This window comes from Oryzias latipes, chromosome 4 (assembly GCF_053564925.1).
Source record: "Oryzias latipes strain Hd-rR chromosome 4, Olatipes_Hd-rR_3.1".
Classification (NCBI taxonomy): Eukaryota; Metazoa; Chordata; class Actinopteri; order Beloniformes; family Adrianichthyidae; genus Oryzias; species Oryzias latipes.
In genome coordinates, this window is record NC_136240.1 from 1,975,662 (window position 1) to 2,036,986 (window position 61,325).

The window sequence follows — 61,325 nt, forward strand, 5'->3', positions numbered from 1 at the left end:
TCAAACCGAAACTTAACTCAGCAAAGATAGGAAAAAAGTGAGAAGACACACAACGCTTGCTAATTTATTTTTGGCGATGTCAGTGGCAGTCATATCACGCTAAGTCACGCTCAAAGTAGTCAGCAAAATCAAAGAGAAGACAAAAGCGAGATTTGACACAACGCACGCGAAAAAAAGTGTTTTTGAAAGCAAAAAAAAAAATTTTGAGCAAAAAACTTAGAAAGTTTTGTGTTCAACTTAGAAAGTTTTGTGTGCAACGTGGTGGCAGAAATATCACTCCATAGATAGCATGTCATGTATTGTTGCTCACGTCTGTGGCCTCTAAGCAGCCTTTCAGGTCTTCCACAGCTTTGTCAGTCCATGTCATAACGGTCCTGGTTGTGGCTGGATCCACTTTAATCCTCCTGGTGTATGTGGGCTTCAGCAGGATGGCTAAGTGGTTGCTTTTTCCGAGGTGAGGCTCGGGGGTGGCAGCATTTGCATGTTTGATGTTGCTGTAGCATTTATCCAGAATATTTTCCCTTGGTGGGGAAGTTAATAAACTTGTGGAATTTTGGAAGGCTTTTCCGGAGATCACAGTGGTTGAAATCTCTTAGGATCACAAATGCAGAATCAGGGTAGTTGTTCTCATGCCTGCTGATCATGTTGTGCAGCTCCTGGGGTGCAGCTGCCATGTTAGCTGAGGAGGGAATGTAAACTGTGCTCCTGGGGCCTTGCCACAGAGGAGCTCATTGACTAATGCCGGGGTGTGTTTGGGGCAATTGAGTGGGGGTCTGGCTTGGCGGGTGGTCTTTTTGCCTGTGCTGGGTGGGCTGCCCTGAGGGGGGGTCCACCTGCACTGAATGGGTTGCCTATCTGCACCTGGAGCTGGGATCACTCCTTCTCTGGCTCTGGGACGGGCGGGGCAAACCTCTTGGGGACCACAGTTGCTCTGGGTGACACCTACCATGGCCGCGGGATCTGAGAGAGGTAAGCAGGCTGGTTGGCCCTGTCCTGGGAGGGGCTGCCTGCCTTAATAGCACCTTAGACATGTAGGGTCCCATGGAAGGGGGGGTCCTTGGCCATCACTGCCAGCAAGCAGCAGATGTCCTATAAGTGCCCTACCCGCCAATTTTAACCGCACCTTAGACATTTAGGGCCCCTTGGTGGAGAGGGTGATTGGACATCACTGTGAGCAATCAGGAGACGTCCTCTCAGTGCCCTACCCGCCAATTTTGACTGCACCCTTTACTACACACACCCTTTAACCCACAACATTATACACTCCAAAACACACACCCATACACGCACACAGGTTCACAAACAAAAACACAAGGAAAGTGGGCCCTCTGATCTTCTTTCCCCTACCCCCATCCCTACCCCATCCCTGAGACAGGTTTATGAAATTTTGAACATGAGTGGAGTCCTGCTGGTGTTTTGCTCCATTTGATGCTTTCTCCTTCAAGTGGGGCAAAATAACTTGACCTTAACCATAACCTGACGGTAATGATTATAAACTTCCAGCAACTTGTTGCTTGTTATTTTGCAATTTGTGATGCTATCCCCCCTCTCTAACATCCTTCTCTCTTCTTAATCATGTTTGACATTTTTTTGTGTTGGACCAGATGGAAAAAGAAAGGAGGGAAGAAGAGAGAGGGATGTTAGAGGGGGTTAGGAGGGTGATTATGGGGGGGGGATCATGAAAAAGCATAGAGCAAAAAATTGCTGGATGGTTATAATCATTACAGTTAGGTAAAAATGTAATACAAATTGAGAAAGGCGGGGCCTGTCCACACACACAACCAAATGTTATAAATATACCTGCTGACTCCAAAAATGTTCACATGTCAACATGTACACAAAACAGATAATGTTCACACACGCCTACCTATGCATTCAAACCATCTAGTGTGAGATATGTCCTTCAATCACGCAAACTGATTGTGCAAAGGTGAGCTAACACCTGTGCTCGAGTGAGTGGTTATGTTCTTCTAAAATGGATGATGGAATGTAAAAAAAAGGAGGGAGAGTGTCCAGTCATCCCCACACCAAGACCCCCGCCACAGCAGCAGCGGCAGCCAGAACCCCCCCAACACCCACACGGTAGCAGATAGAGAACAACCGCCCTTCAGGCAATCACATCCGCCACCCAGGACCGCCCCAACCCCAGGCACGAGCCAGGGCCCCACAAGGGAGACTTGCCCCATGCTTCAGGCAGCCACCCACCCGGCCCACGGTTGGTCAAGAAGAAAGCAAGGCAGGGGCGGCCACCCCCGCTAAGGACGAGGACACCCAAGAGAAGTGGGGGTCCACAAGAAGTGTTGTAAACATGGCCCAACCAGGCTCACCCGAGCGCTGGGCGAGGGCCAGCGCTCGGGACAGATGGTCCCAGGTCCCACCTTCCTTGTGAAATGCGTGTGTATGTGTTTGTGAGTGTGTGCATGTATGTGTGTGTGTTGGAGTGCATAGTTTGAGGGGTAAAAGGTGTGTGTACTAAGGGGGTGCAGTTGCAGGTAGGGCACTGAGATGACAATTAACCCCGCGTCAGTGCGCCTGTGCGCATAGTGATTCGGGTGTCGCGCCAACGCGGCGAGCACTAATATGACAGGTGAGCTGAAAAAAAAACCCCAGACGTTTCCTGATTTCCATTTCTTGATTGCTCACAGTGCTCACACCAAGGAGCCCCAAATGTCTAAGGTGCAGTTAAAATTGGTGGGTAGGGCACTGAGAGGACATCTGCTGCTTGCTGGCAGTGATGTCCAAACTTCCCCCTACCAAGGTTCCTACATGTCTATGGTGCAATAAAAAAACGAAAAGGGGGGCTGTTTCCATAAGGCAACCATGGGAGGGGGACTACTGCCAAGTAGCTCCTCCCCCAATGTGCATCGCAGGCTAACCCCCCCCCATCACCCTAATAAGTGATTATATGAGGAAGAGGATTAGTTGGAAAACATATGTTTGCATATTACTCTAGTATCAATCATTTAATTGCATGTGTACTGGTGGCTTGGAGTGCAGGCCTGCTCGTGTGAAGGACTTGGGGATGGGACGAACGTCACAGTGGACACTTGGACTATAGCGTCATATGGACAATTACCACCAACGTTCTCCTAAAGACTCCTGATGCGACGGCTTTAAATGTGTTTTATGTCATCCTGTTTTTTTTTAAAGTTTTCATATTTCCTGGTTTTAGAGTATTATTAAAACCTTTTACCTACCAAGGCTTCGGCTGTCTGTGGAGCGACTGGAAAACTCCCCAGCGAATTCCTACAATTTTGGTATCTCTGGGGCTTCACCCTCACCCCTCTGACATATATCCTTGCATTTCCTCTGACAGTATACTTTTTCTGCCAATTATGAACAATTTAGTTTACTAGATCAGCATTAAACCGTCATTACCATCATGCTAGGATTAAGTGCTAATTTGGTCAATCCTTGAGATTTTAATGCTAATTAGAATTATATTAACATTGTGCTACCTCACTAATTTGGCATTTACTGGGGTTTTTAAAGTTTTTTTTGCTAATATTTTAGCAATACAACATACAATATTCTCACTTCAGTTTCAAACAAAGCAAAACATTTTGCACTTTAGGATTAAACTATTTCTTTTGCACATTATTATATCGGGCATTATATTGTAGTGGCTGTCATGTGCACGTTGGGTCTGCTGGCAGCAGGGGATTGTGGGATGCAGTCCCCTGTTAAAAACAGGGCTGAGCATGGGTGTTTCTTTTTGCTCACGTTTCTTTTCATATGGTAGTTTTGTTGTTCCACCCTTAGTTAATTCTTCCTGTTATGTTTGTTTCTTTTTGTTGCACCATGAGTGTGGGAAGGGGAGAGGGTGATGACCTTTGTGCGATGTTCAACATTGTGATTGTTCAAACTTAAAATGCTTGATGCCGGAAAAGAGACTACGTATCCAGCTTCTCTTACTGCCTTGTCTTCTTTGAGACTATTCGGTGTCACGTGGTGTATGGGACATGGACAACTCTACAGTGCACCCAGTTGATTGACAGCTCAGTTGATTGATAGCTTTTCCCCCACTATCAGTGACGTACCAGCTGGGTTGTTACAATATTTATTGAATATTATAATATAATGTCAGTGGATCACCAGTTTCCTCACCGACAGGAGGCAGCAGGTGAAACTGGGACGATTCACATCCAGCACCCGGATCCTGAACACTGGTGCCCCCCAGGGGTGTGTCCTCTCCCCTCTTCTCTTCTCCCTCTACACAAACGATTGCAGATCAGGAGCCCCCTCTGTGAAACTCTTGAAGTTTGCAGACGACACCGCAGTCATTGGGCCCATTCAGGACTGCATACAGAGGAGAAGTGGAGCGGCTAGTCCTCTGGAGCAGCCAGAACCACCTGAAGCTGAACCCACTTTAAACAGCGGAGATGACAGTGGACTTCAGAAGGAACCCCCCTACCCCCCCCCCCCCCCCCCCCCACCCCCTTCACAATTCTCAACAGCATTGTCCCCTCAACAGACTCACACAGGTTCCTTGGGTCCACCATCTCACGGGACCTTAAGTGGACCTATCATATTGACTTGGTCCGGAAAAAGACTCAGCAGAGGTTGTACTTCCTGCGACAACTCAAGAAGTTCAACCTGCCTCAGGAGCTGCTGACCATCTTCTACACGTTAATAATCCAGTCTGTCCTGACCACATCCATCACGGTCTGGTTTGGTTCAGCTACCAGACATGACAGGAACAGACTGCAGAGAATCATTAGATCTGCTGAGAGGATTATTGGTTCCAGCCTTCCCCCCATTCTGGACCTGTACCGATCCAGAGCCAGGAAGCGGGCTGGCAGGATCGTAAAAGACCCCTCTCATCGCGGACACTGCCTTTTCAGCCTCCTCCCGTCAAGGCGGCACTTTAGGACAATGCGCACAAAAACCACTCGCCACAAAGACAGCCACTTCCCCCGAGCTGTCACTCTTATGAACTCCTGACTCTGGACCACTCGAGGACACTGAACAACCACGGAAACTGTCAAACTGGAACTACTGCTGCTGCATTTTTGACTTTTTTGTTTTATTTTATTTCTTTATTTAGTTATGTTTATTTATTCATACAGCTACCTTATATCTAGCCTTCTTTTTATTATTTATCCTTTTTTTTGTCTTACCCTTCACACTTTCTATACCTTGCTAGTTTGCACGAGAGCACAAGTCACTGAAGACAAATTACCTGTACATGCGCTGTACTTGGCCAATAAAGCTGATTCTGATAATATACTTGTTACATTGGTATTTAAGTTAAAGTCTTAGTATTTGTTCTGACCATTAAATGTATTTTCTCTGTTCACAGATGTATGACTGACTGAAAAGGCTAATAAAGTGTTTGTTTATGTATTGTATATATTCTATATGTATCTGTTGTTCAATTTATTTTCAAGTAAAACTATTCATTCATTCATTTTCTATACCGTTTTGTCCCTTTTGGGGTCACGGGGCTACTGGAGCCTATCCCGGCCACTTATGGGCGAAGGCAGGGGACACCCTGGACAGGTCTCCAGTCTGTCGCAGGGTAGAATGTCCACAATCACACACCCATTCACTCTCACACTCACACCTAGGGACCATTTAGAGTTGCCAATACACCTATGAAGCATGTTTTTGCTAGTTTTTACTAGTTTTGCTAGTTTTTACTAGTAAAACTAGTTCTGGAAATTTGTTGAATATATGCAGTTACTTTGTACTTACTAATACTTTTTCTGAAGTATTTAAACAAAATATCGGAGGAGTATCGGTGTCGGCTACAAGAGGCAGGAAAAAATGTGGAATCGGTTGTAAAAAGTAATTATCGTACATCACTAATTACAAATAATTCTATATCAGAAAAAATAGATATAACACTGTTTCAAAAATCTCCATAGCATATATTGATCAAGTATTAAAAGTAAAAAATATTTGCAAATTATTTTTCAATAGGAAAAAGCATGAATCAATTTTTGGAGCAAGTGTATTGATATTTTTAGAGATTAATCATTTTAACCATCTTCAATAATTGATTAAGTAATTTTTTAATTATAATTGAGAAAATCCCACAAGGCTGTTAAATTATTAATTTAGCAGTGTCCAAGGTTGGTTGGTATTCCATCTTCTGCTGATTGACAGCCGTCCTTCTGGTGTAAACAGAGTTTATAAGTTCTTTTCACTGTTATGTCTGCAGACAGTTATTAAGGTCCATGTCCTTCTACAGCTGTTATCAGCACAGCTGAACTTTGAGGTCAAGTTGTCTGCAGGTCAGAACTTTGCTGAAAATCAGGGTCACCTTAGTTTTTTAGATATGGTGCAGATCCCAGGCGGCTTATTTCTTGAAATGATATTTGACTCTTTGATTTATTACTTCATTTGTTGGCTCAGACATCTGTGATCAAACACTTCTCAAAGTCCTTCATGTTGTTCACAAACAGAACCTTGGACCGGTCCGGTGGACTGAGTGGTTTAACGAAGATCTTGCAACCTTTAACCCAAGTGTTCAGAATCTACTTGCGCTTCCTGAGAAGCCTGGCATATTTGGCAATTTCAGCATTCCTTCTGGTCAGATGGTCGTTCAGATAAGCAGCAGATCCTTTTGGATTTTTCCTTTGATTTATCAGAGCTAGCTTGTGTTTTTGATTCACAAACCTGATGAGGATCGCAGGTTTATCTATCTCCTTTCTCCTGGGGAGTGGGTGGCAGGTCTCCATGGTATTGAGATCCAGGGAAATCCCTTTACACGTGAGAAATGATTCCACTTGATGTTCCAGAGACTCTCCATTGCTCCCCATTTCAGATGAACTGCTAGCAATACTAGCGCTATTAGCATTAGCAATGCTAGCTCCAGCTGCAGTTAGATTTGCCCGAGGTTTGATCTGTAATCCAGTGAGAATGACATTATTCATTCTTGCCTTGTGTTCCACATCGTCCAGTCTTTTCTCCGGAATGTCGACTCGGTTTTTCTCGTTGCTCGTTTTGAGCTCGGAGTCTTCAAAACTTTTCCACTAGCTCCATGAGAGGAGTTAGCTTAGCCTAGATCTCGTTCACTTGCTCCATGAAAGAATATAAGGTAGCTTGAACGTCATCAAGTATTCAGGTCAGGTCTCTTTTTTCGGAGAAAATCAACTTCTAAGTCACTTGAAGATCGTTGTGAGATCTGCCGAGAGTCACATGGGTCCGTTTTGTAACCCAGAACTGGACAAACCCGAACATGTCTGCTCAGTTGTTGGACAGGACAAGTTAAAAGAAAAAAAGAAAAAAGCAAATTAAACCTTAGCTTGCATTTCTTCAAAAGGTTGGACTTCAATATTTGGGAGAACCTTTAAAAAAAGTCTGGTGGTGCAGTGATAGGGCGTCTGATTCCCGCCTTGCAGAATCAGAGGTGTTAGTGTGTCAAAATGTTCTTGGGCAAGACAGTGAACTCTACATTGCCTCTGGTGGAAGGTTGGTGCCTGTTTTCGGTAGATGCAGTGTCTGAACGGGACTGTGACTGTAAAGCGCTTTGGGCCTTGGAGGAAGGTAGAAAAGCACCATACGCCATTTTTTAAACATTATCAGAGATTTTTGTGTCAACTCAAAGACTGGACGTTAAAGGAAGGATGGACTGATAAATGTACCACAGCTGTTAGACATTTGATTGGATGCCTGCCTATGAATGTTTATTTAGCTGTAAAAAACTCAGACTGGAAGGGAAGGAAGACTGATGTCCTCACTCTCAAAATTAGGAAACTAGAAACAGGATGTGTGCCGCATGCTCACAGAATGAAAGGATATTATGAGCAGACTGGTCAGTAGGAAAGCAGTAGAGCAATGACATTTCTTCTTCTGAATATGCTTTGTGTTTTCAATTGGTTTATCTACAGACTTTAAGAAACCTGTTGGAAACACTGGACCGATTTACAGTCATTGGTACTGAGAGAGAGTAAAGAGGTTTTGTAGAAGAGAAAATTCTGAGGATGTTCTGTTGTCCTGCTGCTACTGCTGCCCCGCCTTCAAATTCAAATTATTTTATTGCTATAGCACCTTTCATGTAAAGAAAACAGCTCAAGGTGCTGCACATAAAAACAAACAAGAATGCAAAACACCAACCCCCACTCATGCAATAAAATAATTAAATAAGCCCCTCATAATAAAATACACAAAAACAAAGTAAAAGAGAAATGACTAAAGAAAAAAAGCTAAAGAAGAGGGAACCTAGAAAGCGTCGTCCACCCTGTACTCCTGTTGGCTGGGGTGACACAAACCCCCAGTCAAGGGTGAGAAAACACTCGTAAACAGTCTAAAATGTAAAAACTTCATTATCACTTCAGTGTTAATTATCAGTTTCCGGTTGAGATCCTGCGGCGCTGAAATATCCTTTTTCCGCTGAGGAAGAAACACATCACTGCCAGGTCCCGAGCTGTGGTCGCTGTGGACAAGCTGTTCGTGGATGCCGGCTCTTCCGGGACCCGGAGATCCCCTCCTGGCTGTGCTGAAGACCTGACATCCGTGCTGCGCTGAATTCACCGGCTACACTTATTTAACTGAATGGAAAACCGGCTCATTAACCATCCACTCCTCCATCTCGTTGAAGCAGTTTAATTTCTCTTCCCTCTCATGTTTCTTGTTTTTTTTGTTATGTTTGTTTGTTTTCCTCTGTCTTCTTTTTAGTTTCCCCCTCTCTCCCCCATTCCTTATATGTAAATCATCCAAAGGCAACACATCCCCAGTAAGTTGGTATTTATTTATGCACGGAATGGGCGCACACATGGGCATGCACACGCGATCCTGCACACACTCGCGGACATCCCACAAACACCTCACATAAACTCACATAGGACACACGCAACATGCAGCCCACACAGCCAAGAAACGCTCACGCACACAACGCACAGCGCTCCTTCATCGATCAGCGGGCACGCGCACATGGATTGGCACAGACGCATTTTTTAGCCTTAAACTCTCTCAGTTAGAGTAGTTATGTCCAGTCTTAACATTGTTAGCTGGAATGTGCGTGGACTTGGCTCTGGGACAAAGAGACTGAAAGTGTTAAATCACCTGGATGATCTAAAAGCAGAAATAGCTTCACTGCTGGAGACCCTCTTATCTAAATCAGCTGATCATGTCCTGTGCTGCTCACAATTTCCATTCATGTATTGTGCTAGTTACAACTCCAAACAAAGAGGATTTTCTGTCTTAATTAATAAAAATATTCAATTTACTCATAAGGATACAGTTACTGACCCAGAAGGCCGATATGTAATTATTAACATATCAGTTCATAATAAGGACCTTTGCATTGCCAGTATCTATGGCCCAAATGTTGACAACTCTTCCTTCTTTCACAGATTCTTCACCTCACCGGTTCACTCTGACTCCACAATTCTTATAAACATCAATCTGATTCTGGATCCTGAATTTGACAGACTCAGCACAGCAACAAACCAGCGCACATGGCGGTCTGCAAGTATCCTAAAGCAGTACATGAATGATCTGGGTCTCTGCGAGGCTTGGCGCTCATGTCATCCAGACTGCTCAATTAATAGGCATATCTGGCCAATGGGGGATCCATCCTATCCCGTCCTGTAACTAACAAGGGTTCAGCAAAGTGACATTAAAAATGCAGGCTTTTGGCAAAGACACAGCAGAAGACTACTCACCTTTTTTCCTAATGATTAGTAGAAACAACTTCTTTCCACTGAGAGAAAAGTATTTAAAAATGGCACATTTGCAAGAACCCTCTCTGTCTTCTATTCTTGAGATACTGTATATTGAATTGACACCTGGTAACTCTACCTTCCTCCTTTATAGCATGCAGTCAAGTAATCAAGTCAAACCATGACAGTACCCCCCCCTCAAGGAACCGCTCCGAGGTTCCAAAAGTCAACTGAGGGGGGGGCCCCGGAGGACAAACCTTGACGGGCAAACGAGTCCAAGGAGTCCGGAGGACGGCCGGGGTCCGTGCCGTCCGGCGAGGCAGGTCCGGAGGATGGCCGGGAGGCCAAGCGGTCCGGCGAGGCAGGTCCGGAGGACGGCCGGGGGGCCGAGCGGTCCGACGAGGCAGGTCCGGAGGACGGCCGGGGGGCCGAGCGGTCCGACGAGGCCGGTCCGGAAGACGGCCGGGGGGCCGAGCGGTCCGGCGAGGAGCCGGCTTGGGGTCGTCAGGCTTGGGGTCGTCAGGCTTGGGGTCGGCAGGCGTGGGGTCGGCAGGCGTGGGGTCGGCCGGCGTGGGGTCGGCCGCCGGGTCGGGCCAGCAGTCGGCCGGCGGGTCGGGCCAGCAGTCGGTTGGCGGGTCGGGCCAGCAGTCGGCCGTCGGGTCGGGCCAGCAGTCGGCCGGCGGGTCGGGCCAGCAGTCGGCCGGCGGGTCGGGCCGCAGGCGGCCGGCGGATCGGGCCGCAGGCGGCACCCCCCTGGGAGCCGGGACGGGTCGGGGCGCAGGCGGCACCCCCCTGGGAGCCGGGACGGGTCGGGGCGCAGGCGGCACCCCCCTGGGAGCCGGGACGGGTCGGGGCGCAGGCGGCACCCCCCTGGGAGCCGGGACAGGTCGGGGTGCGTCCGGGACCACCACTGGACGAGGCTGTGGTGCGTCCGGGACCACCACTGAACAAGGCTGTGGTGCATCCGGGACCACCACTGAACGAGGTTGCGGTGCGTCCGGGACCACCACCGGAACAGGAAGGGGAGGTTGAAGGGGACGGCGGGGACGACGGCGACGACGACCCCCCCCTCATGGCGAGACGGCTCCCAGTAAAGTCCTGGTGGCTCCCACTCCAGGGAGATGAGGCAAACTGGGCCTGATCAAACACCCAATAAGTCCTAGTCCGTTCTGCTTCCTGGCAGTAGGCCTCAAGCAGTAGCATGTCCCGCTCCGCTGGGTCCAGAAAAAGTGGCTGGTCCATTCTGTCATGGGGTGGGGGGCTCGAGAGCAGGTAGGACCCAGACGCAGAGGCGGAGGCACACGGTTTAAGGACAAGGGGTTTAATTATAACAAAAAGCGCTGCAGAGCAGGATTACAAAGAAAACAAAACTTACTTTGGCGTGGCTTGAAACATGGAACAAGAGCGTGGCAAAAAACATGGAACAAGGCATGAAGACAAGATGACAAAGACACCATGACAAAGCTAATGGACCAGCCCAGGAGGAAGGCAGAGACAAGACTTAAATACAGACAGGGCAGACAAGACACAGGTGAACACGATCAGGGCAGGTGGGGACCAAAGGAAGTAAAACTCAAGAAACAAGACAAGACAGGAAACCTTTCAAAATAAAACAGGAAACAGAACCAAACAAGACAGAACAAGAACTAAAACGAAAAACAAGACACAACAAACTCAAACAATGACACTTTGGGCCTTTGTAAGAAATGTTTTGATGAATGTAAGATAAAAATAATAACTCATCCCTTTTTCAAGAAACCAAGAACGGTTTGGCAAAAACCGTTAAAAATTCGTAAAATGAATTCAAGTTTAACAATAACCCATTTAATAAAAGCACAATTATGGGTAAAAGTGTAAAAAAAACGTTGGAAAATCTTTTATATTCGTAGTTTATTATACTCATCATTGCCCCTTGTGTATAGAGGTAAACACTCACACTACAGTTTTTGTGACGTGTATTGCGGTTCAAGTTTTTGTTTTTCTTAGCTCCCTGAATTTGAGTATTTACATTGTTGTTGGTCCATCCACTATCATGGGATTAACCCTTGTGCTATCCTATCACCCCACCCTTACATTGACGTGTTCTCCCTACCATGACATAGGTGGATAAAGGTGAAAAGATTTCATGTAATCCATGGACACCAGTGAAGATCACAAATCATTGAAGAAAAAATGTTCAGAGCACTCTCTAGTGGGTCTAGATGACCCAACTCCCAATGTTAAAGTGCCTAGGATACCACAAGGGTTAATAAAGTCAAAATGTTGCACTTGTTGCATGGTACAAGACAGGTAATTCATTAATTCAGAGAACAGAAGTTATAGTCATAATATTTGTTGAGCCTTAACATTTTGTTTCCTTTCAGTTGATTCACTTGGTACAACACATATTGTATGGGACATACAGTGGTGGACAAAATAGTTGGTACCCCTCAGTTGAAGATAGAAAGTCCACAATGCTCACTGAAATGACTTGAAACTTTCAAAAGTAACAATAAATTAAAATTTATTGAAAATAAAATAATCAAAATCAGCTTTACTTTTGAGTTGTTGATTAACAGAATTATTTTAAAAAACAAACTAATGAAATAGGGCTGGACAAAAATGATGACACCCATAACTTAATATTTTGTTGCCCAACCTTTTGAGGCAATCACTGCAATGAATTCTGTATTTGTCTATGAGCCTTCTGCACCTGTCCACAGGTATTTTGGCCCACTCCTCATGAGCAAACTGCTGCAGTTGTCTCGTTTGACGGGTGTCTTCTCCAAATGGCATGTTTCAGCTCCTTCCACTGATGTTCAATGGGATTCAGATCTGGGCTCATCTGGCCACTTCAGAATAGTCCAACGCTTTTCTCTCAGCCATTCTTGGGGGTTTTTGGCTGTGTGTTTTGGATGGTTGTCCTGTTGGAAGACCCATGACCTGAGACTGAGACCAAGCTTTCTGACACTAGGCAGCACATTTCTACCCAGAATGCCTTGATAATCTGGAGATTTCATTTTACCTTGCACAACTTAAAGACACCCTGTCCCAGATGCAGCAAAGCAGCCCCAAAATAGAACTGAGCCTCCTCCATGTTTCACAGTAGGGACAGTGTTCTTTTGGTTGGATGCTTCATTTTTGAGTCTACCAACATAGAGCTGATGTGCCTTACCAAAAAGCTCCATTTTTGTCTCATCTGACCAAAGGACATTTTCCCAGAAGCTTTATGGCTTGTCAACATGCATTTTTGCAAATTCCAGTCTGGCTTTTTTAGGATTTCCTTTCAACAGTGGTGTCCTTCTTGGTCGTCTCCCATGAAGTCCACTCTGGCTCAAACAATGGCGAATGGTGCGATCTGACACTGATGAACCTTGATCTAGGAGTTCATCTTTACTGTCTTTGGATATCTTGTCTTTGGACCTGGGCTCTTTGGATACAGTTCCAACTATCCGTCTCCTCAATTTGTCATCAATTTTCCTCTTCCATCGTCCAGGGAGGTTGGCTACTGTCCCGTGGGTCTTAAACTTCTGAATAATATGTGCCACTGTCATCACAGGAACTTCAAGCTACTTAGAGATGGTTTTATAGCCTTTACCTTTACCATGTCTGTTTATAACTTTGTTTCTAATGTCCTGGGTTAATTCTCTCATTCACTTTCTGTTGTCAATGTTCAGTGTGGTACACACCTTTTGACCAAACAGAAACGTGACTATTTGTCTCCCTTTAAATAGGCAGACTGACTGATTATGGGTTTGAAAACAGCTGTGATGTCAATTAAAGGACATACATGAGTTCATAATGACCCCCTGGGTAATTAGTTCTCAGTCTTTTATGGAGGTACCATCATTGTGGGCTTTCTTTCTTAAACTGAGTGGTACAAACTATTTTGTCCACCACTCCTTTGTAGTCTCCTATTCCTTGCCCTTGTTCTTGTGTGCCTGTTTTTTCTTCCGGTGTTTTTGTTTTTCCTTTTAGTTGTTGTTCAAATGAACATTGTTCTGTGATAAGAAAATCTTTAAGAAAACATGTTAAAAAAATTGTTCAATCACCATAGAGTTGTTCTCCATAGGATTACTTTCTACTGCAAGTTGTGTGTACAAAGGATAAACAGAGAGCAGATCAAGATCATAAACATGCTTCGCAGAGTTAAGAAGTAGGAGTATAGGTGTTTTGTATAAAAATTATTTTACATAAACCAACTCATTTCATTTAGAAGGAGGACTACCAAGGGTCTGAAACACAAAAGGCAGGCAGGCCCCATAAAGGAAGACTCGACTTGATTACAGGTCCAAACTGCAACCCCCTTTAAAAACTGCAAGCCCAGAGGATGCGTGCCTAGTGTTATCCAAAACCGATGTGATAAGCAGTAAGTGCAGCCAAAACAGACTTTAACCGGAAAAATAGATACTGTCCAGGTGAGTAAACAGGGGCTGGGGAGCGGCGCCTGTCCGCAGTGGTCTTGGCACGTTGGGACGCCTGTAGCAGTGACTGCCTAGTAGCAGACCAGACCCTGCGACAGCGACGTATATGAGCCGCCACAGAGGGAACTGCCAGATCAGCCTCTTCAGAGGGGAACAGGGGAGGCTCGAAAGGTGACCTTCCAGTGGCAGAGGAGACAAGGTAGTTGTGAGCATACTCTATCGAGCTGAGATGGTCAGACCACGAGGTGGGATTCTGGGAACAGACGCAACGGAGAGCAGACTCCAGATCTTGGTTAGTGCGTTCCGTCTGACCATTAGTCTGAGGATGGAAACCCGAAGATAAGCTGGACGTGGCACCCAATCCCTGGCAAAAACATTTCCACACCTGGGAAGTGAATTGGGGGCCACGATCCGACACTATATAAGAGGGAATGCCATGGAGACGAAACACATCGTCTACAAGGCGTCTGGCAGTCTCTGTAGCAGTGGGCAGTTTGGGCATGGCTATGAAATGAGCGGCCTTGGAAAACCCATCCACAATGGTTAGGATTACTGTGTTGCCCTTAGAAACCGGGAGTCCGGTAACAAAGTCTATTGCAATGTGAGTCCAAGGCCTAGAAGGGATGGGAAATGGATTGAGAAGGCCAGCGGGAGCCTGATGGGTAGATTTACTGGTGGCGCAAATGGTACAGGCAGCAACGAATGCCTTCTTATCAGCGGTCATGGAGGGCCACCAGAAATGGCGTTTGACCTGGAGCAGAGTGCGGCGGAAACCAGGATGGCAGGAAAACCTAGAGGCGTGGACCCAGGTCAAGACCTGTGACCGGACCAAAGCGGGAACATATTGGCGATCTGCTGGTCCATGTCCGGGGTCCGGATCAGTGGCCAGGACTTGGTGGATGGCGCTTTCAATCTCCCAGGAGAGGCCAGCTAGGACACAGGAGGAAGGGAGGATTGGAACAGAGGGAATGGTGGGGTCCTCTGAGGTATGTAAACGGGACAGAGCGTCTGGTTTAATGTTACGTGACCCTGGGCGAAAAGAAACCGTGAAATGAAATCTGCTAAAGAACAGGATTTTTATGGTCTGTCCAGACTAGGAAGGGATGTTCCGCACCCTCCAACCAGTGACGCCATTCTTCTAAAGCCAATTTAATGGCCAGCAACTCTCTGTTCCCTACATCGTAATTACGTTCAGGAGCTGACAGTTTACGGGAAAAGAAGGCGCACGGGTATCCATGATTAGATGACCCCTTTCGATGACTAAGCCCAAGAACGAGACTTTGGGGACATAGAACTCACATTTCTCATCTTTAACATAGAGTTTGTTCTCCAGGAGTCTTTGAAGAACCTGATGAACATGCTGGACATGCGAGTCCAACGAGGGGGAGTAGATAAGGATGTCGTCCAAGTCGACAAATACAAATCTGTTTAGGAAATCTCTTAATACGTCATTCACCAGAGCCTGGAGCATTGGTTAGCCCAAACGGCATTACCAGGTATTCGAAGTGACCTAAGGGGGTTTTGAATGCCGTCTTCCATTCATCCCCTTCCCGAACACGCACAAGGTGATAAGCGTTACGGAGGTCGAGTTTGATAAATACAGTGGCGCCTTGGAGATATTCAAAAGCAGAATTTAACAACGGCAAGGGGTATTTGTTTTAATTGTAATGTTATTGAGGTGACGGTAATCAATGCAGGGATGAAGTGTTTTGTCTTTCTTCTCTACGAAGAAGAAACCAGCTGCCAGGGGAGAAGAAGATGGTCTGATTATGCCTGCAGCCAGAGACTCCTTGATGTACTGTTCCATAGCTCTTAGTTCGGGTTTGGAAAGACTGAAAAGCCGGGAGGAGGGTAGGTTAGCACCCGGAAGCAGATCAATGGCTATATCGTAAGGTCTGTGAGAAGGAAGGACCGAAGCCTTCTGTTTAATAAACACAGCTGCAAGATCATGGTACATAGGAGGGACGCCAGATATATCAGGGGGGTTTGGTGGCAAACTAGTAGTCTGCAGGTCAGGAAGAGCGGAGCGCAGACAGGTAGAGTGACAATAGGGACTCCAACTCAGGATGCAATTAGACTGCCAGTCAATGTGAGGGTTGTGCAAACAAAGCCAAGGGCGACCCAAAATGATCTGGCAGGAAGTGGCCTGAAAAACATAGAACTGGAGGGTTTCATGATGGTTGCCAGAAAAACTTAGATTTACAGGAGCAGTTTGGTGCTGGATTACTGTAAGGGGCTGTCCATTAGCTGCACTAACCTTTAAGCAGGGATCCAGGGGAATGAGTGCAGGACCGGCTTCAATGGCTAATTCTTTATTAATGAAGTTACCCTCAGCCCCAGAGTCAATGAGAGCGGCAACTGAACGTGACCAGGAACCTGATGAAAGGGAGACAAAAAAGTCAGTACTAGACAAAGATGGGGGAACAGCATCAGTGCCCTTCAGTGTTCTTCCTAGCTGCATCGGCTCCTCAGGGGTTAATGCATGGGCCGCAAAGTCTGCCGGAGAAAGGCTGGAAGGGGGCGTGGCCGGACGTGGAGTGGGTCTCGGGCAGGCTGGTAGGGACTTGTAGTTCCGAGTACTGCGGCGCTCACGGAGGCAGTTATCGATCCTGATGGAGAAAGTGATTAGACAGTCAAGTGAGGCCGGTTTTTCATAATGCAACAGTTCATCTTTAATGGAGTCGTTTAGTCTGTTATAGAAGACCTCCAGTAGGGCTCTTGTGTCCCATCCAGCTTCCATTGCAAGAATGCGGAAGTCAACAGAGTAGTCAGCCACGGAGCGCCTGTCTTGTCGGAGACCGAGCAGCTTACAAGAAGTGTCATGGTATCTCTCTGGCGTCTCAAAAACTTGTTTGAAGTGACCCAGAAAATTTTGAAAAGACATAGAAGCAGGACTTTGATTAGCCAGGAAGGCCTCGGCCCATTCCAGAGCCCGGCCTCGTAAGAATCCCAGGACGAAGGCAATCTTGGCTTCATCCGAGGAGTACATGGCAGATTGTTGAGAAAAAACCAGCGTACATTGAAGAAGGAAACCACGGAAGTTATCGGAGGTTCCAGAGAATGGATCCGGGTTAGGAATGCGAGCTTCACGGACCGGTGACGGCGAACTCACAGGAGGCGGCTCAGGAGCAACTGAAGATGAAGGTGGGTGTGACGAATCTGCAATGGTTTGGAGCAAGGCCTGGAGCTGGGCTTTTTGTTGCGTGATGGCCTGTTGGTTGTTGGACAGAGTGTTGATCATCTGTCCCTGTTGGTCCAGGGTGTTGGCATGGGTGGACAGAGTCTGGTTAATCATGGGTTCTGAGCCTGCTGGGTCCATGATGGTCAGTCCGTTCTGTTAGGATGAGTGAGGCTGTACCCAGAAGCAGGACAGAGACTGGATGATGAATGAGGAAAGAGGGTTTTATTAAGTCCTTAGTGGCGTTGGTGGGTTCTGGCGTGACGGTTCTTGGCTTGGGTGGAATGAACTGCAAAGGTTGACCCAGGGTGAAGGTTGAGCCGATGGAACTTCCTGAAGAGGCAGAGATAAAGGCAGTTAGATTTGAGAGCACTAGGCACTTAGCACAAAAGCACGAGACGTGGACTTGGCTTAAGGAGTCAGTACCCAACCACGTGAAGCAGACGGACTGACGTTGGCTGTAGGGTGGTGGTTCCTTATAAAGGCCGCAGACTGATGAGATGATGGGTGGCAGGTGTGGAGATGAGCCCAGGATCCTAACAGGTGAATGTGCCATTGCCAGAGTTCAGGTGCAGTTTTACCCCACCTGCTTGAGAGAGATGAATCACTGCCTTCTCTCTTGAGTTTGCTATAAAAGCCAGTCATCCAGAAAATTCAGATTAAAGAAGCCTCTCAAACAAATTTCACAAAAGTGTGGAGGGTGAGTGAGAAACCGCAGGGCAACATTAGGTATATGTAAGCCGTACCCTCAAATGCAAACCTCAGAAACTGTTTGAAGTCCAGATGTATTGCTACATGAAAATAGATGTTTGTGATTGTCAGACATTTCACACATATCAAAAACAATTCATTACTATGAGCAAAATGCTGAGTGCACTTTGTGAAAGTTACCACAACTTGTGCCTTATTTCCTCTGGACTGGAAAGCCTAAGTGAAACAGAAGTGTTGGCCTAGTTTGAGGTGCAGAGGTAGTCACATGCACTCAGTGGTTTCTTTCTGCTTGACATGCATAACCTCTCAGATTTCCTCTTTCATTTGCACCATATGTTATGGGATTTACAGACCTATAGGGGCTATCTTCTGTGACCTTCAAATATTTTTCACTCATCTGTTGGAGATTTAAAAAACAAATCAATTCATGATTAAATTTCTCACAATTTAATATTTTATTTTTTTTCTCTTTTAAATATAGAAGCTTTAGGAATGTAACTTTTTTTTTACAGTAAAGTACTGTATTGATGAACTGAGGAAGAAACCAAATCATATCATTGGTAAAGATAAGACACAATACTGAAAGGAACAAGACCTTGACATGAATGTTGTGTTTGGGACAGGTGATTTTGACAAAATGTCATGATCTGTCACGATTCAAAGGAAACAGGAGATTAAAATGAACTCAATACCTTTGCTTTTGTCTGGCCTACAGCAAGCAGCTGATGAAAATTTTCTGTGCGGACAGGTGATATCCTTTACCCAGCAACATTTTGTGACACAAAAAAGGCTTTAAAGAAACTCCTTATTTTAAAGATATTAAACATCACATGATTGGATATGTATTTCTTGCTTTTAATTATTATCCATCAAAATACTTTTAATTGTTTTTAATATGTGTTACAGCTAAGTGAAACCAAAGATTGGTCAGACTTGAGAAATGACAGCATTGTTTTGGGTTTTGGGAGTTTAAAGACATTTGAAATCTAATTCAAGTAAAATCTAACAATGAATACAAATTTAATACATAAAAAAAATCTTTTTTTGTTTGTCTGACAAATTTATTCAAAATAAAGTAGCGCAGTAAAAATGACACGCTAAATTAAATACAGACTCACAGGCCACTTTATTTACTCCACCTTGCCAGTAATAGGTTGAACTCCCTTTTGCCTTCAAATCTGCTTTAATTTTTGGTGGCATGGTTGTGGGTGAAAATTCCAGCAGATCAGCAGTTTCTGAAATCCTGAGACCAGCCCGTCTTGAACAAACCACCATGCCACATTTAGTCATTTCAATCCCCTTTCTTCCCCATTCTGATGCTCGGTTTGAATTGTAGCAGATCATCTTGACTATGTCTAAATGCCTAAATGCATTACATTTTTGCCATGCGATGGCTTATTATAAATTTGCGTTAACAAGCAGTTGGACAGGTGTGCTTAATAAAGTGGCCAGTGAGTTAGTCCTTTTTTCTACCACCTTTGGTATCATTAGTGAACGTAATCATAATTTCAGTAATGTTTTTGCTTTGCAATGAACCTTTCCCAAAGAGTTCTGTAAGCTCCTAACAAATAGTGTTTGTCAAATCTGGGCTTTGTTACGCTCACATTGTTTTACGTCATTTTTGTTAATACACTGAACACTGGTTGGTGCGAGGACTGTTGTGTTGTGTTCCCCTCAGACACTGCAGTTTTTGGATGATTATATTAAACAGAGCAGGTGGTGCAGTTTGTACATTTTATCTAATCAAAGCCCAAACTCAACATTCGTACACTTTTTTAGTAATGGTTTTCCATAACTTTTCCATAACCTTTTACAGAATTTTCAAAACTAAAGATAAACACATTTTAGTCAGACTGTTGTAGTCAGTGTCGTTAAATTAAATCAATACACATATTGATACATCCAAGTTTGTCTGCCTTGCCGTTAAAATTGCTGCCGCCGTATCAACGACCATTTGTGTTGGTGCGGAGGAAACGGCAGTAAAGTATGAAAGTGTATTCCATTGAAAAAAAAACAAAGGTGATCTTCTTTCCAATTTTTTTTTTCATTATTTTCTTCTTAATACTTCTAATAGCTACATGAGGAAATACTAAATTAACTAACCTCATCTGCTCATGAAAACTACAGGATGAGCTGCAATTTAAAAGTTAAACATTTACAATATGTCAATGTCATACATGTTCTGTTTTGTTTATGTGTTTGTCACAATATCACCAGTCTGTTCTGTTCTTCCTACTGACTTTATTCACAAACATTACAGAGCAAAACATTGGATGTAGTTCTGTTGACCAGTGACAACTGTTTGTTTTTGTCTGTTGTGATGCAGAAAACGAGTTACAGACGGAGTTTGCCTTGATGTGAAGCTGCATGTGAGGCTGCAGAGGCAGACAGGGATTGTCAAAAAAAGTACACAAGAACACCCCCAGACAAAGAATAGCAGTTTCTTAGTAACTCACCCTAAATAAATCAAATCAATAATAAAATAAACACATCTCAAGAACTCAGTATTGTTTTAAAAACTCTGCAAGAAGGGCATGAGCAGACTTTACTTCCTGAGGAGACTTCAATGTCTGCAGTAGGATGCTCCACATGTTCTACCAGTCTGTCATGGCGAACTCCATCTTCTTTGCTGCAGTGTGCTGGGGTGCTGGCATCAAAGCAAAGGACGCCAACAGACTGAATAAACTCATTAAAAAAGCAGGGTCTGTTATTGGCTCCAAGCTTGCCAATCTGGAGGAGGTGGTGGGGGACAGACTACTGGCTAAACTGGGGACCATCATGGACAATCCCTCCCATCCCCTCTTCAGGGAGTTGGACAAACTAAGAAGCAGCTTTAGCGGCAGACTTATACACCCCTCGCTGTGCTAGAGAACAATACAGGAAGTCATTCCTGCCATCAGCCATTAGACTTAACAATTCATCTGGCAGACTTGGATGTACATAAGATTTTTGAGAGTTCTAGAATTTTTTTTCTTTTCTTCACTGTATATTTTGTGTCTTATGTTCATTTTTATCCCCCATATTATTTCCGTGGTACTGCTTCTACAACTAAATTTCCCTTCGGGGATCAATAAAGTTGATCTTGAGAAATCCCTAATACCATTACTCTTTCTCTTACAGGAACCAGCGTAGTTGTAGACGTGTTATCTCCTCGCTTTAGAACAACTGTAGTAGCTAAAAATATATATATATATTATAGCAAAACTCAAAAAACAATCATAGCAAAAATCAGAAATAATCATGGTGAAGTTGACAAAGTTGACCACATCCACAACATGAGGTCACCGACTGACTTTGCTGCTTTGTGCTCAATATTGTCGTCAGGATTGATTCACAAACAATATAAATAAATAAAACAGTTCATACTGGTCAAGATTTATTACTTCCCCAATGTTTTGTTCTGTTATGTTTGTGGGTAAAGTAAGTTGGAAGAACAAAACCGAATGGTGATATCATGACTAACACATAAACGAAACGGATCATGTCTACGACACTGACACTTTGTAACTAAATACACCAACTGGTGCGGCTCTGTTACGCCCCCTTCCGAGTCTAGGGGCACCGAGGCGGCATAACATAAAAAAATAAAGTTTTGGCTAGTAAATTGACTGTAACACAAAGACCAAACGAATGTCTCCATACCAAAAGGTAACAAATTTATTTACTAATAAACAAACAACAACTAAAAGTGAAGCTAAAAGGCTTCAGGATGAACCCAGGCCAAAATGACAAACAAAACCCCAACTAACTGAAACATGTAATCTTACCTGTAAATGAAAGAAAAGGGAAATAAATGACAAAACTCTAACCTCCCTAACCTAACAAAAACAGGAGAAAACATGTACTAAAGAAATAGGCAGTTCACCCCTACAGCTTCACTTAAACAAAATTATAAACCAAAGGACTAAACAGAGTGGGCACAGACAAAACTACAAAATACTAAAACACAACACTAAAGTGCAACACACAACTTAACAAGAGGTGAAATCAAAAACAAAATGGAGAAGAGGGGTTAAGCTGCTATGGAGACTGGTTGCAGCCAAACTCCCTTCTCACCGGCTGGAGGTCCAAGTGGTGGCTTTAAAGGCTGCCTCCACCAGCTTGTCCGATGGGAGGCCTTCCTTTCCACCACACCTGAAAATAATCAGACAAAAACAGACAAAAAGATGCACAAAAACACAGAGGTCCCACTCTGATACAGAAATACACACAAAAAACACAGAACAAACAAATAAACCAAAACCAAATACGGCCACAGCCATAACAGGCTCGGACACATCCCCAGTGATGAACCCAGGGTCTTGGGGTGTTTCGGGTCTTAGATCATCATACACCCTCACCTGGGCGACCCAGCCGGGGGTGATCAGTCCCCAGCTTGTGTCAGAGCAGCGCTACACCACGAATCTGCCCTTTTGATCCACAGCCACCTAGAGGCTCTTTCTGCTGCCTCACTGATGGTTTTGGTGGCTTTTCTCTCCTGCAATCCTCGAATACACAGAAGCTTGAGTACTCGGTGCAGGGATTGCCCTGGAAAACCCCTGCAACCCACTTCAAATGGCTCGCAACGTGCCCTCCAGCCCCTCATCTCACAGGCCTCCACCAGTTCCAAATATCTGGCCCTCTTCCGCTCGTTAGCCTCGCACATCCGATCTTCCCAGGGAACTGTAAGTTCCAGCAGCACCACTTGCTTTGTGGCGTCTGATGTTAAAATCAGGTCTGGCCTGAGGGAAGTCTCTGCAATGTGCTCTGGAAACTTAAGCTTTCTCCCCAGGTCCACCTTTAATCTCCAGTCACGAGCTGATGCTAGCAGCCCAGTTGAGGTCTTACGGTCTCCTTGTGGTTTCTCTCCTGCCCTGACAAAAGTAATATTGTACTTCTCTGGGAGCTGGTGTTAGCTTTGCTGAATTCCTGTGCAGATGGTGGCAGGCACTGCTCTCAAAACCTGGTTATGACGCCATGTGTACCTTCCCTCTCCCAAAGCCTTAGGGCAGCAGCTCAGAACATGCTCCAGGGTGCCTATTGCCTGGCACAAGGTGCAAGCCGGTGATTCCACTAATCCCCAACAATGCAGGTTGGATGGACTTGAAAGTACATCATAGACCGACTGGATCAGAAACTTGAGTCTGGCTGGTTCTGACTTCCACAGTTCTGACTATGTGATCTTGCGGGTGGATGCATTTTCCCATCTCGCCCAAGCCCCTTGCTGGCGCATCGCTACTGCTTTGTCGTAACGATCTTCTTCCACCTCTGTACGGATCTCTTCCTGCACCAGCTGCCGTCTCTCCCTCCCTTTGGCTCTGTCGAATTTTGGTCTTGTGTGGCTTCCAAGACACGGTCTACCCACTGCCACATTGCCAAGCAAGACACTGTGTCTCAGCCTGGCTTCTGCACGAGCAACTGCCTCTTGAGCCTGCCACTTCCTTCCGGTTCGCACCATGATGCTTGCAGAGGAGACTCTGGTGTCCTTTGAGTCTCTATACAGTAGCAGCTCTCTGGCTCTGGTGACTTTGAATTCTTCTATCAGGCTTGTGAAGGGGAGTTGCAGCTTGTTGGAACGGCCATAAAGAGCTATACTACTAAAACTCCTTGGCAGACCCAGCCATCAACGCAGAAACTGGGTGATGCTACGTTCAAAGCTCTCCACGCTGGAAATTCGAACTTCATATATCAGTAATGGCCACAAGAGTCTTGGTAGAATGCCATACTGATATATCCATGCTTTGAACTTTCCTGGAAGACCTGACTTATCCACTACTGCCAGCCAGGTTTTCAGCTCCTTGTGGGTTGTCTCTACTGCTGCCTTATCCTTCAGTGTAGCGTCAAATACTTTCCCCAGGCTCTTCACTGGTTGTTCTGACACTGAGGGAATTAGCACTCCATCCAAGCTGAAACAGAACTTCTCCACCACTTTTCCTTTCCTCAGAACAAGGGACCTTGATTTGGCTGGCTTAAACACCATTCTTGCCCAAGCCATAAGCGTTACAAAGCACGTTTCCCTTTACTTCACTTTACACAAACACTAAGACTCTGGCTGCACTGATCAGACAAGCTTGGCTGGCGCAGAGCATGTAGCAACACCGAGTGAGCACTGACGTCATCGCCCCACCTCTCCCCTGGAAATGCTCACTGGTATTGAATATTGCTACAGATTTTGCGGGGTGGATGAGAAAACGCAAATGGAATCCCCTCTTTGCATTTTCACTTTAATTATGTCACAGAATGAGCGATTAAATTAAAAAAGCATTTCTGTGAATTGATTTTAATTGTCAAGTTAGACATTTCTAAATGAATTTTGCTACACCTTTACCAGAGAACTTTTTGAAAATGAAATGTCAAATACCATTTTCTTTATAATTTTCATTAAGTGACAGAATAAGCATTGTTGAAGGAGAACATGAAAAAGCATTTTGGTGGATTGCTTTTTCATTTTTATTTTGAGTCAACAAATGCAGCTTCATTTTGAAAATGAAAAAGCATTTCTGGTATTGACTTTTATTTTTAATTATGCTACACAATCGCTTCCATACCAAAGGAATGGCTTCCTCAGGCAGTCACACTAAAGACAGCTCCTGCCTGTGTCCAGCCTACGAGATCCATGTCAACCACGCAAAGACAAAAAAAACAAAAACAAATCTATCAATTATAATGCACTCCTTTTAACTCGTTTTTAATCTTCTTTTCTTACCGGTACTCTTTATTTTTAATCGACAATAACAAAATGCCTGACATAACAGTTTCAGACATTCTAATCTGTGATGTTTGTTTTTTACATTGTTCTTTAGGGGTAAATAAACGTTTGTCATTTAAATTTATTCAGGTGTTGTTTGATGTAAAAGGTTTATCATATGTTTAGATTAGCTTATCTATTTCAAACATAAAAGCAACAATAAATACATTTATACACAGTTGTGTATAACTGTAGTCAATCATTTTAAAGAATCTCTATTTGACAGAATGATGGACATATTTGAAACGAAGATGGAAGCTGAAGCTTATTTAAACCTACCCCTTATACTCATTTAACTTGACAACAAAAATTTCACATTTTGATACTGTCAATATATATTGATAAATCTTCAGACAGACAATACCGTGTTTTTCAAACTTTTTTGAGATACGGCACACTTTAACCTTGACAAAAATCCCGCGGCACACCAGCATCCAAAAATTAAAAAAGAAGAAAATCATAGTCTGTACTGATCTACAGTCCCTCTGCAATCTCACATGCATGATTGTGGCAGAAAAAGCTGGAAGATGCAGCTGTTTTTTCTAAAAGATGTGATAAAAGTTAAGTTAGAAGATTTAAATACTGTTTGATGTGTGTTCGTTGTGGTTTCAAGACGTCAAAGGAAGACTCATTGTGTGCTGAGACGCTGTCACTTTAACCCTATGCCTCATGGGAGATGTAGTGCAAACAGCCGCCGAACGCAGACAGACTCTCCTCTCTGAGCTTCATTGTTTTGTTCACTTGTTCCACGGTCTGACACCTGATTCTGTGGAAAGCAACACCGCTAAAGACGAGCTTTAGCTGGTATTTTTTTTAGAACTGAGAGACTTTATGAGAATAATCAGAACAAGGAAGTTAAGACTTTAACCACTTCTGATTGGTCAGACTGATGACGAATGATTAAGCCTCCAAGAATGATTGGTGGAGACAGTTAAAGGGGCGGGACTTTTCAGAAAACAGCTGATGCTACGGCTAAATCGCGGTACCGTCAAAATGTCTTTAACCCTTGTGCTTTCTTAGATGACCCCACCCTTCCATTGACGTGTTCTCCCTACCATGACAAAGGTGGATAAAGGTGGAAAGATTTCATGTAATCCATGGACACCAGTGAAGATCAAAAATCATTGAAGAAAAAAGGTTCAGAGCACTGTCTAGTGCAGAGGTGGGCACTGAGGGCCGCATTCCTGCATGTTTTCCAGCATACCCCGCTCTGGCATATTCTAATTGGCTGGACACACCTGAACCAGGTAATCAGCCATGAGTAGGGCAAGATTATTGGCTGGACACACCTGAACCAGGTAATCAGCCATGAGTAGGGCAAGACTATCTGGAAATCATGCAGACACACCGGCCCTCGAGGCCTGGAATTGCCCACCCCTGGTCTAGTGGGTCTAGATGACCCAACTCCCAATGGTAAAGTGCCTAGGATAGCACAAGGGTTAATAAAATCAAATAAACACAAAGAAAAAAGTATTTTATATTTTTATTCCTAACTACTCAGTGTTTTATCAGGGCCTGTTTGGATGATCACAGAGCTGATATCATGGAGATGGGAAATGTTTATAGATCAGTTGATAAGGGGAATTTCCCACGGCACACCTGACCATCTCCCATGGCACACTAGTGTGCCAGGGCACACCGGTTGAAAAACACTGAGAGGATATATTAAAATTATTGGGGGTTTATGGGGGGGGGGGTTGCTAGAGTCTGTGTCCATGTATTGTGTCTTTGGGTTGTGTTGGGGGTAATCTTTTGGGTCTTATTGCAGAGTGGAGTTTGTGAGAGCATGAATGCATGAGGAGGACAGTCCGTTCAGCAGCCTCACAGCCTGTGGGAAGAAGCTTTTAGCATCCTGCTGGATCTGCAGCTGATACTCCTGAACTTCCTCCCAGATGGCATGAGGGAGAACAGTCCATGAGAGGGATGCTGGGGGTCCCTAATGATGGAGGTTGCTCTGCGTAGGCAGCGCTGCTTGTATAACTCCTCCTCCTACGTCTTGCTAAAAAAGTGAGAAATGCCACAAAATCAGATTTTAGTGTTGGCAAGGTTGTCACGTTGCGGACAACCCCAAACAAAGCTGTTAATGGCTCAGGTTGGAGGGGCAATTTGAGGGTCTGTGATGAGAACCCAAAGACGTTAGTCCAATATTGTGTAAGTGATGGACATGACCAAAACATATGAGGTGGGTGATTGCTGACAACGATCGCATTCAGGATTAATGTCTGGGTATATCCGAGAGAGTCGCAATTCAGTCCAGTGTGTTTGGTGCAAAACTTTACATTGAATTAATCCATGTTTGGCACACAATGAGGAGCTATGGACCATTTTCAGGACTTTATCCCTGGATCACAAAACCTAAATCCTGCTCCCATGCCATTTTAATAGTCACAGTAGAAGATTTGCCCATAAAACATATCCTCTCATACAGACATGATATCATCCCTTTTGATAGTGGTGATGGCATCAGAAGATTGTCAAAATCATGGTCGGGTGGTCTGGATGGAAACTAGTGAGTTTTTTCCTTGACAAAACTTCGGATTTGTAGGTAGCGGAAAAGTGATTCTTTGGAAGACCGAATTTGGATGAAAGTTGTTCAAAGGAGGCAAACATGCCTTCAACATAGAGGTCCTTGAGTGATCTGATACCTAAGGACACCCAAACGGAGAATGCACCATCCACTGTTGAGGGCCGAAATGAAGGGTTTTTTGCAATGGGGGATTGTAAGGAAAGAAAATTTATTTTAAAGTAACGTCTAAATTGATACCAAGTTTTCAATGTGACTTTGATAACAGTATTATTGTAATATTCAGGGCTCGGTAATTGCTTAGGAGCCTAAATTAATGATGTTAATGAAGACAAGACACGAGAAAAGGCCTGTACCCAATACCTAATGACGTGAAAATTGCATGCCCAGTAATAAAACATAAAGTTTGGCAGGGCCATCCCTCCTGCACACTTGGGTCGTTGGAGGTATGCTTTACGAATTCTAGGAGCCTTGTTGTTCCAAATGAATCTAGACAAAGTCTGATCAAGCTTACAGAAAAAAGAGATTGGAATAAAGGCAGGGACACATTGAAAAAGAAAAGAAAATTTTGGGAGCACGTTCATTTTGATTGTATTAATTCGGCCAGCTACTGACAGGTAAGGTAGCGACCATCTGTCCAAATCACATTTAATTTTGATCAAGAGTGAGTCAAAATTTGACTTAAAAAGGTTTCTCAAATATCCTGGTAACCTTCACCCCAAGTATGAGAAACTATCTACTGCAACCCGTAATGGGAGGACAGCAGATGGATATGCTTGAGCAGCAATATTCACCGGAAAAATTCACTTTTTCCAAGATTTAGCTTATAGCCTGAAATTAGGCTAAACTGGTGAAGACTTGAGAGCAGAGTGGGAAAAGAGGGAGTTGGCTTCGAGATATAAAGACGCAAATCATCAGCATATGATGAAATTCTCTGTTCCATTCCATTTCTTGTTACTCCAGCAATCTGACAGTTGGATCTAAGTGAGATAGCCAAAGGCTCTATGGCAATAGCAAAGAGCACTGGTGACAAAGGACATCCCTGCCTCGCACCTCTAAAAAGAGGAAAAAAGTCAGAGTGAGTGTTATTCGTTTTGATTGAGGCAAGTGGGGAGGTATACAAAAGCCTGACCCAAGAAGTGAACATTTTACCAAATCCGAATTTCTCCAAAACATAGAAAAGGTAACCCCATTCAACTCTGTCGAAAGCCTTCTCAGCATCCGTACTTAAGACAAACTCAGGCTCAGTGGTGTCTGGAGAGTTATAGAGAATGTTAAACAACAGAAACAAATTCCAAGATTGGAAAATGCATATCTCCCTTTAATAAAACCTGTATAGTCAGGACTTATCACTGATGGCAGAATTCCCTCAATACGCAAAGCCAGAAGCTTGGCAAGAATTTTATAATCTACATTTAATAGGGCGATATGAGCCACAGGATAAAGGATCCTTGTCCATTTTCAGGATAAGGGATATAGTTGCCTGTCGGAGAGATAGTGGGAGGGAGCCCACTTCAAGTGAGTGTTTAAACATGTTAAGTATTAAAGGTGCCAATTCAGGCATACATTTTCTGTAGAACTCTACCGGAAACGCATCTTGCCCAGGATATTTAGAACATTGCATCTTATTAATAGCCTGCAAATCTCTCCAACCGTTATGGGCTCCTCTAATCGATCGCAATATTTATGTTAAATTACAGGAAAATTCAGACAATTAAAGAAGGAGTTCAAGGATGCAGTGCTGGATGTACACTAAGGGATGTAAATTGATGAGTAGAAGTCATGAAATTGTAGAGACTGTAGAGATCTGTAGAGACTCCATCTGGTGTCTGAATTTGGGGAATGAGATGCGCTGCTGCTGCACTACGGAGCTGATGTGAGAGTAATTTGCTAGCCTTGTCTCTGTACTCGTACTGAGAGTGTTACGATTTAAGTAAAGATTCCTCAGCTTGAACCGATGATAAGTGGTCGAACTTAGCCTGTGAAGACAGCCTGGCGTTATAAACCTCAGGTGATGGGGAGGTAGCATAAAGCTCATCAAGTTGTAGTATTCGTGTAGTGATCTCCAAGACCTTTGCAACTCCTCTGCCTCCTCTCGTAGCCAGCATAGGATATGATATATGCTCTGATGAAAACCTTAAAAGTTTCCCACAAAAGGGAAGGCAATATACCTGGTGTGATGTTAGTGGCTGTTAATTGGGGGCTCGTCCGGGATGTTTAAAACCATTTGAGTTCACACCATTTGTGATTTCTTCGATGTGGGTTTTGTTCTGATTTAATATTGCTTGGAGACTTTGATTAACAGTTTGTTTTCTTTGTAGACCTTAACTTGATTTGAAGTTGGTGACTTGTTCTTTGGAGACCAATAGCAGTTGTCTGAGCAGGAATGCTCTAACCCTCAGGCAGACCTTGGCTGGAGACATAAGTTGGAGGTGGTGTAGGTGAAGGTATAGGAGTGGAGGCTACTGTAGGTGTTGCCGATGCCACTAACCCAGTTAGGCGGAGGCAGGTGCGTAAGTTCCTGCAGCCGTAACCGGTGCAAGGGCAGACCCAACTCTTTTGCTCCAGACTGGGGTTGCCACAGAGGATGTGCTCCAGAAAAGTTTGTGAGTAAACACCTTGCTCTCATTTGAGTCACCAAATCGGAATAATTCGTAACAGCTTTTCAGTGCATTGTGGCCTGGCCAAAATCATTTGAAGTTGGTGCTTTAAGCACACTACAGAGCTTTTGTAAGTAACAGAAAACTGCTAACCAAACTTGTGTTGAATTTTGTTTGGTGCAACTCTTTAATTTCGTTTTGTGTAGTCTTGTGAGGCTAGTTGACGGGTGCGTGTCCTGCGGGGCACGCGCCCCGAGTTGACAGGTGTTTGTCCTGCGTGGCGCGCGCCCCGAGTTGAAGAGTGCGTGTCCTGCGGGTCACGCGCCCCAGGTTGACGGGTGCGGGGCGCGCACCCCAAATTGACGGGTGCGTATACTGCGGTGTGCGTGCCCCGAGTTGACAGGTGCGTGTCCTGCGTGGCGCGCGCCCCGAGTTGAAGAGTGCGTGTCCTGCGGGTCGCGCGCCCCAGGTTGACGGGTGCGGGGCGCGCACCCCAAATTGACGGGTGCGTATCCTGCGGTGAGCGTGCCCCGAGTTGACGGGTGCGTGTCCTGCGGGGAGCACGCCCTGAGTTGACGGTTGCGTGTCCTGCGGGGCGCACGCCCCGAGGTGACGGGTGCGTGTCCTGCGGGGCGAGCGCCCGAGTTGACGGGTGCGTGTCCTTCGGGGTGCGCGCCCCGAGTTGACGGGTGCGTGTCCTGTGGGGCGCGCGCCCCGAGTTGACGGGTGCATGTTCTGCGGGGCGCGCACCCCAAATTGACAGGTGCGTGTTATGCGGGGCGCGCACCCCGAGTTTGACGTTCGCGTGGCCAGAGGGGTATGCGTCCCGAGTGGACGGTCGCGTGCCCAGAGTGGTACGCGTCCCGAGTTTGTGATACATTGTGTGGCCATCTTAAGTTTTGTTGTGCGTTAGCTTTGTGTGATTCGTCTTAAGCCCATCTTGAGTTTGTGTGGTATCCTGTAAGAGCTACCACTTGTGTATTTGCTCCACTTGGGGTAAACACTTCTTTTGGGAAAGAAGGGTTTTTCTTGGGTAGGGGGTTGTTACGGCTGTGGCCCTATTTGGTTTTGTTTAGTTCTGTTTGTTCTGTCTTTTGTGTATTTTTGTATCAGAGTGGGACTTCTGTGTTTTTGTGCATCTTTGTGTGTCTGTTTATGTCTGATTATTTTCAGGTGTGCTGGAAAGGGTGTGGCCTCCCATTGGACCAGAGCTGGTTGAGGCATCCTTAAAAGCACCATTTGGACCTCCAGTCTGTGAGAACGGAGCCTTGTTGCAACAGTCTCCACTGCAGCTTGGCCCTCTTCTCCATTTTGTTTTTGACTTCACCACCTGGGGGGTATTCCAGAAAGCAGGTTATGCTAGCTCCCACGATAAGTTTGAGGCTAAGAAAGTTTATAACCTCAGCTATCGGTTCCAGAAATGTTTCAGGGTAGGTCAAGTTACCATGGTAACTCATGCTCTGAACATAACCTGGTCCGGAACAGGTTTAGTTGAAGCTTAGTTTGTTTACAGAGAGGTGAAGCAGCATGGCGTGTCCATTTGAAGATGATTTAGTGGATGAAGAAGCTCAGATAATACTTTTTCCACCATGAGAGGGTGATAAGACCACATATGGATGTTGGAAAGATAAACCTTTTTACTTTGATCTAACGTAATTATTTGCTTCAGTTAAGATAAATCATTTTTTTTGTTAGAAATTTTTTTGTTAAAAATAACACGTAGTTTTCAGACAGTTATTTTCCTTTCGTTCAAATTAATTCAATTAAGTAGGTGTAACTTTGATGCTGCTGTTAGATCGGCACCGCAAGGGATTGTGGGATATCATTCCCTTTGCCTGTCTGGACGGATTTGGGTTTAAGTGTGGGTTTTTTACAAAATGTGTTTAGTTGTATAGCTGTTTTACTGTGTTTCACCGTGTTTGGCCGAGCTATTTTGTCCTACTATGCTTACGTCTCTGCACCATGAGTGAGAGTAAAGGATAGGAAGATGAGTTTATATAGCACCCCTACCGCTTAGTGATGTTATGACAGTGATGGAAAATTCTTTAGTGAGTTTTTGCACTCGGTGCATTTTTTTTCCGTTCTTTTTATTGTTGTAAAAATGAGCATATCTGCCGGCTCAAACTTAGACATATGAAAGTTCAAGAAATATAAGTAATTAAAATGGAAAAAAGATTAATGGAGTAATGTGACATTTAGTTAGATAAATACGTAAATTTGAGTTGTATAAACAATTATTGAGTTTGAATAAATTTAACTAAATTATTTTTCAGCCGTGTTACTTTTTTGATGGACTTATAATTTTTAACCGCCGTCATTAAAATCTCAGACTCCGTCTCACTTCCGTCTCAAGTGTCGCGCTTTCTTTTTTTTCTCTCCACGCGTTTCCATGGTGACTCCAGAAATCTATTGAGAATGTCTTTATGTACCGTGCGTTAACTCAGGGTTACCAAGTTGAGCGTAATTACGCCAACTCATATCCGGTCTTTTGGAACCGACATACCCAGAGTAAGCAAGTTCAGGCGGATTTCAGCCAGAGTTCAGGATTAAAGTCAGGCTAGTTTAAACATGCTTCCTGGAATACCCCCCTGTTTAGTTTGTGTTGCACTTTGTTTTGTTTTGTAGTTCTTCGTAGTTTTGTGCCCACTCTGTTTAGTCTTTTGGTTTGTAGTTATGTTAAGCTGTAGGGGTGAACTGCCTTTTTCTTTAGTAGTGTTTTCTCCTGTTTTTGTTAGTCTAGGGAGGTTAGTGTTTGTCATTGATTTCCCTTTTCTTTCCTTTACAGCTAAGATTACATGTTTTAGTTAGGTGGAGTTTTGTTTGTTAGTTTGGCCTGGGTTCACCCTGAAGCCTTTTTGCTTCACTTTTAGTTATTGTTGGTTGTTTGTTTATTTGTAAATACATTTGTGTTATGTTTTTATGGAGACCTTTGTTTGGTGTGTGTTAATTTAAATTTAGTGGCAAAACATTTTTTTATGTTATGCCTCCAATTACCCCTAGACTTAAAAGGGGGCGTAACAGTGGCGATAAAGAGCTCTATCTTAGATGCCACAAAGGCTGTAAATTTTTCATCTGCTAGTAGTCATGTGTTCAAGCGCCATGGGGGAAATGAGAAATTTTTACCAACTGCCAGGTCTAAAATCACTGGAGCATGATCAGATATGACTATAGCATCATGGGAGCAGGAGGGAATGTGCAACACAAGCCGACTATCTAAGAGGAAATAATCGATGCAAGTGAATGTGTGGTGTACAGGAGAAAAAAAGGATACTCTTTGCATGAGGGATTAAGGTGTCAATAACTGAAAATTCCTGCAGGAAAGTGTTGATAACTTTAGATGAATTTGATTATCTGCTACGCTTATTTGAGGATCGATCTACTTGACCAAGCCAGCAATTAAAGTCCCCCCCAAGGTCAAGGAAACTGGAAATTAAATCTGGGATTTTAGAGAAAAAAGAACTAAAAAAGTTGTGATTGTCCCAGTTGGGTGCATAAACATTATTAAAAATGAATTTATTGTTAAATATACTTCCATTCACAATAATGTATCTACCGTTAGGGTCAGCAATAACGCTGGAGGGAACAAAAGGCACAGATTTATGTATTAATATGGCAGCACCATGGGCTTTTGACTGAAATGAAGAATGAAATAACTGACCTACCCAACCTCTACGGAGCCTTGAGTGGTCTCAGATTTTTAAGTGTTTCTTGTAGGAATACAATCTCAGCACCCATGTGTTGCAGATGTCGAATAACTTTGCTCCTTTTAATAGGCTGATTTAAACCTTTACAGTTCCAACTTCAAAACTTATAAGAGCGACCTGCTGGCTGGTTACTTGTGCTACACATGACAAAACAATGATAAGTAACATATAAAATATGACACTGAACAAGGTAAGCACCCAAAGACCAAGAAAAACAAAACAGTGAAACAAAGAAACATACCCCAAAATGCTGAAGCATCTTCCCAAACGAGATACGTGCACCCCTCTTATTACAAACTACTAGGCACTTCCTTCGCACCTCTCGAAGTCCCAGCAGAGCTCCGGCTCCTGTCGGCTCAGAGCAGCAACAAGTACAAGTATAGATTGTGGGTTGTTTTTTTTTGTCCCATTTCTTTCTCATTTAAAAAAAAAAAAAAAAAAAGGGGCACCTATTATCTAATTGAGCCCACCGCTCAAAGGCGCCTCTTTGTTCACCAGTTAGCGGAGGAAATGGAAATAAGATCAGAAACTTGTGCGTTTACTTTGTCTGTTCTTCTACTACAAGCAGAAACTGTTTCTGTTATGTTACTTTTTTGATGGCCGTATAATTTTCATACGCCGTCATTAAAATCTCAGACTCCGTCTCACAGAAGTATAGCGCTTTCTTTTTTTCTCCAAGCGTTTCCATGGTGACTCCGGAAATCGGCGATTCATTGAGAATGTCTTTATTTTTTTTATTTATTTTTTTATTTAATTTTTAAAAGAGGTTATATAGCTTCGAGAAACCAGGGTGTAGATTTGTATAAACCCCTTTTTGTTGTATTATTTTTTATTTATTTGTTACATTTAGTGTGTGTGGGGAGGGAGAGGGGAAGAGTGTGAGGGGGGTGGGGGTGGAAGAGAGTAAAAGGAGAAGAGGTGAGAAATTGGGGGATACAAGCACTGATTTGAATAAGTTACTATTATAAGCTGTAACAATTATACCAGATCTGCTGGAAAGACAAATATTACATCGAAGGTGAAAATCTGACACGAAGATGAGTGGAAGACATCTGTCCATCAATACACTGTGGGTTAGGAGGAGGGATGAAGCAGACAGGGAGCAGTGTGGCAGTGTACACGTGCATGTGGGGGTGGAGATACATGCACGCTGCCGAAGTGAACCATGTGTTCATAAGGGGAACCAGATCCTCCCCAGCCAGACCAGGAGAGGGGAGGAGAGACCCCCGGCACCGGACCCAGGTAGCCCGGTAGGGGGGGAGGAGGGGATCGCCCACCCACCCAGCCAGGCGCAGAGAATGCCCCCCTACAGGGGCCCCCCCGACGCCCAAAGGCATAAGCGAACCCCGTGTCCGGCCCCCAGGCCACAGGATAGGAGCGCTTGGCCGTACCAGGCGGCAGCCATGGGGGCCACCGGGCGCCGGACACCGAGACAAGGGCCAGGGACGACGCCAGGGCCCCGAGAACCCCTGGGCCGCCGACCACCCAACCGGCGCCCCGCCCCCGCGAGCCAGCCCCGGCACCCGGCCCGAGCATCCCAGAGATTGCTGCGCACCACACAGCCACCCCCCATAACCCTTCCCTCTACAACCCTCCTCCCCCGCCATATTATCTAAGCCCCCCTCCCCAACCCCCTTAGTGCCCTCCCCCCTCTGTGATGGGGAGGGAGAGCCCCAGAGGATCCCAGCGAGCCAGCCCCCAGGTCCGTCCCATCCATGCACTCTTGCACACATACTCACAATCTTCTGGTTACCCCCCACCCCCCGCCGCCACGCTGTAACCCCTTCCGGCCGACCGACCCCCCAGCGCCGCACGCTCGACCAATTACTGCAGCCGACAGGATACCCACAAGCCCGGCCGCCCTTAGAGGACCAGGCGGGTGAAGACCGGCCGCCCCCCCCCCGACCCCACCTATGTATGGAGGTGTGGGTGTGCTGTGTGTGTGCTGCAGGTAAAATAGGAGGTCTCCAGTGTGGGGGGCCCCACCGCTGCCAAGCCACAGAGCCCCCCCACTCCGGGGTCCCTCTGTGTGTGGTGGGTATTTGCTGTGTGTGTGCTGCTAGCATGCAGTGTGTGTGTCTAAAGTGGAAGTTAAAATTGTGGGGGGGACCAGTGAAAGATGAGCACGGATGTTTCACCGTGACCCCCTCCACCAGGGGAGGGGAGGGTTAGGTTCTATATTGATGTTATTCAGGTCACCTAGTAAGCAGAGTTTGGGGCATGCAGGAATCTTATGATCAAACCAGATTGATAAATCCTCACAGACCTTGCGCCAGAATGATTGGACAGACCCGCAGGGCATGCAAATAGTCGTCTATGTTATTACCTGTGAACTGTGTGCGCTGATTGAGACCCATTTTAAATAACCTCTGTCCAGTGTAGTGAATTCTGTGGAGAATCTTGTACTGAATAAGTTGCAGATTAGGACTTTTGGTCATATTAAAGGCATTCAAACAGATCTGTAGCCAAAATTGATCACTAGAATTCAATGATAGCTCAGACTCCCATTTTGTCATGGGTAAGTAAATTGTTTCATTTATGTTAGATATCAACTTATAAATTTTGGAGGTGAGTTTGGGATTTTTAAGGTCCATGAAATGTGTTACTGTAAGAGGAAGGTCTAGGTCTATTTGGGTCAGGCAGTATTTAGTGCTTATAGCTGATTTAAGCTGCTGATATTCTAGAAATTTGTTTATACTAATTCCATAGATTGAGGATAACGTTGAGAGGGACATACATTTTCTATTCTGAATTATATGCTGGAACTGCTGGATTCCTTTGTTCTTCCATGAAGCAAAATGAATCATGTTTTTGTTAATCAAAATGTCAGGGTTATTCCAAATGGGGTTGAGTTTACATGGAAATAATGTGAGGTTGTTTTTTTTAAGAAAATCCCACCAGGCTGTTAGAGATGAGCTGATGTTTAAACTTCTGAAGCATTTGTGTTGTTTAATTTTAGAACTGAAGAAAGGACAAGACAAGACAAGACAAGACAAGACAAGACAAGACAAGACAAGTTAAGACAAGATAAGATAAGATAGGACTTTATTGATCCCCAGGGGGAAATTGGGTTGTCACAGCAGCCAAAAACAAGAAAAAATAGCAGTTGGAAAGTACGAAAAACACAATAGCAATGAGTAAGAATAAAAATAATACAAGGTGGAAGTAAAAGTACAGTATAAATAACGGATTAAATAAGACAATAAATAGCAGCAGCGGTTTCATCAGTCCTAGACCGTGTTATTGTATAGTCTGATTGCTGTTGGGATGAAGGACCTCCGGTAACGCTCTTTTTTGCACTGTGGGTGCAGCAGTCTCTGGCTGAATGAGCTCCTCATGGTCCTCACCGTCGCATACAGGGGGTGGGAGGGGTTGTTCCGGATGCTGGACAGCTAGGTCAGCATCCTCCTCTCACCTACAGAGTCTACTGAGTCCAGGGGACAGCCCAGGACAGAGCTAACTCTCTTGACCAGCTTGTCCAGTTTCTTTTTATCCCTTTCACTAATGCCTCCACACCAGCAGACCACAGCATAGAAAGTTGCTGATGCAACGACAGTCTCATAGAAGGTCCTGAGTAGTGGCCTGCACACACCATAGGACCTCAGTCTCCTCAGGAGGTGGAGGCGACTTTGGCCCTTCTTGTGCAGGACCTTTGTGTTGTCTGACCAGTCCAGTTTATTGTTGATGTGAACACCAAGATATTTGTACACATCCACCCTCTCGATGTTCAGTCCCTGAATGACTACGGGGGGAGGCTGAGAAGCCTTTTTCCGGAAGTCGACCACCATCTCTTTCGTTTTGGTGCATTGATGTGAAGGTGATTGAGTTCACACCAGTCCACAAAGTCCTTGATCACCTTCTTGTATTCCAGATCGTTTCCCTCTGAAACGCGTCCAACAATGGCTGTGTCATCGGAGAACTTCTGGATATGGCAGCTGTTTGAGTCATATTGGAAGTCAGATGTGTAGAGGGTGAAGAGAAAAGGAGAGAGCACTGTCCCTTGTGGTGCCCCCGTGCTGCAGACCACCTGGGCAGACACACAGTTCTGAAGCCTCACGTACTGTGGTCTGTTGGTGAGGTAGTCAACAATCCACGAGGTCAGCTGGTTGTCAACCCCCGCATCTTCCAGCTTTCCCATCAGCAGTGATGGTTGAATGGTATTGAAGGCGCTGGAGAAGTCGAAGAACATGAGTCTGACAGTACTTCCAGGTTCCTCGAGGTGTAGCAGAGTTCTGTGCAACAAGTAGATGACAGCGTCATCCGCTCGGATGCCAGGTTGATATGCAAACTGCAGGGGGTCAAGCACTGGGCTCACTAGGGGCTGGAGGTGATTCAGGATCAGTCTCTCTAGGGTCTTCATTAGGTGAGACGTTAAAGCCACAGGTCTGTAATGGTTGGGCTCCCTTGCTTGTGCGGTCTTTGGTACTGGGACCACGCAGGAGGTTTTCCACAGCACAGGGACCCTCCTCATGTTGAGGCTCAGGTTGAACATGTATGCTACAACCAGGCAGAGTTGGTCAGCGCAGTCCCTGAGCAGTCTGGAGCAGATGCCATCTGGACCTGTGGCTTTCCTGGTCTTGATCCTCCGAAGCTCTCTTCTCACCTGCTCCTTTGTTATGTTGAGGCTGGATGGGGGGGTTTGGGTGCTGGCAGTTATGTAATGCGAAGTAGGGGATTGTGGAGGGGGTTGGAGGGGGAGTGTTAATCTTGTCCTGAGGACGTTTGGTGGCACAGACATTGATAGGTAGATGGGGGGTGGGAGCTGTGACCGGCTTATTGGTGGTTTCGAGTGGTCCGATGATGGCTGGGTAGTTGTGGGGGGAGTGGGCCCTGGATCAAATCTATTGAAAAATGAATTGAGCTCGTTAGCCCACTCTTGATCACCCCGATTGCACCTTTTGTCTTTATTGAGTCCAGAGATGGTTTTCAGGCCTCTCCAGACCTCTTTCACATTCTTTTGTTGTAGTTGGTTCTCCACCTTCTCTCTGTAGTTCTCCTTGCCTTCCTTAATCTTCACTTTAAGTTCCTTCTGCACCCTCCTCAGTTCCTCTTTGTCTCCTGACCTAAAAGCCCTCTTTTTTTGGTTTAACAGGGTCTTCAGCTCAGGGGTCACCCACGGTTTATTGTTGGGGAAACACCGCACCATCGCGGAGGGCACAGCGTTCTCCACACAGAAGTTTATGTAATGTAATGCAGTGTGTCAGACTGTCGATGTCCTCATGCGGTCCACACAGCACCTCCCAGTCTGTGGTCTCAAACCAGTCAATTAAATTAGAAATATCTAGGTTATCACAGAGATTTTGTTCTATATCTAGCCAAGATCCATCTAACAGTCCAGGATTCAGCCATTTTTGTACATAAAACAATCTGTTTGCAGAGTAGTAGTCCTGGAAGTCTGGTAGGCCTAGTCCTCCTCTATCTTTAGGTTTTTGAATAGTTTTTAAACTGATCCTTGGTGGTTTACCTTCCCAAAGGAATTGGGAAATGAATGCGTCTAATGATTTGAACCAAGTAGTTGGAGGTTTGGAAGGAATCATGAAAACAGGTAGTTAATTTTGGGAAGAATCGTCATTTTTATGGTTGCAACTCTCCCGATTAGAGAAATGGGTAGAGTTTTCCATCTAGTGAGATCAGCCTCAGTTGTTTTAAGGAGTTGGGTGTGGTTTAACTTGAATAGATCAGAAAGCCTAGAGGAGATATTTACACCCAAGTACTTTATGTTGCCTGGTTGTAGTTTAATAGATAACGGATTTAGATAATTGCAATTCATTGGTAGAATTGTGCTTTTAGACCAGTTTATGGAGTATTCTGAAACTGAGGAAAATCTATTAATTGGGGAGATGATTTGGCAGATGGAAGACTGTGAATTTGGACTAAATAGTAAAATATCATCCGCATAAAGACTTATTTTGTGTTCTAGATTTTTGGTTTGAATGCCTTCGATGTCTCGACTTTGCCTAATTGCAGCAGCTAGAGGTTCAATAAATAGTGCGATTCTTCGGCACGGCTCCGCTTGGTGGGGGCGGCTGGCTTGCCTGACTGAGGGGTTTTCCCCATGACGAAGTGTTGGTATTGCTTGTCGATGTAGCGTGTCAGGCTGTCCAGATCCTCCTCGCTGCTGCTGCTGCTCTCCAGGACGGTCGAAAAAAACAAAAGACAAAAAAAAAGACACTGGGACGGTGTGTTTATCCCAAAAAGTAGTGTTTGTTTTAGTTTCCCAGGATTAAATCATCTTAATTTCCACCAGGTCTCGAACAGATCCGCGTCACAGCTTCATGCGACCATGCAATCCCAGAATTTCTGGGATCACTGGTGTGGTCCATTGAGAATGTCTTTTTGTTTGCATCACATGTAGAGAAGGACATGTATATGTACAGACGATAGAGACACAACAGGAAGATAAAATGACAAAGTTAGCCAAAAAACTGATTCATTTTATACCTTTTTTACAAACAAAATTATGTTAATGTCTGTGGTTTAAAACGATACGGCTGTTCGATCAATTTTTCAACATGTATCTAACATCTTGTACGTCCGTAGTGTAACCTTGATAAATTTTAGATGTTCACTCATACATCTTACAGACAGTACCCTTACTCTGACACTAGGGGGAGACACCCTTTGAAAGACGCTTCCTAAAGTGTCAAGGAAGGCAGAAGTTTTCTTTACACTGTTTTTTTCCATCTGGGATGACACGGTGAGATGAATGGATATCAGTGTGCTTTATGAAACAGACTTTTTAATTTGGCACTGATCGACACTGTTATGGTTGCCCTCTAGTGCTGTTTCTTTTTGTTACTTGCCTGGCAGGTTTTCTGTGGTCCCTCACTAATTGATCACAGCTGCCTGTAATCATGTTGCTTCCTATTTAAGTTCTGTTCTCTCTGTGTTTTGTATTGGAGCATCTTCTCTGTTTGGATCCTGTTTGGTTCAAGTAAATGCTCAAAACTCGATGGATTTGTTTGAGTCTTCCTGCTTCTGGGTTTATTCTATCTGACCACCCGTAACACACTGAAGGATCAATTTAAGGATTTCTAAACAGTCGTGTTTTGACAAAGATATCCTGGTGAGTTGCATATTGTTTCTTTTCTTTTTTTAATAAGCTGGCCACTTGGACAAGTTAGCAAGCTAACGAGCTAGCGTGCTAGTGCCTGGAGCCAAGAAAAGACATGTTATGTTTCTGTATTTGCTTTAAAAAAAAGTTCCATTTGAAATGCATGATTGGTGTTTTAATATTGAGAAGCACGAAGGTGCTAGATATGATTATTTTTAAGCAGTTAGAGAAGCTCGAGTTGGCTAACTGCCTGACACGTGTGTGAAGGCTGTTCCCCCCCCCACCGCTTCTAGGAGTGGACTGAGTCCCTCTGGATCGACGCTGAATCCACGCTGGTGCTGTGGCCTCACCTGGCTGAATCCACACTCACCTGTTTCCCCAGACTCAGTGCGGGGGAAACTGGTTGTAGACTGTCTACTCTGGTTAGACAGAGTGGTAAAGCTTCATTTCTCGTTCAGGACTGTTACGGCCCCCCGACAGGCAAACCTGTCGCAGTCTAAGGGAAATCAAAAAGGGGCCAAAACATATGGAGGATGGACAAAGTTTAGGAACACAGTTTATTAGATGGTAGAAATAACCTGTGTCCTGTAAAACAAAAATAATTAATTACTGTGCTGGTCCCAACAAAAGACAAAACAAAGGGATTGGAGCCTTGGCCAAACAGAAAATAATTCAAGGAGACAACTGACCCAGCCACGTTGACCGTTGAAGTTAGCAGCTCCCTGCTAAGGCTGCTTAACAAAATCTAACTATTGAAAGTAAATAAACAAAGCCCGCAAATAAGGACTACCAAGGTCCAACCCCAAACAAAATAACAAAACCCAGCAGTATAAGACTGCTGATGACCAAGAGGGAATCAAAAGAGAAGCAAGCAAACCAACCAACACAGCTCCAACTGTTCCTCAGCCTCCTGCTCTCCTCTCTGCATGCCTCTCCTGACTTAAATACCTGGCAGGTGCTGATCAAGACTATTGGCTTCACCTGCCAGGTGAGCAGAGTGTTGGGATGCAGCAGCAACAGCAGCAGCAGCACATAACAAGGACGTGGCTGTAATATCTTTCCAATTTTTTTCTTCAAGCACAGTTTTTCTTCCCTACTGGAGTTTTTTCCTGTTTTTTCAATTTTTTGTTCTGCGATCTTAGAATTTAAGGACTTGGGTGTAGTGTGTTGTTGGATCCAACATAGATTTATTAAGAAATACTGTTAAGAACTGTTTAATGATTTCATGCTTGTGATTTATTGATCTTACGGGTTCTTTCATTGTATTTATTTTTTTACACCAAATCCAAGATTGAATCTCATTCTCAGTCTGTGTTGATGTTGACATTGTTTTCTTCTTGAACAAATGTGTACTGAATTACATGTTAATACTTAAAATAAAGATCATTTTTCTTTATATAATCTAATCAGCATTGAGTCTGTTATTGTGGGTCAGGACTGTAGTTAGTGATTACTACTGCATTCCTCCTGTATGAATCTAATGTAGAAAGAAATAAGTTAATATTGAGAGCTTAGTTGACCTCCCACCTAGGGTTAGCCTGGTAGGCAGGGTTACACTAGCATTCAAATGTCCAAACACAATGTTATTGTGCGGTAGTTTTGCATAGTTTGTACACCTGTCGGCAAAGGTTATGACATTTACATTTTACAAATGAGCAACTTTTCTGTGCACGCAAACCACAAATGCAACATTAAAGTTCACAAAGCAAAAGTGGAAATATCTGAAAATATATTTCTGATGTGAGAAGAATGCACTCAGTTTTCCTCTTTCTGGATACTTTTATGAAAAGTAGCTGATAGAGAAGGTCCACTTTCTGCTGAGAAACACTTGAGGAAGTAATCTAGTTTTTCAGATGAAATGCTTTAAGAGTTTTTTTTTTCCCCATGAAAAGGATCTCGTCATGCTTCTATCCAAACTAGAACGTTGAAGTTTGACACAAATCAGATAACCCTTGTGCTATCTTAGATGACCCCACCCTTACTTTGACGTGTTATTCCTACCATGATAAAGGTGGAAATAATAATAATAATGGATTAGATTTATCTGCGCTTTTCCAGACGCTCAAAGCGCTTACAATGTGTCCATTTTTCATTCACTCCTCATTCATACTTGGAAAGATTTAATGTAATCCATGGACACCAGTGAAGATCACAAATCATTGAAGAAAAAAGGTTCAGAGAACTGTCTAGTGGGTCTAGATGACCCGACTCCCAATAGTAAAGTGCCTAGGGTTAACCCTTGTGCATGAAAAAATCCAGCAGAGAAAACTCAACACACAGCCGTTTTGATTTTTTGGCAAATAACTTCAACACAGACACAACAACCACATTCCATGAAACTTAAAACACACAAATAATATTCAAGACTGAAATTAAAAAGCAGACATGAAATCTGATGGTACAAAGATAAACATCAATAACATGTACTGTCTCAAATGCTGTCTGATAATGTTGATTGTTTAATATGGTAATGAAAACGTAGACTGTTTCTTTGACTCTGCAAACGTTTTCAGTCCCTTTAAAAGAAACAATTTTCTCCATAAAAGTTTTATGATCTGCAGATCATAGTTTTACTTTATACATTTGTTTGCCTCATTTCTTTTCCAAGGACACACACAACTGTTTCAAACAGGCAAACTCTCTGTAGTCAGATTTGTGTGTGTGTGTGGTGGGGTGGGGGGTGGGGGGTGGGGGGTGGTGTTATTGAAGCCATGCAAAAATAGCATGAGCAGAATATATCAGCAGATGAGATGAGCACATGATAAAAATCAAGAAAAAATGCTGCAAAAAAAACTTGAAATTGAATATTTCTGCCTGGTCTGCAAATTCTGGGCAATTACTCGGCTGTGTGTGAACTGTTACTCTATTTATAATAATAATAATAATAATGGATTAGATTTATCTGCGCTTTTCCAGATGCTCAAAGCGCTTACAGTGTGTCCATTATTCATTCTCTCCTCATTCATACTTGGTGATGGTAAGCTATGGTTGTAGCCACAGCTGCCCTGGGGCAGACTGACAGAGGCGTGGCTGCCAGTTCGCGGCTACGGCCCCTCTGACCATCACCGGGATCATCCATACACATTCACACACCAGTGGAGCCACACTGGAGGCAAGGAGGGTGAAGTGTCTTGCCCAAGGACACAACGACATTTGGATGGTGGGAGCGGGGAATCGAACCGCCAACCCTTCGATCATTGGACGACCCGCTCAACCACCTGAGCCACTGTCACCCCCTATTTATCTGTTACTATTTTATTCCTATCTATCTAAGAATAATTATTTATTGACCAGGAAGAAAAAAATAATTTAGAACAGGACAGACACAAAGGGACAACATTCACCTTCTCTTTGAGACTGCTATGAAACAGAAAGTAACTGGAAAACCTACTGTTACCAAAAAGTATGTTATCCATCCATCCATCTTCCTCCGCTTATCCGGGACTGGGTCACGGGGGGTCTAAGCAAAGATGTCCAGATTTCCTTCGCCCTAGCTACTTCCTCCAGCTCCTCTGGGAGGGACCCAGAGGCGTTCCCAGGCCAGCCGAGAGACGTACCCTTTGTCCGAATTACCGCCCTAACCCCTATATAGTGCACTATATAGTGTGGTTGCCATTTTGTAGGGGTGTCCGAATCTACAATTCAGAATTCAGTCACCTTTTAGGACCTGCTTTTTCTCGTCACTGGAAGATACATCCGCTTGTTGGAAAAAGAAGTCTGTCTTGTTCTTTTTGATGGGTTTGTAAAAGGAAGCCTCGACCAGTTCTGCTTTCAACACGGACTTCAGCCAGCATCATCACAAACATTGGCACACCACAGGGCTGTGTTCTCAGCCCAATCCTCTACACCCTGTTCACCCATGACTGTGTGGCCTCTCACAAGGACAACATCATCCTGAAGTTCGCCGACGACACCACTGTGATAGGACGCATCCCTGGCGGGGACGAAGCAGCCTACAGGACGGAGGTTGCCAGTCTGGTGACATGGTGTGGGGACAACAACCTCACCCTCAACACCGACAAGACAAGGGAGATGATAGTGGACATGAGGAAGGAGAGGAGGAACCCTCATCAGCCGCTTCTTATCCGGGGTCTGGAAGTGGAGAGAGTGAGTAGCTTCAGATATCTGGGGTCCACCTCAGCCAGGACCTCACCTGGACACTAAACACGTCACAGCTGGTGAAGAAAGCTCATCAGCGGCTGTACTTTCTGAGGAGGCTGAGGAGGTTCGGCATGTCCCCAAAGATCCTCAGCAACTTCTACAGCTGCATAGTTGAGTCCATCCTGACCAGCTGCATCACAGTGTGGTACGGCAGCTCTACCGCTGCGGACCGCAAATGCCTGCAGAGAGTGGTAAAGACTGCGTCCAAGATCACCAGGACTCCTCTTCCCTCGCTGCAGAGCATCTACAAACGCAGGGTCTGCAGGAGAGCTGCCTCCATCATCAAGGACCCCACCCACCCGCAACGAGGACTGTTCACTCTCCTCCCCTCAGGACGGAGGTACAGGAGTGTGAAGTGCAGGACCACCAGACTCAAGAACTCTTTCTTTCCCTCTGCCATCAGACTCCTTAACAGCTGACTGGAGTCTGGAAAAAACAAACTGCACCTTTGCTTATCCTAATTGTTGCTATTGTCATGGTCACTTTTGCACATTTGCAATTTTACAACAGCCACTCGACATCTTGTGTTTTTGTGTGTATGATGTGAGTGAATTGTTTTGTTTCCTCTATACGTTTGGCATTTGGAGCAGACAGCAAAGAAAGAATTTCATTGTGCAGGGAAACCCGTTTCTTTACTGTGCATATGATAATAAACCCTTTGAATCTTTGAATCGCATTAAAAAAGCATTTGAAGGCAACTTCCCCTTTCTGAGAGTGGGTTCAAACAAGCTCTGAAGCACTGGGATGTGATGTGAATGATCTTTGTGTTCAGCACAATTAGGTCTTTGGAGTCTTCCAGAAAAGGATTGCCCAGATCCTTCATGGCACCAAACTACTTCCTGACCTCGTCAGTGAAGGATTTCTGGGACTGACTGTTTTGTTTATGATCCCTGATGTCTTTATTTACAGCTTTTACCTGGGAAGCTAGCTCGTACTGGCTGACTAACTGTCTGACTTCTGGCCAGACACCATCCAATGGTTGAGTGCATATGGGTCCTCAGTGACTCCCATTGCACCACCATCACCCTTAAATCCACTCTATTCAAAAAATAAAACAACTACATACATGGATACAACAGGCAAACATAGAAATTTTAGAACAGTGACCAAAGGTCTAAAATACACATGTTTTTATTGAAAAATGCCAGTTTTCTTTTTTAATTTGAGGGCACACCACTTTGTGTGCTATATAAGAATACATTCATACTAAGGTAGAGATAATTTATAAAACTGTGTAGGCTGAAGTTCAATGTCAATAAGAGCATTTACCAGGATCGAAAAGTCGGCCATCTTAAAAAATGGCAGCCATCTTGGATTTGTAGCTGGATAACGTACTTTTCTTCCTTAACCCAACATATAACTTACAAGGTCCGGGGCCTTCTGGAGTCTTTCCCAGCTTCTTTTGGGCAAAGGCAGGGTACAACCTGGACAGCCTGTTGCAAGGCCACACAATCACACACCTAGGAAAAATTTAGAACAGTGTTTCCCAACCCTGGTCCTTGGGGCAGCCAACCCTGGTCAGACACACCTGCTTTTGATGACTGTCATTGTCAGGCTTTTGCAGACCCTGACAATGAGCTGAATTAGGTGTGCATAAGCGGGGCAACATGTAAAACATGCAGGACAGTGTGCCCAAAGACAGGCCTCCAGGGCTGGCCCTCTGCTAGTTTTCCAGAAATCCTGCCTTATCTGCTGCTGATTACCTGGATTAGGTGTACTTAGCCAATGAAGAGCTTCAATGACAAGACGGTTGGAAAACATGTAGGACACTGGCCCTTGAGGCCTGGATTTGGGCACTGCTGCTTTAGAGTAACCAATTAAACTATGAAGCATGTTTTTGGACTGTTGGAGGAAGCTGAAGTCCCCAGAAAAAACCCACGCATGCACAAGGAGAACATGCAAGCTACACACAGGAATGCCCCAGCCGCTAACGGAGTATGATTTGGAAAATGTGTCAATTAATTTTTAAAATTGTGAAAGATCTGTTAATATTAACTTCTGGCAGACTCTACCCGTGTCCTAATTGTCAAATCACATAGCTTAACCTTCGGATTTGACCCATGTAGCTGAAAGAATGTTCAGTGCACTTTTCTGTTTTTTCCAGCTTTGGTGTATCTACTAAAGATACTTGGTACCTTTGTTGTGAGACAATGTTTTTTAAATGAGCTTCCTCCGTAGGGTGGCTGGGTACCCCCTTCGAGATAGAGTGAGAAGCTTGGTCACCTGCAGACATGCTGCATATCTGTAACAGTCTTTTGTTGAAAAGAAGGGAAGAGGAGAGAGGGATGCCCGGGGGGGTAGGAGGGTGATTAAAGAGGAGGGGGGTAGAACCATGAAGCAGCATTAAGCAACAAGTTGCTGGATTCTTACAATCATTACAGTCAGGTTTATAAGCAATATAAATGCAAAAGGGGGTGGGGCCTGTCCACACACACACCCAAATGTCACAAACATACCTGTGGGCTCCAAAAATGCCCACATACAAAACATATCAACATGTACACAATACAACTGATGTTCACACACACATACTTATGCATTTGGTCCCGACCCATGTGAAATATGTCATTTAGTCACTCAAACTATTTGTGCAAAGGTGAGATAGCACCTGTGCTTGAGTGGGTCTTTATGTTCTTCAAGAGTGGGTGATGGAATGTAAAAAGGAGGAGGGAGAGTACCCAGCCATCCCCACACCAAGAGCCCCACCGTGGCAGCAGCGGCAGCCAGGACCCCCCCCAACACCTGCACGGCAGCAGATAGAGAGCAACCGCCCACCAGGCAATCACATCCGCCACCAGGGCTAGGGCCAGCAGGACCGCCACGGGGTCCCCCAGTGCATCCCCGCTCCCTGGCTTTGGGGGCCCCTGTGGCGATGTCTGTGGACAGGCCCCCCTCCTGGATCTATATTACTTATAAACCTGACTGTCTCATGATCAGCTGTTGGACAGGACGAGTTAAAAAAACCAAAAACAATTACCAACTCTGAATTGTGTTGTCCACCACAAATTATAATATGAATTAAATCAAATCATTGTTGAAATGGTTTGGTACACCTCTAATTTTTACCAACCCATTTGCCAGTTTTTCAGGGTAGGATTAGGCCATAGCCGGTCAATCTCAAAGCCTAAAAACTGGTATCAGATTCGCCCATTACAAACCTGTGGAGATCATGACCACAGGTTTGTCTTACACAGTCTGTGTGCCTCTGAGTGTCGTGATGACCTGCTCTCACACATTAACCCATAAAACTGTTTTACTTCTCAATGAGCTATGTAGTGTGTATTACAGTCTGTGATTTTTCTTACTATTCCGGATTTCGTCATCATTCTACATATTTCAATTAGTTAATTAAATCAAAGCATGTATCTGTTGCATTAGGTACTGTAAAAACTGTTCAGAAAGTTTCAAAATTATGGAAAGTTATAGATGATAAAGTTTCTTCAGATTTTTTTTGTGTTTACAACAGTCATGGGGACCATCTGCTTGAGTTCTGAGACTTGGATCTGAGTCAAGCCTTTTAATGACCCCAAACAGGCTGCTGGGAACTGAAGGCTTACTCTTAACACATGAGGAAGTAAGTGTACCTTAGATAAAACCGTACCTCCCCAACACCCCCACCGCAAACACATGCCCGACCTCAGCAGCCATCTGCCTGCTCCCTCCGCGGTCTGTGTATCTCACAGCTCCTAGCTGGCTCAGCCCTGCTGCACCCCTCCTGAGCCCTGTCAAGAGACAAACATGCTTCCTGAGCAGCTTCAACAGTTAAGGGAAACTGTAAAAAAAACACCCCAACCCCCTAAAAAAATCATGAATTTGCTGCACTTATGTTGCTTTCCCTTCCAACCCCAGATAACCGTTAACAGTTTTTTACACACAACATAAGAAAAGCAGGTCATTTGTGCAAAGTCTGAGAGCAAGAGGGGATGCTAAAATACATTAGCTAATGAGGTACATACTTTATGACAATTCTGGTATTCAGCTCTTAGTCATGGGAGCTCAGTGAGTATGGTAAAGTCAGTAGTAGTGTAAATCAAGGGAACCCTTTTTTCAAAGTGAGGACCTGATACTATCTTCGTCACATAGCTCACTGACAAAGCGAATGCAGCATCACATGGTGAGTCATAAAGCATCACATGATACTGAGAGAAAACATTGTGATGTGGTCAATGGAGGTCATTTAATAGACGCGCTGGAGGGATGTTGTTAAATATTTCTCTTTCTCTAAATAATTCCCTGATTAGACAACTTCACAGAGACTGATGGCTTGTTTCCTAAGTGGGTATGAGGAGCAGGATTTCACCCTCTAAAGAGGTATATTAGAAAGAACGTAGAAGCTCTGCTTCTGTTAACACACATCTCTGTGGTTACCACTCATCAGCTTTCAGTTTCCTTCTTAGCAGAGGCTTAAAAATGAAACAGATGTTGATAAACGGCTTAATTTACAACAAACTGTGTGTGACAGAGAAGACCACTCTCATCACATGCTTGTCTACAGCCACTGTGCTGTTGATGCAACAGTAGATAGACAATAATAATCGCAAACAAAACACAAAAAAAGTAGCAGCACTAAAGTTGAATAATGTTGTACGTTAGCAAAAGTGAAAATGATAATGGAGTCAATGTTTGTAAAAGAAGAGTTTTATGACTGTTAAATGCACAAATGCTTCATTCCCTAAAGCAGGGGCCTTAAAGTCAATTTACCTTGGGGCCACAGAGGGCCGGGTCTAGCTGAGGCTGGGCCGCAACTTCAGTGCTGTCTGAGAGCCAATGCCAGTTTGAATCAGAAATTTAAAAAATTCCAATCTTCTCCGATTTCTTATTCTATTTTATGAACACAAATAAGATGAACAAGGACCCTGGTGGAAACAAGTTGTGTGACTTTCTCAGGTACATCCCTTCTTTGGTAGTAAATTTGTATGGAACATGTGCGATATTATTAACTATACTATACTATACTATTATAAACTGCTTTCTGTACAAAATGTACTTCTATAACTCTCGATCAAATAAACTCAAACACCTAAATGAAAAGAAAAAAATCAATAAATAAATCAGTAATACATTTTCTGTTTATTCAGTTTTCTATATCTTGTTTTCAAACTTAAATGTCCTAAATTGTGTGAGGACAGCCATATAGGAATTAATAGCCAACTATGGAAAGAGTTTGACTGGAAAATCAAAAAGGTTTTTTTTCACACACCCCTGTTGATTTCTAATTTTGCCAAAGGCTCATCCACGGCCTTATGTTGGAGGCAATGTGGAAAAATTGGGGATCATACACATATTTTCTTTGATTGCCAAGTTATCTGCGAATTTTGGAAAGATATTAAGAGGGAGGTTGAAAGTATTGTAAAACATGACATTCCTTTAAGTACTCTGTTGTATTTGCTTGGTGTATTTCCAAAAGACTTTGATGCTGATCAAATATATATAATGCAAATTTTACTTCTGGTCGCAAAAAAAAAAACACAACAGGAAATTGGAAAAATGTAACATCACCTTCAGTAACTGAATGGAAACAAAGAATCAAACACGTTTATTTGATGGAAAAAATGACAGCATTGCTAAAACTAAAATCAGATGTATTTTTTAAATTTAAATTTTATTTGGGGTTGTGACTGTTCCTTGTACCTTTGACTGTGGTTGTATGAATATATGTTTAACTGAACTGCTTGTCGCATCTAGCGTTAGTGCATTTTTTATTTAATTTTTTTGTTTTACCTGCTTTTACACTATATTGAATGTGGACTTATGGTCAAACTTTTTTCAGGGAATTGTTATGTTTGTTTCGTGTTGTGATGAGAAAACAAAAATAAAGAGTTAAAAAAAGTGTAAATGTCCTTATTAACAGTTCAGTTAGCACTGTGAAATTATAACTACTAAACACAAAAGAAAACTTACATTTTACAGTTCTTCAACCTCAATCAATGGGTTCTTCTGAGCACTTGCCTACTTCTTCCTGCTGGACAATTGGCTGCTTCCTCTGCTCCAGCTGAGAGGAAGCAGCTGAGAGCCTCAGTATGGCTTGAAGATGCCTGTCAGAAAGTTCTGGACCTGTACTTGGACTTCTTGAAGTTCAAGGTGGCCAAGACGCTCGTCTCGGTCACGTGATAGGTTACCGGTAAAATAAAACCCAGGAACTAGCAAAATGAGTAAAAAACAAACGTCTTTGGAAAGTTTCTTTGCCAGGGGCAAAAGGCCCAGCCAGGAGACAGAAGAGGAGCCTTCAACTTCCAATAAAAGAAAGCTACATTTAATAGACAGTACTTCTTTTTTGCACCATGAGAGTGTGGGAAAGGGAGTGGATGATGACACCTGTGTGATGTTGTATCCACGCGTGTCAAAATTAAAGCTCGGGGTTTGTGTTGTCACGTTTCTGTTCCTCCTTCTGCGTGGCAATGCTACTCCGCCTCCGCCTTGTGCTATCCTAAGAACTTTAACATTGGGAGTTGGGTCATCTGTACCCACTAGACAGTGCTCTGAACCTTTTTTCTTCAATGATTTGTGATCTTCACTGGTGTCCATGGATTACACGAAATCTTTCCACCTTTATCCATCTTTGTCATGGTAGGGAGAACATGTCAATGTAAGGGTGGGGGTCATCTAAGATAGCATAAGGGTTAAAGACCGGTCCATTAAATTGAAAAATGTGCAATAAAGTTTATTGAAGAAAAAAAAGGCCGGTCCGTGAAAACTTTGTGTGACTTTTGTGTGCGTGGTGCTAAGAAGGTTGGGGACCACTGCTATACATGATCCTCCTTGGAAGGATCATCCAGGAGTTTAGTGATGGTTCCAACCATTTCTTTGCTGATGATATTCAGCTATATTGCTCTTTTAAGCCCTCTGAGGCAAACAAGCTGGATTCTCTGATGAACTGCTTGATGCAGATAAAACAATGGTTCTGTAAAAACTCTTTGCAGCTAAACTCAGAGAAAACAGAAAAACTAATGATTGTCCCTGATGATGCTTTACCAGGGATTAAGAGGCACTTGGTTTCTCTTGTCCAGGCTGTCAAACCCAGCCTTAGAAATGTGGGTGTCATTTTTGATGAAGAGATGTCGCTGTAGCAGCACTCCAAACAGCTGATCAGGAACTGTTTCTTTCAGTTGAGGAATATTCCTTAATTATGGAAAATGGTGTCATATGAAGATCTAGAACTTCTTATTCATGCCTTTGTTTCTACACGGCTACTGCAACAGTGTTTTCCTGTCCGAATAAGAAGGAGCTGTCTCATCTGGAGTTGATCCAAAACTCTACTGCGAGGATCTAGACCCGCACCAAGAGAAGAGATCACATCTCCCCTATCCTCAAAGCTCTTCATTGGCTCCCGGTTGCTTTCCGTTATCAAAACAAAATCTTGCAAAAGCTCATCATCCAAAAGCTTTGACTTTTAGGGCCCTCCATTCTCAAGCTCCTCCATATGTTTGTGATCTGATCGCCCCCTAATGGTCCCTCACACATGGTTCCGAACCAGAGGAGACGGATCCTTCCAGGCTTTTCCTCCAAAATCTGGAATGAGCTCCCGTTGTCCCTGTGTTCCCTGGACTCTGTGAATTCTTTTAAAAGTCAACTAAAAACTTTTTATTAGTGCAAAGAGTTTTAAACTGTTTTTATTGGGTTTGGGATCATTGTTTTACGTGGTATATAGTTTTTGTCTTTTATGTTCATATGTGTGTATATTCCAACCTGTGAAGCACCTTGTGAAATTTGTCTGTGAAACGTGCTATATAAATAAAATTTACTTACTTACTTACATATTTTAAGTGTTGTTAATCTTGTTGTTGCTCACACGTATTTAATGTTAAACCCATTAGCTGTCAAGCACCTAGGTTTGTGACATTTATTCTCTGCAGTTGAACCATGCCCTGGGGGAGCAGTTTGCTGCAGACACAAACGCGCTCGGGACCCGTTTGGTTAAGGTTAATATACCAAAAGGTTCCTGAGCTCAGGAACCTTTTGATATATTAACCTAACCGTGACCATGACCTTAACCTTCCTACTGTCCGTGCGGCAAAGAAAAAAAGTTCAGCACTGGCTGCAGGTATTTTGAAAATTACATGCGAATAGTCACTGTCTAAAAAGGAACTCCTTAATGTGGTCTGGGGAGGGGGCTGCCCTAAATGTTTTCCTGCTTCATGCCCGGTCAATGTCACGCCCCCAAGAGTCATATACCCTGCTGTGATTAGTCGGTTTGTCAGTTCCGCACACAACAATGAATAAGTGTCATTCATAAAAAACTGACGGGACGCACTAACATTAAACTTTCATATTAAAGCAGGGGCCTTAATGAGGCTGGTCTTGGGGGCCTCAAATGGACCTTGGCCCGCAAGTTTGAGACCCCTGCCCGAAAGCATATAGTCTTCTAACAATAAGTTGGGCATATTGTGACAAACTCAGTGGATGTTGTCTGCACAATGTTTGTTTCACTTCACAGATTTTCAGCATAGGGATGCAATTGTATTGAGATGACAGACACCTCTCATTTTGTGTTTTCCACATAAAGTTTTCCCTGTAGGCATGTAATGATTTGTTTTAACAATCATCACACCCCTTTATATCATAATTTGTGGGTGCTGATCCTATTCAGTCGATATTGGTTCATTATGAAAGATCAGATTGGAGCTTAATCACTGACCTAAAATCAATCCAGAACATCTTTATCCAAAACTTCAACCAGTGTGACTCAGAGAGAAACACCTAGTACTGAATAGTGAAGTTTTCCAGATTCCTTGGATGAGGTCATATGTCTTTGCTAAATTCAAAGTGTTTCCAAAGTGTTCCATGTAAATTTTGAGTTTTTGCATGACTTTTAATAGTTGTAAAACCAATGCTGTTATGTATTTTCTGAGGGTTGGCAGCTTTGCACTAATGTAGATGACCAGAGACTATTGATGACGTCATCGAGCGCTAGTAGGGGTAACGAAGCAATTCCACATTTTGATGAAATGGATTTGGATAAAAAGCTGATTTTGCCAGTAAGTCATTCCAAGTTCATCATTCAAACAACTATGATCATTCAATCTCACTTAACCGACGAGCAGCACCACTTGACCGTAGCACGACTTCATGTTGGTAGTAGACAGTCAGATGTTCAAGGTGAATTTGGTGAGTCTCAAAATGTCATCAGCAGACTTGCTTCAAGACTCAGAACTACTGACAGAGTTTGGGACAGACCCAGGAGTGGAGCTCCGCCAGTTACAGACCACAACCATGACCAGAACCTAAGGACCTCTGACCTCAAACAGGGTTTGGCAAACGCCAAACAGATGCAGGCCTGTTTACCAGATGTGAGTGGTACCAGGGTTTCTAGACAAACCGTTCACTACAGTAGAGATCTAACTTGAATCCCAAACGACTATTGCAGGTGACTCCACTGACACCAAGACACCACCATGAACATGTGCAATGTGTTTCTTCTCATTCCTTATTAGTGATATCAATGTCATGGTGGCCCGTCAGGATCCTCCCCCTCCCAGCTCTGCTCACGACTTGCAGCTGTTACTACTCACCTCCTCTACACACCTGCTATTTAAGGAGATCCACTTCAAGCTTTCTTCGCCAGTTCGTTAACCCTGATTGTGCTCACCTCACCTCATGCCACGTCTGGCCCTCAATGCCAAGCTTCGCCTGCTTACCTTGCTTTGTTTTGCTGTGCTTCAGGTCTGCCGTTCCTCCACGAGAGTAACCCGAGTCCACTTCCATCTCGAGCAGAAGCTGAAGTCCGCCACGCTCCTCCAGAACTCCAGCCACGCCACCGCCAAGAAATCCTGCCACGCCACCGTCAAGAACTCCATTATCGCCGCCGTCAAGAGTGCTGATCCCGCCGCAGAGAAACTCACGTGTACACCGCGGGCTGAAGACTCCTCGTCAAGCTCTACGCCACATCCCCCTCCTGGATCCGCCGGCCCTTTCAAAATAAAACCCATTACTTAACTTTCACCTATCTGCCTCTTCCTTCCGGGTTACAGCATCTGGGTCCACCTAGTTCAGATCGTGACAGAACGAACTGGCCAAAACCCCGACCCAGCTGACCCGGAAGGACTCCGTCTGGCCATAAGTCACCAAGGTATCTTGTTAGTACGCCAAGCCGACGCCCTTTCCCAAATGGATTCAGCTCAACAAGACGTTTTTCGCCGTCTCGACTGGACAATTTTCTGGTTCCGCAGCTCCAGTCCCCGCTCCACCCTCTGTCAACCTGGGAACTTCCGCTTCTTCCTCAAACCCGGAAAACTACAGACTCCAGCCAGAACCGTTTTTGGGTGATGTAAAACATTGTGGAGGCTTTCTACTCCAATGTCAACTCTTATTTCAGCAGACTCCCAGATATTATCACTCGGACCATAGCAAGATTACGTTGGTTGTGAATTCCCTGAGAAGTAAGGCACTCCAGTGGGCTCAAGCCTTCCTCGCAGCCAACCCCATCACCCACTTGCCGTTCAAACGCTTCATTGGTGAGTTCAGACTCGTTTTCGACCAGCCTCGCAAGCAAGAGGAAGCCACTAGGCGACTTCTCAATCTGAAACAGCGCAACCGGTCCGTCAGCGACCACGTGGTAGATTTTCGCATCCTGGTGGTAGAGGCAGGTTGGACAGATCCCGCCCTGCAAGGTGTTTTTTACCAGTCACTCAATGAAATCATAAAAGATCATTTATGTACCCAACCAGAAGCCCTATCTTTTGAGGAACTTGTAGCCGCCGCCTTGCGCTCTGATATCAGACTAAAAGAACGTCAACATGAACGCTCGTATCCTGCTCGTAAGACCACCATGGTCAGTACTCCACAACTGTCCTCACTGGAACTCCCACCACAGAACCTCCAACGTAAAACCCCTGGTGAACCTATGCAGATCGGTGTCTCTCGCCTTTCAGCGGAAGAACGTAACAAACGCCGTGATGAGGGGTTATGCTTCTACTGCGGGGGTCAAGGTCACCAAGTCTCACAGTGTCCAATTCGTTTAAACTCACGAACCCCCCTGTTAAAAGACAGGCCACGGGGGAATATGCCAGTTGTTTCTTCCCAGAATAACTTCTGTTATATTCCTGTCAAGTTATGTTTCCAGTCTAAGTGTTCTGAAACCCATGCCTTAGTTGACTCTGGTGCCGAACAAAGCCTTATGCTCTGGTTTCCTGTCTCTCTCTTCCTATAGAAACCCTCGACAATCCTATCAATGCCGCCGGTTTGGGAGGTCAACATCTCTCGTGTATCACCCATCGCACTAAACCCATGTTACTCATCACTTCCGGTAACCACCACGAGTATATTCGGTTTTATGTCACTTCGTCCCCCCAAAATCCTGTGGTTCTGGGGTACTCATGGCTTAAGGTCCACAACCCTCAGTTTGACTGGGCCGGGCAGCGCGTTTCCAACTGGAGTGGGTTTTGTCTGGCTAATTGTCTCCAGTCAGCCATTCCTCCCGTCCCTCCTGCTAGTACCTCCTTGCTCGAAGACATTGACCTTTCCTCCGTCCCTTCTTGTTACCACGAGTTCAAGGCCGTCTTCAGTAAAAAGAAGGCTGGTTCGTTACCCCAGCACCGCCCCTACGATTGTGCCATTGAGCTACTTCCGGGCGCTACGCTCCCCAAGGGCCATTTGTATAATCTCTCCGGTCCGGAAAAGACCGCCATGGAGACATACATTCACGAGGCCCTTACCTCCGGTCATATTCGTCCCTCGTCATCTCCCGTAGGCGCTGGTTTTTTCTTCGTAGAAAAGAAAGATAGGACCCTTCGCCCCTGCATCGATTATCGTGAGCTTAACTTAATCACTGTGAAGGACAAATATTCGCTTCCCCTCATCAGTTCCGTCTTTGACTCGGTCCAGGGAGCCCAGGTTTTTTCAAAATTAGATCTACGCAACGCCTACCACCTCGTTCGCATCAGAGAGGGAGACGAGTGGAAAACGGCTTTTAACACACCCCTTGGGCACTACGAATACCTTGTGATGCCTTTCGGTCTCACCAATGCTCCCGCGGTATTTCAGAGACTAGTCAATGACGTGCTTCGTGACTTTCTCAACCGGTTTGTATTCGTCTATTTGGACGACATACTCATTTTTTCCCGCGATCCCAGTCAGCACGAAAACCATGTCCGGTCAGTTTTATCCAGGCTCCTCGAAAATCAACTTTATGTTAAAGCCGAGAAGTGTCAATTTCACGCCAAGTCCATTCAATTTCTGGGTTATATTTTCGAATCCGGCCAGGTACGCCCCGATCCTGCCAAGCTTGAAGCCGTTTCTCAGTGGGAACCCCCCTCTACCCGCAAAAAACTGCAACAATTTCTGGGGTTTGCTAATTTTTACCGCCGATTTATACGTAACTAAAGCGCCATAGCTGCTCCCCTCACTCAGCTCACCTCCGTCTCCAAGCCCTTTACCTGGCACCCTCAGGCCCAAGAAGCCTTTGACCGTTTAAAGTCTCTGTTCATCTCGGCACCCATCCTTATTCAACCAGATACCACGAAGCAGTTCATTGTTGAAGTCGATGCCTCAGACACAGGGGTTGGGGCCGTCCTCTCCCAAAGAGAGGAGTCCTCCGGCAAAATAAAACCCTGCGCCTTCTTCTCCCGCAAACTATCCCAGGCGGAACGTAATTACGACGTGGGAAATCGGGAACTACTTGCCATTAAGCTGGCTCTGGAGGAGTGGCGTCACTGGCTGGAGGGAGCTGATCACCCATTTATTGTTTGGACAGACCATAAAAACCTGGCTTATCTGCGCACTGCCAAGAGACTGAACTCTCGTCAAGCTCGGTGGTGTCTTTTTTTTGACCGCTTTCACTTCACAATTACCTACAGACCCGGAAGCCGCAATACCAAACCCGATGCTCTCTCCAGAAAGTACAGTCCTGACGATGCTCCGCCTCCTTCTTCCATCATCCCCGCTTCCTGCATAGTTGGCAACCTAACCTGGGACATCGAAACCCGCGTCAGAAATGCCCAAGGTGAGGAAGCCTGCAATACCCCCTGTCCTGATGGCACTCTGTTTGTTCCCACGTCCCTCAGGTCAGACGTCATAGCTTGGGGGCACAGTTCTCGGATCGCCTGCCACGGAGGTGTTCATCGAACCCTATCTCTCCTCCGTAAGAAATTCTTCTGGCCCCGTATGGACAAGGCTGTGCGTGAGTTTATTGGCGCATGCACTGTCTGCGCCCGCGCCAAATCCGGTAACTCTCCACCTGCCGGTTTGCTTCATCCGTTGCCCACTCCTCATCGTCCTTGGTCCCATCTTGCTGTTGATTTTGTCACAGGGTTGCCTCCCTCTCATGGAAACACTGTAATACTCACTGTTGTCGACAGATTCTCCAAGGCCGCGCATTTCATTCCACTTCCTCAACTTCCCTCTGCCACCGAGACAGCCAAGATCCTAGTCAACCAGGTATTTCGCCATCATGGTATCCCAGCCGACATTGTTTCTGATAGGGGACCCCAGTTCATATCTCAAGTATGGAAGACATTCTGTTCTGCGCTCGGTGCTACTGTCAGCCTGTCCTCGGGTTACCACCCGCAGTCCAACGGACAGGCAGAACGAGCAAACCAAGAACTTGAAGCCGGCCTCCGTTGTCTCGCTGCCCAAAATCAATCCGACTGGTCAGAGTACCTAGTCTGGATCGAATATGCCCACAACACCCATCCGTCTGCCGCCACAGGATTGTCACCCTTCGAGGTGTCGTTGGGCTATTCTCCCCCCCTGTTTCCCTCTCAGGAGCTCGACTTTGCGGTTCCCTCCGTCCAGGAGCACCTCCAGCGCTGCCAGCGCATCTGGACCCAAGCCCGAGAGGCCCTCCTTCGTACCAAGGAGGCTAATTGCCGCATGGCCAACAGGCACAGGATGGAGGGTCCTGTTTATCAGGTCGGGCAGAAGGTGTGGTTATCATCCAGGAACATTCCCCTCCAGTCCTCGTCACGGAAATTGTCGCCCCGGTTCATAGGGCCGTACATCGTCGACAAAATAATCAACCCTGCCTGTGTTCGCCTCCGCCTACCTGCCGCCCTTAAGGCAAGGCAAGGCAAGTTTATTTGTATAGCACAATTCGTACACAAAGTAATTCAAGGTGCTTCACAAAACAGAAAAATGCATTAAAATCACAATACATCATAGAAATAATCAACATAAAATTTACTTTAAAAGAAAAGGAAAAAAAAAAAAGATTTAAAAAGAAAGGAAGGAAAGAAAGGTGCAGATAGGACCTTTCAGTCATATACACGGCTAAACAGAAATGTTTTAAGTCTAGATTTGAACATGAACACAGAAGAGGCCTGTCTTACGCCTTCAGGGAGGCTGTTCCAGATTTTAGCTGCAGAATATTGAAACGCTGATACCCCTTGTTTAGTTCTGACTCTGGGAATCAACAGGAGGCCGGTCCCTGAGGTCCTCAGAGTACGAGATGGTTCATATGGCACTAACATGTCAGAGATGTACTTTGGTGCGTGGCCATGGAGAGACTTGTACACAAGCAGAGCTGCTTTGAAGTCTATTCTTTGAGGTACAGGGAGCCAGTGCAAAGACCTGAGCACAGGACTAATGTGATCATACTTCCTGGTTTTGGTCAGGACTCGAGCAGCAGCATTCTGGATGTACTGAAGCTGTTTTACAGCTCGTTTGGACAGGCCGGTGAGCAGGCCGTTACAGTAGTCTAACCTACTGGAGACAAATGCATGGATAAGTATCTCCAGGTCTCGCTTTGAGATTATGTTTTTGATTTTGGCAATGTTTTTCAGGTGGTAAAATGCCGCTGATGTTACTGACTTGATATGGCTGTTAAAGTTCAGGTCAGAGTCCATGATTACCCCTAGATTCCTTAAGGTACTCCCCACTTTCCATGTTTCCCAAATTAAACCCGTTCTGGACAGCCCTTTGTGCCCGCCTTCCGTCTCCCCACCTCCCGCCCGTCTCATTGACGGCGCCCCGGCCTTCACTGTTTCCGGGATCTTGGATGTTCGCCGGCGTGGTCGTGGTGTTCAGTTCCTGGTGGATTGGGAAGGGTATGGGCCTGAGGAACGCTCATGGGTCTCTCGTTCTCTCATTCTCGACCCTTCCCTCATCGCCGATTTCTACCGTGCCCACCCGGATCGGCGCCCTGGCCCACCTGGAGGTGGTCGTTGAGGGGGGGGTACTGTCATGGTGGCCCGTCAGGATCCTCCCCCTCCCAGCTCTGCTCACGACTTGCAGCTGTTACTACTCACCTCATCTACACACCTGCTATTTAAGGAGATCCACCTCAAGCTTTCTTCGCCAGTTCGTTAACCCTGATGGTGCTCACCTCACCTCATGCCACGTCTGGCCCTCAATGCCAAGCTTCGCCTGCTTACCTTGCTTTGTTTTGCTGTGCTTCAGGTCTGCCGTTTCTCCACGAGAGTAACCCGAGTCCACTTCCATCTCGAGCAGAAGCTGAAGTCCGCCACGCTCCTCCAGAACTCCAGCCACGCCACCGCCAAGAACTCTAGCCACGCCACCGTCAAGAACTCCTGCCACGCCACCGTCAAGAACTCCATTATCGCCGCCGTCAAGAGTGCTGATCCCGCCGCAGAGAAACTCACGTGTACACCGCGGGCCGAAGACTCCTCGTCAAGCTCTACGCCACATCCCCCTCCTGGATCCGCCGGCCCTTTCAAAATAAAACCCATTACTTAACTTTCACCTATCTGCCTCTTCCTTCCGGGTTACAGCATCTGGGTCCACCTAGTTCAGATCATGACAATCAAATTACTTTTTCACATTTTATTTGAATCCAGACCGAATAAAAAAGCACTCGTGTAAATAACAATACTTCTAACTTATTGTAAGTAGTGTTTTTTATGATTTAGCCATGTGGGATTTTTGTTTAGCATCCTTTTGGAAATCAAATTATTTTGGTACTGCAAAAATTGCTCTTTGTTTTTTCTACATTTCCTCAGACTTCCTACAGTCTAACCAACAAACCTTTTTGCCTGAATGGAGGGATTTCCTTCCTGCATCCTATCAGTAAGATCCTAAAACAATAGACTGTGCCTCTGCAATCCTCTGCACAAACTCTTTGAGGAGCTGCTTTGAGTCTTACTGTCCAGTGTTTGGCTTTCCCTGTCATGACCAGGTGGCTTTCCTTGGACTGTATTCAAAGAGGCCAAACACAGGAAGACCAGCTGAAACACTGACACAAGTCTGTCTGCTAACGCAAATTTTTTACAATGAATCATAAAAAAGATGTTTAGATAAACAAACAAAAACCTGTTATTTGTGTTCAGATCAAGGCAAATAATTTCTATTTACGGTAACACTTTATATTAAGATTCCTTAACAAGCTTTGTTAAAACATTAACAAGCATTATAATAGAATTTTAAGGGTGTTAGTGAGACATGTATTAGTACAATAAGTCTAATAAGGTTAATTAAAGTATTTAGTTAACACATTTACAAGCATTATTATTAGGACGTTTTTAAGATGCAAATGATACATTTATTTGCATTATAGATAGATGCCTAACAAATGTGACAGTGTTAATGAGCTTAATAAGATTTATTCACAACCTTTGTCAACAAATTACGAAGTATTATTAATGTTTGGGGTTCTAGTAAGACATTTATTAGCATTATAGATGTCTCACACAAGCCTAAGTGTTCATAAGCTTGTAAGTTTGATTAACTAACTTGACAAATTAATAGGCTTTATTAATGTGTAA

The 61,325-nt window shown here is 44.6% G+C and overlaps 1 long non-coding RNA gene and 1 pseudogene across 1 annotated transcript; one reads left to right on the forward strand and one right to left on the reverse strand.

Annotated features, from left to right (window-relative positions):
- Positions 1-21,402: 21,402 nt before the first annotated feature.
- On the reverse strand, positions 21,403-24,245 carry LOC105353718 (uncharacterized; annotated as a pseudogene).
- A 35,227-nt stretch (positions 24,246-59,472) lies between these two features.
- On the forward strand, positions 59,473-60,306 carry LOC144992001 (uncharacterized). The gene is made up of 2 exons (XR_013655705.1): positions 59,473-59,921; positions 60,004-60,306. It is a non-coding gene; the product is annotated as an uncharacterized LOC144992001 (long non-coding RNA).
- Positions 60,307-61,325: the final 1,019 nt, after the last annotated feature.